General features: G+C 35.6%; 1 protein-coding gene and 1 non-coding gene across 2 annotated transcripts; one reads left to right on the top strand and one right to left on the bottom strand.

Annotated features, from left to right (window-relative positions):
- The first annotated feature begins 224 nt into the window (after nt 1-224).
- Nucleotides 225-23,234, top strand: LOC114091074 (fibronectin type III domain containing protein 3C1-like). Its single transcript, XM_027933433.2, has 26 exons — nt 225-302; nt 934-1,056; nt 1,711-1,786; nt 3,177-3,253; nt 5,002-5,263; nt 6,095-7,231; nt 8,365-8,417; nt 8,793-8,935; nt 10,526-10,585; nt 10,942-11,080; nt 11,582-11,635; nt 11,744-11,865; nt 11,951-12,125; nt 12,865-12,951; nt 13,389-13,527; nt 14,138-14,206; nt 14,615-14,733; nt 14,846-14,948; nt 15,371-15,477; nt 15,676-15,789; nt 16,738-16,887; nt 19,706-19,980; nt 20,326-20,538; nt 20,955-21,121; nt 22,289-22,410; nt 22,896-23,234. Exons 1-26 carry the CDS (start codon nt 225-227, stop codon nt 23,232-23,234), a joined length of 4,503 nt encoding a protein of 1,500 aa, XP_027789234.2.
- A 23,595-nt stretch (nt 23,235-46,829) lies between these two features.
- On the bottom strand, nt 46,830-46,906 carry Trnaa-ugc (transfer RNA alanine (anticodon UGC)). Its single transcript has one exon. It is a non-coding gene; the product is annotated as a tRNA-Ala (tRNA).
- Between the last annotated feature and the right edge of the window lie 14,042 nt (nt 46,907-60,948).

Below are 60,948 nucleotides of genomic sequence, written 5' to 3'. Positions count from 1 at the left end.
TTATATTCAGTCACTTATGTAGATCAATGATTATTTTTAAATGTTGCTGTAAAACAGTTTTACTTAAGTAAACATTTCTAGAGTAAAAAATTAAGATGGATTTTCTCAGAAGTATTGTGTCAGGTTTTTTCATTTAAAGCCATGACTGATTTATGTGACTAATCTAAGTTTTCATTTTTTTTTAGAATCATCACTCATTTTGAAAGTCACTCTTTTTAGATGTGATGGAACACTGGCTAGCACCTACCCTTACTGAAATACCTCTGATAGCTCCACTTATCAATAGCGAGCCCATGTATCAGGTAAAAATAATTTTGCTTTTCTTTTCATTGTAACTGTTTAAAATATTCTCAAATCTAGCATTAGTTTTTATTTAGAAAAAGTGTTCAGTATTTTATGATTGACCACTTATTTGGGAATATTTTCATTTTTTATCATCATAGGTTTATCTTCCTAGTAGGCCTTTTGAAAATCACTTAAGGCATTTAACATTAGCTTAACCCACATATAACTTCCTTTGGAGTTGATATAGCTGATTTTTTAGACTCCTTTGATCAGTACAAAAGTCCTGATGCTGTGTTTTAAAGTCTATAGTACCTACAGTCTCTTCTGATTTTAAAAAAATATGACGCTAACATAGACTAACGTCCTTTCATATTCATTCACAGATGAGTTCAGCTTCCTAATATTTAAAAGTATTGTGTTTGGACAGCAATGACTTCCGTATATATGATCAGTTTCCAGAAAGGAAGAAAGAGTATAGTTCAGATTTAGCATTTTCTCCTTTCTTTATTCAAGAGAAGTCCTATCTCAATATGTTCTGTACAAAGATTACTCACTTTTCTTCTCTTGAATTAAAAAAGAGCAAAGATGTATATCTAGCTTATAATTTTGTTTGAGTTAAAATTTCATTTAAATTAATTTTTTTACTAGATGGAGAGTAATCATATAGACCCCACTTTTGCAATACACTATTCCACCAATTATTCACAAATGATGACTCATCCCAAGAGATATTCCAGATGGCCTTCTTGTCCTCAGTACTGGATACAACAAGTATGTCTGAATTTTACCTTTAGATTAGAAGTTTTATTTTGTGCTTTTCATTTTATGGAGCCTTTATTTTGTGGAGAGGGGCAAGGGAGAAGTTGATCTTTGTACATCAATTCACCTATTTTCTGTGATCCTACTAAGTTTTACTTGGGTGCAGGAGGACCTTTTCTTACTAAGGAGTATTGAATTTCCCCCACTAAGTGTCCATTGATTCAGTGTACTCTTCTCCTTGAGTTTTTTGTTTGTTTTTCTGTGGTGTTAGGGATTGAACCCCCGGCCTTGTACATTGACTAGGCAACTAACTGTTCTGCCACTAAGCTACTCCCACAGCCCTCCTTGAGCATTTTGAGCCATCCATAGTTAGTGGGTCTGAATATTATTTTAAGGGTAATAATAAATTTTAATAGATTGGTTCTTTTTAAGGAGCCAGGCACATTGGCACACGCCTGTAATCCCAGCGGGTGGGAGCCTGAGATAGGAGGGTCACAAGTTCAAAGCCAGCCTCTGCAATGTTGAGGTGCTAAGCAACTCAGTGAGACCCTGTCTCTAAATAAAATACAAAATAGGGCTGGGGATGTGGCTCAGTAGTTGAGTGCCCCTGTGTTCAGTCCCGGTACCAAAAAAAAAGTGTATCATTAAAGAATAATTTATTTCTAGATTATATTGGTGCAAGTTAACGCTGGGGAGACCCTCACTATCAAGTCTGATGATGGGACCATTCAGAATATTCAAGGTCAGTTAAAAGCATAATTATGTGTGTGTTATATTATATCAAATAGATTAAGTTTAAATATTAGAGTGAGATTACTAAAAACTCACTAATAACCTTTATGGTTGGAGCTAGATTAAATACTGATAAATTAATATAATCCTTATAGGAGCTTCGCATCAATATAACAATTAATATCACAATATAACAATTAACTTGCTAATCTTACTAGACAAACTTCATAAGAAAGGTACTATAAAAAGAAGAGAGATTAGTTCAAGAATTCCATTTGAAGAAGTCCATATTTTGGAGACTTGATAGCCACTTATAGTTTTAGATTATTCCATAGGACCACTAAAGACCTTCAGACAGCTCATTCATTCATACATTCAACACGCATTTCTTTAGTGCCTAGTATGTAGCAGCACTGTATTAGACATTTAGGGTATGATAATATACAGAGGGGAAGGGATAGATAACATAATAAATTATGTATATAATTTTATATATGCATATGAATTTTATTATATGTAATATACTTTCATTGTTTTTATATAAAGATATTATGGCTTTATTATTACCTATTTCAAATTGAGATGATTATTTCTATTTTAGTACAATTATTTTGTATCCTAAAGTGATTTTTGAGATATATCTCAAGAATTTCTACAAATATTATTCTCTAGCAATGAATTTCTTATGGCTACTATTTAAAAATTATCATGAACTTATATTTATTATTTTCCCCATTACTAAAAATAGTTACCATTCTAGGATTTAAAGCCACATATATATTTAGAACTAAGTACTATTTATAATTTCAGATAAAAAAGAATGGTTACATACAAAAGTCTCTTTTGTGCTATATTTTGAGTTACTATACAATCATATGTTTCAGACAATAAGAATACCTAGTATAAATATAGAGCACCACATGAGTGATGTTGTGTCCTCCTTTATAAGGTACTGTTTCCTAAGATAATTTCACTTTAATATTATTGGTGGGAAACCTTAAAATGAAAATTAATTTAAGTTTATTATACATCACTATAAGAAAGATATTTTGTGGTAGAGAGTAAACTTAAATTTAGCAATATGTAACCATCATAGGCGAGAAAGAACTACCAGAAGGCTGAGAGTTCTTTTTCATTAGCAGTATAATTTGCCAACATTTTTATGATATAAATTTTACCCAATACCCATTATGTGTTTCAGTTATTTTCCATTGGTTATGATGAATTCACAGTGATTTATTTATGCTCTGAGTCCCCTTTGTGAGTAAACAACACACACTTTCAAAATGACTAGCTTCTGTTGAAGTTTAGTGCTGATTTTCATTATGCAATTTTAAATGGTTCCTGTAATGGACTTTGTTTAAATTTATTACAATATTTATTGACAATAATTTTCCTAGGGCCTGCTGATGTACCTCTGATGTCACCAAGTGGAACTTTACCACCAATATATCTTCCTCCTGGTTACATGTCTCAGGTATGATAGTGTGGTTTTTATTTGGTGTTCTAAAGTATAATTTACCATTTTTCATTATGTCACTATATAAGAGCCTATAGGCATAGGTGGCTCTTTGATAAAAGAACTTCTGGAATAGTATTTATGTATTCAGTTTACTATTACCATCATTACCAAAAAGCAATGGCTTTTAAACAAACCTTAAAATGCAATTGTTTAAAGTGACTGATTTTTAACCCAAATTCCCTTGGGTTGCCTTGTAAATGATGCGTAACTTATCTAATGAATTTGGATCTCTTAATCCTCCATTCTTTTCATGGTTGTTTCTAAGTAAGTTAATCCATTTTAACTACCTATTAAATTGCAACAGTAATTACTTCTGATAGTGTGTGTTATTTAGGCCTTAAAATTACTTAGTACTTTCTGTTTGGTAGTATTTCATTCACAGACTACTACAGGCACATTTAAGAAATTCCTTAAATATTTATCAAGCACCTAAAATGGGCAGGGAGGTATGTATGGCTTTTGAGATTAATAAGATGTTTCGTGGCCTTGGAAATTTAATAAATAATTGAGAATATGTCTGTTTATGCTTCTTCATAGTTTTTTTTTTTATTAGTGACCCTATCTGGTTCTGTGTATTACACAGCTGAGGAGATGAAGAACATGCTAAACAAGTCAATAGTTTAATTCTAAATAGACTTATCTATTGGACAATAGCTAATGAAAACAAGTGCATATACATCTTCACTCAGCGATTTCACTTTAAGGAATTTATCCTTAAATTTGTTTTTACAAATTTAGAAAAATAAATGTACGAGATTATCCCTTAAAATACTGTTTGTAATCACAAAGGTTTGGAAAAATCCTAAATGCCTATCAATGAACAACCTTATAATATAGCCACATAATGGAGCACCATGAAGCTGAGCAAAATATAATAGAAAACTATATATTGGTATAGAAAACTCTCCAAGATATATTGCTGAGTACAAAAAAGAAAGTACAGAGTACTGCAATTAATGTTAAATTTTATATAGTAAAAAAGAAGGAAAAATAAGAATCTACATTCTTATTTGCTTGTGTAGGCATAAAGAAAATCTGGAATAAGTCATAAGAAGCCTAGAGTAGTTGTCTACTGGAGGGAATTGAATAGATAAAGGTTAAGAGAGAAATTTAATTTTATAATTTCTTTCACCTTATGGTTTTGAAGTATGTCAATATATTATCCATGGTCAAAAATTTCTTTTTAGGAAGAGGATTGAGGGGGTGGGGAAAGAGAGGTGGGAAAGGGGAGGAACAGGAATGAAATTGACCAAATTATACTATGTACATTCATAAATATGTCACAGTGAATCCCACTTTGTGTAATTATAATGTTCCAATTATAAATAAATACATAGAAGGAAGACCAGTAAAGTAGAGGAAAGGGGCCAGGGGAGGGAGAAGGGAAGGGAAAAGGAAGTATTGGAGATTGAAATGGGCCAAATTATATTATGGATTTATGAATATATCCATAGTGAACCCCACTGTTATATATAAATATAATGCACTAATAAATACAAAATACTACCTCTTTAAAAAGCCATGTATATATAGGAAAAAGGAAGAATTAATCTTGCTTTCTGCTTTACATTATAGTTTCATTTAATAATTGGTTTTGATGTTTGATTTCTTGATTAAGATCATAGAATATAAATCAAAATTTAGTAGGGAAAATCTAATGTTTATGATTTCTAATATATATATATGACTCTCTTCCATCTTAGGTGGTAGAAGACAATGGGATTCGCAAAATTATCATTGTGCCCATGCCTGCTCCTATACAACAAGTATCACACTTCATAACACCACCCTCTCTTGTATATCCACAAGCCCCTCAACTGATGTTTCCCCAACCTCATGTGGAATTTCCAATACCTTACATCCAAGAACTTGTGCCTCAGCAGCTACCGCCACTACCACCACCATTGCCACCACCACCACCACTGCCACCTCCACCGGCAACATTTATTTACCAGGAGCATCACGGTAGTGTACAATTTTCTTTTTGAGGGGTAGGGTACCAGGGATTGACCTCAGAGGCACTCCCACAATCCTAACCCTTTTTATGTATTTTAATTAGAGACAGGGTGTCACTGAGTTGCTTAATGCCTTGGTGTTTCTGTGGTTGGCTTTGAACTTGCCATCATCCTGCTTCAGCCTCCCAAGCTTCTGGGATTATAGGCATGCACCACTGCACCTAGCTATAATTTTCTTAAATAAGAACTATTTTGAGTTTGTTAAAATTAACATATATGGACAATTATTAAAATGAAAAAAGTGGAATATAGTAACATTCTGTGAATGATTACATTTCATATAGTAGAACTGATGTTATTCCATAGGGAAAATGTTTATTATTCCTAAGGTTTATTTATCTTGGGCAGAATGTTCATTAAACACAATTTTCTATAAATATTTGTCATACTTTGATATAGCATGTGATTTAGAACATTAATTTTTACTGACTGGGTCTATTATAACATCAGATTGGAAAAATCATTAATTTTTTGATTACTAATGCCACATACTTGGAATATAAAAGACACTGTGAGGTTGACATTACAATTATCTTAAGACCTTAAAATTTGGAAGTGGAGTTACTACATAAGTAAACACTGTATTTACTCATGTTTTTCTTTCTATACAAGTCAATATATTATAAATATGCAGACATATACCTAATATCTGTTAAGGCAAAGTGGGAAAGAATTTCAAGTAATGCATGGTTTATTGATTCTCTTTTATTGGTTAGGTAAGAAAACATGAAATATATATAATTAGTGTGATTATTAAACATCATCGCATTGTCTCTTTTAGAAACCTACTCTCATGGAAGAGCAAATTATAACCAATTTGATGAAAGGGCTGCTAAACTGGGAGAATATATGAAGAAAAAAATGAGAGAACGCCAAGTTGGTGGATATAAGAATAGTTATATGGTTAACAACACCTCTTTGATTGTAAACAAAACTAATGATTTTTCTAGTATTTATGGTACTCCAGGCGCTTACTCTGTGCACTGTGCTCCAACCACCTACACTGCTGACAATACATCCAACATTTATACTGTGGAAAATGCTCCAAGGACCTACACTGTTGGCAATACTTTGAACACCTGTACTGTGGACAGTGTCCCATGCACCTACACTGTTGAAAATACTTTGAGCACCTACACTGTGAACAATACTTTAAGTACTTACACTGTGGACAATGCTCCAAGTACCTATACTGTGAACAATGCTCTAAATATTTATGCTGCTGATAATACTGCCAGTACCAGCACTGTTGACAATTCTCCAAACACTCCCAACACTGACAAAACTCTCAGTAATTCTTCAACTGACCATGTCCCTAACACTTCCACCTCAGATAGTACTCCTTGCCTTGACAACACTGATAGTGTTACAAGCCCTTCTGGCACTAATTATGTTCCCACGACAACCACTTGTGATAGAACTCCCAAGCTATCAACTATTGACAGTACACCAAGCTCTCCTATTTCTGATGGTGCTCCCAACACTTCTGTCCTTGAAAATGTTCCCACCATTTCTGCCATTGATAATGCTCCCAACACTTCTACCATTGATAATGCTCCCAACACTTCTACCATTGATAATGCTCCCAGTACTCCTACCATTGACGGTGCTTCCAATACTCCTACCATTGACGGTGCTTCCAGTACTCCTACCATTGACGGTGCTTCCAGTACTCCTACCATTGACGGTGCTTCCAGTACTCCTACCATTGATGGTGCTTCCAGTACTCCTACCATTGATAATGCTTCCAATACTCCTACCATTGATAATGCTCTCAGTTCTTCCAATACTGCCAGAACACCCAGCACTGCTAGGGCTCTGGTTGAGAGTAATCATGGAAAGAGTGCTATGGGAAATGAAGACAACAAACAGAAATCAGGTGGAAAAGAAAACAAGAACCAATCATCAAATGTAAAAGGTAAAACCAAAAGTTTGGTTTAGTTGACAATGAATAAACATTCCAATGTTTAGGACTCTTAGCACATTTTAAATATTTAGATGCCATTTTCTGCTTCCATTTCCCTTTTTCTTCTTTGTATATAGCTACCTATAAATTATTTTTCTAATTTATTTTAAATTGATTAATATTATTTTTGATTGACAACTCATAATTGTATATATTTATGGGACTGAATGCAATATTTTGATATATGTACACTGTGTAGAATGATTAAATGAAGGGGTTGGGGTTGTGGCTCAGTGGGAGAGCACTTGCCTAGAATGTGTGAGGCACTGGGTTCGATTCTCAGCACCACATAAAAATAAATAAATAAAATAAAGGTCCATTGATAGCTAAAAAAAAAAAAAAAGAATGATTGAATGAAGCTAATGAGCATATCAGTCATCTCACTTATGTTTTTATGGCGAGACATTTGAAATTTATTCATTAATTTGAAATATACAATACAGTATTATTGCCTATACTCACTCTGCTGTGCAATAGTTTTCAAAACGTATTTCTCCTATCTGAAATTTCAAACCTTTTTATTAGAAACTCCCCATTCCCTCCCCATCCCCCAAAGCCTGGTAACCATTCTATTCTCTACTTCCTATGAGTATGAATCTATTAGATTTCACACGTGTGGAAGATCCTGCAGTATTTGTCTTTCCGTGCTTGGCTTATTTCACTTAGCTTAATGTTCATCCATGTTGCAGCAAATGACAGGATCCCCGCCCTGTTTTAAAGATTAATAGTATACAAAACCATACAAAAAGCTCCTTTTTAAAATCAAGAAGAAATAACTGTCCTCATGTAACATTTGTGTACCACATAATTTTGTTCAGTAGCCTGCCAGTAAAATATTCAAATTGCTCTACAGTTCTGACCAGTTCACATGATTTTAAATTGAGGACTTTTGTTCATCTTTTGTTAGAATTTGTTTAGTATGTTATACTTGGCACTGCTTTCTTTAAATCTTTTAATGTAAATTGCTATTAGGTGTTTATTTATTCTCTTGGTGATATATTTGTAGTGGGATAATGGGATCTAACCCCTTTTTCTTCTTTTTGCCAATGTAATATTTATATTGGTGTGCTTTTTTTAACTTTTAGAATGCAAAACAGGACACAAAAAGAAATGCTATTACATCTGTGAGAAACCCCTTGTAAGTAACTAAAGTGAATATTTAAGCATTCCTTTTCATTTGTTTTGATGTTTGAAAACCTGCAAATTCACTTGTATTTTATTTTTCTCTTGTTTTTTTCCCCACATTTTCATTGGTGCATTATAGTCTTGCATAGTTTTAATTTAAAGCTTTTACAGAGTTATTATTTCATAATCTTCTTTAGTAACCCAATAAGTGAAGATCTGATGTGGCATTGTTAAGGATAGGATTAATGGCTCATTGTTTATTCACAGTATTTAAGTACCCAACATGAGAACAATAATATAGTTAATATCAGGTAAGATTTAAGGAGACTATATTATAAATTCCAGATTATAATTTTTAAGTATGCTATTTGAATTTTTGCTATTTTAGGTTTCTGATATCCAAACAAGATCTGCTGTTATTTCATGGCATCTGCGTGGTTCTGAGACATGTGATCATACTAAATCCCCTGTAACATTTGAACTGGCAATATCTAATAGTGGTAAAAATGGAAAATATAAAATCGTTTATACGTAAGTCTTTCTTTTTAATCAGTTTTCATTTCTTATAATTCAAATATTCTATCTAAACATACAGACCCCAATTATGCTGAATTCTAAAGGTTTTTCTTTTTCTAAGCTTTGAATGTATTTTCTATAGAAATCATTTTCTACATGGTGGTAGGCTACCAGATCAGTCCACTAAATTCATTGAATTATAAATATATTAGAGCTGAGGGGGACTTTAAATATCAACTGGTCCATTCTTTTCAGTCTAAAGACTTCTTATTTGGGTGAATTTGAACTCAGGAAAGGAAAAAGTAAACCTCTAGTTCTCCTTCTCATTTTTCACTTAGGTCATTTTAGGACAAAATAAAGTTTCACATAACTTTATAATGCCTTTGGGTACACAAGCAGTATACATTGCCACAGAAATTTAAGACTTGGTCTCTACTAGGGATTTCATTATAGGAGCTAGTTATAAGATGGAGGCTGTGATAGTAACAGATGAGCTCAGGAATGCATCCAAAAGCTAGAACTGGGACTAGGGAGGACAAATTAGAAGACTAGTAAGAACACTCTCAGCCATTCCCAACAGTTTCTGGACTAGATGGGGATATGCGGTCTGCAAGAGAGTGAGGTAAGAAGGCATAGTGGGAAGGAAATCCAAATGGGGAAGGAGGAAAAATTTCTATACCCATCAAACAACTAGGCAATGTCATCCAGAGATCAGGGAGCTATCTGCCCAATATTTTGAAAAACATATCTTAAACTTTGCTAGAATTTGTCATCTGTACTCAGAGAATCAATGAAAATTTGAATTTGACTATAGATTGTGTAAAATTTTATTTCTTTTATAATTAGGTAAATTTTTATCGAAATATACAATACACAATATTGGGTAGTGTAAATGGAAGATGTGAAAAGCTGTGTATAAAATTAACTTCATGAATTTACATGTCAGTCTTTTCTAGTATTATGCACTCTATAAAATCATTGTTTTTCATTTAGAAAGACTTATTTACCAACATTGTAAAAACAAAAAATAAAAACTTGCCTAGTGATCACTGAGTGGAATTTGCTCTAAAGTATCAATTTTTAGCTTTTTTGAAGTGTGTTTTAGGACCTAGAGCTTGAAGGGAGTTCCTTGAGATAGTAGAGTACACGTAGATGCTTGTGATTATTCAGGAAGACATATAGACATCGGAAACACAGTCACTTTCTTCATGTAACAGATAGGAGCCCACTCCAGAAAAATTGCTCTGTGTGACAGAATGAATAAATTGCATGACATGTGTTGTCTGATACTTTTCACATCTACACTATTTAAAATAAGCTAGTTAAAAACAAATCTCTATTATTAATACAATGTAAACACTATGTAGGGGTTAAGATAGTAAAATTTTGTTTCTTAAAGCTATATTAACTTGGCATTCAAATGAAGTATTTTGGATTATTGATACCACCATTTGATGCATCTAAAATGGGTTAAATTTATTCAAACTTCAGGGCGATTTGTGGTTTGATTCTCAATTAAATTGATAAGATTAGGACTGCTCTACTTAGCATATATTTTAAAAAAATATGTGTGAGATACATTACTTAAAAAGGCTCTTTTTACAGTGGTTATGGAGTTATATTTACCCTACGTGATCTACAGCCATCCATGGCCTATTTTTTAAGGTAAGAATTCCATCTTACACAATCTACCCACATAGCCTGTAGCCAGCCAAACTTACCAGTTTGAACCAGTTCACTACTTAAAATTTCTGCAACCAGCCTAACTATTTGCCAGCAAAGTGGGCTTTCCTTCAAGCTTCAAAATAACCACTCCAAATCCAGCATTAGTTCACTTTTTCATTTAGAACAGATGAGAGAGTGCTTTTGGAATTAGTATCTGCAAGGACCCAGCTGTGTTCTATTAGTAAATTTTTTATAATTAGCTGTTAAGAAATGTGTCTGGAAATCCGAGTTTGTGATTTAATACATGCGTTAGAATAAGTATTTGAAAATTTTTACAATTGTCATTACATTTTTAGAGTTACAACCATAAGAGGCTCGGGACACAGAACTGTGTCTGAAGTGTCTAGCTTCACAACACCAGGCTGTGAACCGGACCCTCCACTTGCACCTAAACTGATTAACCGGTCCAAGAGTAGCCTGAATTTACAGTGGAAAGTAAGGATTGTACTTACAAAACACAATTTTAAAATGCTCTTTTTACCATATCTTTAATTTTAAATGTGAATTTATGCATGCCTCATCTGACCTCTTTCCCTAGCACTTTTTCTATACAATAATCCTTCTCTTCTATCTGCATCAAGTGTCAAATAAAGTGAGAAATGTCAATAAGAATTTTGTTAATAAAGCTGAAGCACTAATTTCTACAACCTAAATTTAGTTATTTACAATTATAGTTACCAATAAATTTACCTCACAATTTACTTAAGTATTAATTTTCTTGTTTGTATATAATTTGGAAAACACAACAAAGCATACAATCTAACATGTCTTATAGAATGTAAAAAATGCATTTTAACTTTAAAATTTGGATTGCTTTAAAAACAAAATATAAGAAGATTCATTCACAGTAATTTATGTCATTTTAAATATATGTACATATGTATGCAACATATGTAAAAACAGCTGATCATAATTTTATCTTTCTGATATTTCTAGGGTTCCAAAGATAATGGCTCCAAAATAAACAGCTTCCTTTTGGAATGGGATGAGGTACACAATTTTATCTTTAAAAACACTTGGTTGTGAATAATTATTAATGTTATGATGAATTTTGTTCTTAATTTTATAATATTCTAATACTTTGTATCTATCACTAAGGGTAAAGGTGAAGACTTCAAATGTTGTTATGTGGGCACCATGAAACAATACAAGATCCTTAAACTGAATGCTTCTACAAAATATTCATTCAGATTAGCTGCCAAAAATAACTTTGGCACAAGGTACATTGAATTATTTACAGTATTTAAAAGTCTGCCCTTCCATAAAAACCTGAAAATAATTTATCCTCCTTAATCTACTTTTCAGTGTCTTCAGTGAAATAGCAGTTTTTCATACATCAGGAACTATGCCTCCAACACCTTCACCTCCTAAACTAAAAAAAGCAGGAGTCTATAGCTTGTCACTAGAATGGAGTCCCCCAGCTAACTCAAACCCAAATGACAGTCTTACTTATGTACTAGAAATGGAAGAAGCTGGATGTGTAAGTTTTCATGTTTTAATCTTTAACCTCAGTGTTAGGTACATTTCATATGCATTTCTCGCTTGAAAAATACTTAAATTTGTTTAGCTTACTATCTACTCAGTTCAATCAGAGATTATATGATTCCCAAGTCTGTACTCTGGATGAGATCAATGCAGAGTCAGAATTATGCAAGCCTGAACAAATATGCAAGTCCCGCAAATTAGCTAAATGTAAGCAGTCACTGTAAGGACAACATAGAGATGCAAAGAAATGTGTTAGTGTCCTCACCTTTAAGCCTTTTCTGAATGATCTTGAGTGGTCACACAGATTTTCAGCACCTTAACATAATGCTATCAAGCTATGTCCTTTCTTTGTCTTCTTAGATTCCTGATGTGGGTGGGCAATTATTTTATTTCATTCTGAACTTTCAAATCTATACCAACAAGGCTAGTCAATTTCAAAAGTAGCTATAAATTGTTGTGCATATTTTACCACAGTTGAAATAAAGCAGCTAACATTGAAAAGTGTTTTATATTGCAAGTAGTATGCAAAGTGCTTTCACATATATAATCTTACTAAATCTGAAAAGTAGGAGAAGCCCTTCAAAGAAAAAAAATCATCTCTATCTTTTAATATGGAGATATGAAGGTTCAGAAAGACTAAGGAACTTGATCAGCACTATCTAGCTGGAAAATAAGATGTTAGAACTTGAACCCAGGCCTTCCTGATTCCTAAATTCATCATCTTTTATTTCCAGGCATTAGGTTTTAAACCTAAATACAATGGAGAAGACCTCTCATACACTATAAGAAATCTTCAGAGAAGTACTACATACAAGTTTAGGGTATGTAGATATAATTTATATATTTGTGTCATATTTTAACATAAAATAATACTCTTCACTAGAGATAATGAGACTTAGCCAGGTGCTGTGGTGCACATCTGTAATCCTGGCCGCTTGAGAGGCTGAGACAGGAGGATCACAGTTCAAATCCAGCCTCAGCAATGGTAAGGCACTAAGCAACTCAGTGAGTCCCTGTCTCTAAATAAAATACAAATTAGGGCTGGGGATGTGGCTCAGTGGTCCAGTGCCCCTGAGTTCAATCCCTGGTACCAAAAAAAAAAAGGAGACAATGAGTCTTTTTTTCTTTGAAACTATTTAGCATTTAGTTCTCAGAAATTCTCAGTCAAATAACTTGCTTTTTATTTGCAAACTGTACACTACTAAACTAGACATTTATTTCCAATGGTCAAGCAAGGAATTCTCTTTTACTCAAATAGATGTTTGCCTACAATATGGAAGGAAGAAGTAACCCCAGTGCGGAAGTAAAATATACTACCTGTCCAGATAAGCCTGGGCCACCTAGAAAACCACACATAAGGGGAAAGATCCATGCACACAGAGTGAAAATCGGATGGGGTAAGTAATGTTAACGTATTTAAATTTTGCTCTTTCTGTCTTCACTTTTCAGAGCAAATCTTGTTTTAATTGCTCTCAACTTTATAAAGTATTGTCTAAACATTTTTAAATGAAATATTCTGCCATATAAATGAACTTAGGTGTAAACCATATTGTTTCTAGTTTTCTATTGAATTTTCTATTGCTGTATCATTAATTCACACATTAACAAATTGTTGAATTTTATGAGTTATTAAATATTATGCTTATTCCAAGTAAAATTACATCTAAGAGGCCACATTCAGAAGGCCACATCAATGATAAATATCACCTTGACAAGAAATTATATTTATACAAATATTTTTGCCTCAAAACTAGAGAAATGAATTTTTATGACACATATACTTGACATTTAAGTCTCTTCCAAATAGCATTTAAAATATTATTTAAATGCTTTATGGCCATTATCTTAGCATGCAACTTATAATCTTTTTTAATATTTGTATATTAATTCAAAAAGTTTAATTTTGTTTTTTCCTTTGTGAAAAAAATTAATTTGTGAGATAAAATTCCAGTGAAACACTTATAAGTTTTTCAAGCTTTTTCAAGTTAATTTTATATCTCGTTCCAGAATCACCCAAAGATAATGGTGGAACAAACATTTCAAGCTATAGTTTAGAAATTAGTGAAAATTTAAATGGTAAGACATCATCATGTTTAAAGATTTTATTTTGAAATAATATTAGACTTTACCTAGAAGTTATAAAAATGGTATAGAGATTTCACATGTAAACTTTTCACTTGGCTTCTCCTAATATTATTATCTTAAGATAACCATATTGCAATAACCAAAATCAGGAAATTAGCATTGGTACAGTCCTATTAACTAAATCCCAGAGCTTGGATTTTTGATAACAAATCATGTTTACTTACTGACATCTCATGATTTTATGGTTAGTTCTACTTGCAATTTAATTATTTAACTATATAGAGAATTGAATCATTAATTTCCAAAACAGTTACTACTGAGTATATAATGTATCATGAGGACCTATAAAATTTATGTGACCTATAAATAAATTGGATAAATTTGCTTTTATACCTTCAGAAAATCTCTGGAATACAATCTACACTGGCCCCACAAAGGAATTTTTATATGACAATTTGAAACCTGGTACTACATATAAACTGAGAGTCTTTTGCACTTCTCCAGTAGGCCAAAGCCAGGTGAGGAAAGGGGAAATTTTTAAAATTAAGATGGAAATGAATATATTACTAAATGTTTTATAAAATTGATCTTAAATTTAGTAAGTCACAAGGTATCTTGTATTTCTCTTAGCCTTCAGATATTTTGACCATTCAAACACCAACTCTTTCTCCTGCATCTTGCCATCACCCACCCTTAAATGGTAAAACGAAGTCCAAAGAAAGGAACCTTCAAAGTGGTGAGGCTTCCTTGTCTGATTTGATGAATTCACCTCAATTTCCTGTTCTGAATTTTTTTTTGCACATTAAATGTTATTACAGCAGAACAAATAGTTTTTAATATAAAATCAAATATTGCTTAGCAAATTGTTTCTCAATATTGAAAACCCCAAATTTTTAATGTCTGTAAATCAAATTAAGAAGTTAATTGACATAATCAATGTTTTGAGTCTTCTGTTACTTTAAGCATTTTTAAATAGAACTGTCTTAAATCATTTTGTATTATTTTAAAGAAACACCCTTAAAATTATTTCTAGGGTTTGGGAGTGTAGCTTGGTAATCGAGTGCATACTATGCATACATAAAGCCCAGGGTTCAATCCTCAGCACACAAAAATCTTATTTTTTAAAATGTCAAATTTATTTTGTATACTGTACAGACAATCCTTCTGCTAATGGAAACTCTGAAGCACTTGTACATGTCAAAAAGGCAAAAGGTAACCAAGATAACACAAAAGAGCAACCTGGCTCGGAAGATGGATGCATAGTGAGTAAATTAACTCCTGAGGAATCCACAGTTCTTTGGTTAAAAGCAGCAAATAGGGCTGGGGAAGTTGTACTACTTAGTTGGCCCATTTTATTTCATTTCACTTTGGATAAACATATGCTTCTACTGTAGTTTTTTTCAAAGTGAGGAATGACCATACCTGCAAAATCATTTATGCGTTTGCCTCTTTGTTTTTAGCTTGGATCTCATTCAGTGACGAGTGAAACTGCACCAGTCCCAGGCCCTCCTTCTCATTGTGGTACACCTGTGCTAAACTGCAGGGGCCCAACCTGTGTTGTTGTTAGTTGGGGAGTATGTTATCAATTTATTTTTATTCATTTTTGCTAATACATAGGCACATTAGTACATTTAGAAAGTTTTTTGAAAGCCTAGAAATCTGTAAGAAATTAGATATTAGAATTAGGGTCCTAAAGATCTTGGACCATGGTTTCTAGAAAATATCTAGGACCTAATACCAATGGTGTTAGGAAGACTACAACAATGATAACCCTGCTCTACAGATCTATATTTAAGGAGAATAATAAATTTAGAAAACTAAAATAAGCCATCAATAGGTAGTTAATTGAATTTTTGAAACCAATACAAGAGGGCTGGGGTTGTAGCTCAGTGGTAGAGTACTTTCCTACCATGTGTGAGGCACTGGGTTCAATTCTCAGCACTGCATATAAATAAATAAATAAATGTCCATCAACATCTAAAAATTTTTTTTAAATACAAGAGATAATAAATTTAAATCAATTTACAAAATAGTATTTTTAAAAGAATTTCATTGATAAATCTCTGATGTTTTTTTAAGAATTTCCCTAATTGTTTAGCCATATAGGCATATTTATATTTTTCTTCCCTTATCCCAGACTAAGTGTTTTTAGCATTGACACAAAAGCTTAGTCTGTTAATAATAAATTACATATCTGATTACATCAAACACTAACCAATATTAATTAAACAACATTAATATGTTTGCTTTTTTTAAATAACACTTTTGAAAATAATTTTAATAAATTTTGAAAAGGCATTCACCTAATATGTGGGATTTAGCAAATCCTTTTACTTAAATTTTATTGAGCGCTTTAATGTAAATTACAGTGTCCTGCCTGTGTTTGTTTCTACATGTGTCTATCTCATAGCATCTGATTCTAAATTTTAACATTGAAAAGGTCATGTTGTAGCTCTCCACAGTATCTAATGTAGTGACCACTTAGAGAAGAACTCAATTTCTGTATTCATTACATCTTATAGATTCCTGAAAGCAATGGTGCTGAAATCACTGATTATAGACTAGAGTGGGGACAAAATGAAGAATCAATGCATTTGATTTATACTGGTCCTTGTCTACGTTATGAAGTTAAAGGTCTCAACCCTGCAACTACTTATTTTTGCAGAGTCCAGGTAAACCTGATGCTTCCTCCAATGTAAATGGGAAATAGCTATTAACCTACACTGTCCACATTTGTAATACTGATAGCATTTTCAGTGTAGACCAGAAGCATGTCCATGAGGAAGGGACTTCCAAATCATAAATATTTTTCATATTCAGCAATAGCATTCTGAACTCCTTCACATGCCATCTGGCATCTACCTTTCATTCTAACTTGATCTGTCATTATTTCCTCTACAATTTTGTATTTCTCAAATTTCCCTGAACTTAGCAATCACCTGAAATGCTTATTACAAACACTAATTCCTACAACCCATTCAGATATGAACCAAAATTTCTAATTCAAAGTTTTGCTAATTGGTATATTTAATAAACACCCACAGTGACAATTATTAAGGAAATATTGCATAAAATCTTTATTCCAAACAAGCAAGTCAATTCAATCACCACCCCCAAGTATACCTTCTACATTAATACATACTGTGCTATCTGCCTGTTTTGTCTCTTAACGCTTTTGCATTAATATGTTCGTGAAAATCTTAGTTGGAACTAACAATTATAGCAAAAATTACTTAAAGGTTTGGAGACAGTCCAAATTTAAAGTAATCCAGTATGTTCTCCCTATAAAATTTAAGTCATCAACATATCCTAGGAGAGGCTAGGGACATAACTCAGTGGTAGAGCATTTGCCTAGCATACACAAAGCCCTAAATTCAATTCTCAGCACTGTAAAGAAAAAGGTGGGGTAACCAAATACCGTAGAAACTCTAATACTGGGCATCTAAGCTCCATCTCCCACTGCCTTTCATAACTGAATGTCATTTTATTTATATATTTATTTATTTTACCCACTGATCAACATTTTCCCTTCCTTCTCTCCCCAGCCTCTGATAACTATCATTCTACTCTAAATTTCTATGGTATCAACAGTTTTAGATTCCACATGAGTAAGATCATGCAGTAGTTTTCCTACTCTGCCTGGCTTATTTCACTTAACATAATGATCTCCATTTCCATCTATGTCTTAGCAAAAGAAAGGATTTCATTCTTTTTATGGCTGAATAGTATTCCATTGTGTATATATACAACATTTTCTTTATCCAGTCATTACTTGATGGACACTTAAGTTCTTTTCATTTCTTGGCTATTGTAAATAGTGCTACAATGAATATGAATGCAGACATACTGATTCATTTCCTTTGGATAAATAGTAGTGGGGTTGTTTGATTGTATGTTAATTCAATTTTTAATTTTTTGAGGAACCTATATTGTTTTCCATAATAGCTACACTAACAATGTAACAATTCCCACCAACAATGCATAAGGGTTTGCTTTACTCTACATCCTAATCACCACTCACTATGTTTTGTCTTTTAATTAATAGCTATTCTTAGTGGGATGAGGTGAAATTTCATTGTGGTTTTGATTTGCATTTCCCTGATTAGTTATGTTTGTTTAGCATTTTTCATATATATGTTAGCTGTTTGTGTGCCTTCTTTTGAAAAATATCTGTTTAGGTCTAATGCCCATTTCCATTTTTTGCCAGATTATGGTTTATTTCCATGAGCATTGCTCCTCCAGATCAACCCATGTCCCCCTGCTTGCTATGCAAACTTCTTGTTTTTTTCTCTTTACTTTAATAAATTTAAGATGATACATAAAAACTTAAAATCTGTACATATTAATGAGGTACTCTTAGGCACATATGCCAGAGAAATGAAAACTTAAGTCCACACAAAGACACTGTGTATGAATTATCATAGCACTTTTACTTGTAAGAGACCAAAAATAGTAAAAAGAGGTTGAGGAAGGACTCTAAAAACTCAACAGTTAAAAATTCAAAGAACCCAGTTAGAAAATGAGCAGAAGACATGAATAAGCAATTCATAGAAGAGGATATACAGATGGCAAATGAGCACATGAAAAGACGTCCAATTATTAACTAAATGCACAATGAGATGCATTGGCATACCTATCAGAATGGCTAAACTAAGCAGGGTGTGAGGTGGCACATACCTGTAATCCCAGCGGCTTTGGAGGCTAAAAAGCAGGAAGATTGCAAGTTCAAAAGCCAGCCTCAGTAACTTAGTGAGGCCCTAAGTAACTTAGCCAAGACCCTGTCTAAAAAAATAAAACAAACTATATGTGTATGTATAAATATGGCTGGGGATGTGGCTCAGTGGTTTAGCACACCTGGGTTCAATCCCTGGTAACCTCCTCCCACCAAAAAAAAAAAAAAAAAAACAGCTAAACTAAGGCACAGTCATAACACCAAATACTGTCAAGGAACAAAGAAACTGGATCGCTCATATATTTCTGATGGTAATTACAGCCCCTCTAGAAAAGAGTATGGCAATTTCTTACAAAATTAAAAATTACCTCGTTGTAACATCATACTACAAATAAGCAAAATATAATGTTTGGAGGAAAGTAGGTAAAGGGTATATGTGTATTTATAATGATCTCAAAATAAAAAGATTTTACAAAAATCCATGAAATTTGTTGAGTGGATATGAACGTCTAGCTACCACCAACAAAAATAGAAAGTACAACAGGAACAAAAGGGAAAAAAAAGGTTTGGTGTGGTGGTTCCATTTTAGCACATTTTTTTTCTGAAGTGTCCATATTAACACTCTTTACTTATCTTCCCTTATATACACTCTTTGCCGTCCTGATTATGCAACTTAAAAGTTCCTTTACATATTTCAGCAACTTAGAACCATATTGTTTGCATCTGAGTTTATGGAAATGTATTTCATTATGTAACAACATGGTTTATGCACAAAACGAAGTAATAATGAATCTCTAACGAAGCATATACATTTTCAGGCTGTAAATATAGTCGGAGTTGGAATGTTTGGAGGAACTGGCATAGTAACCACACCAGCAACTGTGCCAGCAGTAGTGCCAATGTTACATGAAGTTGAAAACAAAGTTCCTGCCAAATTGGCATCATCTTGCCTTGCTATTAAATGGGAGGAACCAGATTGCCATGGCTCTCCTATCACTGGATATAATATTGAATATGGAGATAGAAAAATCTTGAATGTTGGTAGAGTAACAGAGTGTCTTCTAAAAAATCTACAGCCTGACACCACATATAAGTAAGTCATTTATATCTTACTTTGCGTGAATGGAAAGAGCTTTGAGAATTTTGAGCGTATCTATATTTTGTATATTTTATTTAATCTACATAAGATTTTTTTGAAAAGTATTCTGCTACATCGGAGAAATTTGGCTTTATTAAGAGCCAGTTTCTCCTTCTCATCAATAATTTTCAATAGTGATTATGCAAATTTAAGAGTTTTGATTTGAAAATTTGTCTCTGATAGTGTAATATCATGGTCAATATCCTATATAGGGTTACTAGGGATTTAGCATATATGTAGAAAATTATTTTCTTTACTAAATATAAGTGAAAATATCTTAATTTTTTCTCTTAACACTAGAATCAGAATTCAAGCTATCAATCATTATGGACTAAGTCCTTTTAGCCAATCAATAAGAACCAAAACCAAGCCACTACCACCTGAGCCTCCACATCTTGATTGTGTGGTCTGTGGACATCAGAGCCTCAAACTGAAATGGGGTAACACTTCAAACAAAAGACTACTTTCCAACCTTATAAGCTATAACTTGTTAATGGCAGATCGTTCTGGCAGGTAAACTATTTTTCTATACATATATTGTAATAAAAATGGTTTAAATTTTATTATCTTAATCCTATAATCCACAGTGGTTGCAATGAACTAATTAGATGTAAAAGCAACCCATTACCATTAATTTTTTTCTCATAGTTCAGCTCTCTATTTTTGCCTCTTCCAAAGCACTTTTTCATTTACCTAACATACTTTAAAGACCAGGGAAAGAAGGTATGGAATGAAAGAAAACCAAAACCTTTTCATTATATTTATGATCTGCTTTTTTCCCCATTGTATTTCATCTTTCTGGCTTTAAGTTGCTTTCCTTAGGCCTTATTGAGGTTTTTAAAAGGTTTTAAGTTAGTTATATAAAGAGTTACTTGTACATGTGACAGGTGATTAATAATATCACTTCCCCCATCTCCATTCCCTCCCAGATTCTCTATCATTTACCATGGGCCTTGTCAAACTCACAAAGTGCACAGATTGGGTGAATATACTCAATACAAATTTAAAATTCAGGCATGTAATGAGGCTGGCGAGGGACCACTTTCTGGCGCCTATACTTTCACTACAACCAAAGCCCCACCACCCACACTTAAAGGTAAGTATTATTTGCCATAACACTGAAAGTTGCTTAATTTGAGTTCCAGTAGCTCATATATAAAATTTAGTACCACTGATTATTTAAATTCAGTAATATAATACCAAAAGAAACCAGTATTTAATTATGGATTTGAGCACAAATGTAGAATTTAATGAGACTCCCAAAATCCATATTTTTAAATATCTTAGAAATCATGTAATCCAGCCAACCACTCTACCACCACTACTATTTTTAAGAGAAAGAAGCTAAGTCCCTCAAATGGTAAGTAATTTAGCTAAAGGGCACTCAGGATCAGTGGCAGAGTCAAGATTGGATTATAGGCTCCTGATTCCCATAACAGTGCTCCTTCTGCTTTGTCATGATATCAGTTCCTTGGTGTAATTTTACTTTCTCAAATGGTTAATTACATGACTTATCAATTGCGAGCTAAAAAATAAGGCCCTGTAACCTTAGTTTATTTCAGAAACTCTAAATTCACTCTCCTGATTCGAACAGTACAACAAAATGTTTATAATACATAACAATGAGTCTAATTTAGTCTGTAGATCCTGGGATTTGAGGATTTTTTTCCTTCTCAGTTGTGAAATTTAGTTGTTCTAATCCATGCACATGAGTTTTATCACTATTATTAAGCCATTTTTCTTCATAGTAAAGTGTTATAACTAGAACATATTGGAATTAAATATGATTTAGATCACAGTAATACCTTCTTCTCTTCCTGAACAATATCCCTATATATTTAAGCCTCATTTTCACAAAAAGTAAGATTAATAATGTAAAATAAACAGCCTTCCCACAGTTGCTTTCAAATGTATATGAAAATGCTTCCAAATGTAAAATGTCCAATAGAAATACAATGCAGGAGATTGTACCAGAAGGGAATAAACAAAAATAACAAAAGTTGTAAACACATCTTAATAGAAAAACTAAAAAGTATGCATTATCAATTGATAGTTTTAGTTTCTTAAATTTTTTATTAGTGATTAAGATGCCTGATGAAATAGTGATGGTATAGTTAAAATAATAAATGTATCTATGTATTTTTTTAATTAAGTCTATATGGGCTGCCGTTTAATGGTCTTAGAATTGTATGACAAATTTCAGTGTATCCAAGATCATCTAGAAAAAAATGGAATCATATAAATTGAAATTTTCTTTTTTTAGCACCTAAATTACATCACCAGAATAACAATATTTGTGACATCAAATGGGAATCTTTGGAACCAATAAAAGGAGATCCCATTGTTTACAGTCTTCAGCTGACCAGTGAAAAAGGAACTGAATTGGTAAATTCTTGCAAATTTATTCTTTAAAAATTTATAGTTTTATATCATGTTAAGGATTGAGCTTTTGTCAAGGAGTATAATATTCTTTAAAGATGCTTGAAGTAACTAAATCTTACCCAGTTCATCCTCCCTAATTGTTATGTACATAATACTTATTTTAGACAAATAGCTTGATCATTTAATTAGCTAATTACTATTGAATTATTTGGTATTTCTTGATTCCACTGACCACAATCAGTGACTCAATTCCAAACTAATGTAATTAATTTTAACAATTATAATTTTTTATTATTTCATACATTGAACAAAACAACCTAAATAATACTGAATGCTCTTAAAACATTAGAAAATAGAGTAAATTTTTAATTTTATTGTGAAAATGTTCTTGAAAGGAATAGATTCATCTTTCCTATTATCAAAAATATAGGTACACAATTAGATAGATAAATGAATAATTTTCATTTTAACTTTTTTTTTTCCATTAGATTTACAAAGGACCGAACACTTCATTCTCCTTTTCCAACTTCCTCACAAATTCACATTATCGCTTCAGGGTCTGTGCTGGACGCCAATATCAAAATTCTGCTGGGATGCAAGAAATCTGGGGACCATATAGTCCCAGCACTGTTTTCTCAACTCATAAGCAACAGCAGGGGCCTGGTAAAGGTGGGGGAGGAAAGGGAGGAAACAACCCTAGTGAAGAGAAAGATGAAAAGCACAGAATAGAGATGAGTGACGATACATTTGTTCTAATCCTTGTGATAGGATTTGCACTTGTTGCCATTCTGTGTGCTGTTGCAATTCAACACTTCCTAATCAATTAGTCTATTTTTGTGCCTTTTCTCCACTTAAGGAAGTTCTAAAACAAGTTACATCAAATGTAGTAATTGTTAGATATCTCAGCTCTTAGTTAAAAGTAAAACTCATTTGGTAGAAATTCCTTAAAACTTTTACCTAATAGCAAAAGAACTGCCTTTAATATTCAAGAAATCCACTGTGACATTAGAGATTTTCTTCCCTTAGGGAATATGTATATTTAAAATTCATAATTTTAGAAACAAAAACACTTCCATTGATATGCAAAACTAGAATCTGTGGAAACTATTTCTTGCCTTAATTTTTCAAATGAATATTTTCCAAACTTTTTGGAGTTATGAGAAAACAGCGTTTTCAAATTCTATTTAGAACAAAATGAGAAAAATGAATTCTACATGTCAACTTACATTCATATCAAATAATAAAATGTATCCACCAAACTTCTCCATGGTAATTTTTTCAAAGTAGTGTACTCAGCTATTGGTTTGTGCCCTGGTAATTACTTTGTTACTGCAGAAATAGTAATGTATACCACTTTGCTATAATGGGAAATAGAGGAAATGGAAATTAAGAAATGGAGAGACATTTAATACCTTTCTAAGTTTTTTTAAAAATATATCCTGTGTTGGTTACCTTCTAATCAGAACTGCTAAACATTACAAACAAACTCATTAAAATTGTTTTAATCCATGACATTAAAATATTTTTTATCACAATAGATGGAGTAGCATCCATGTCTAGTTAAAAATGAAGCATCAGTTCTCTGTTCTCACAATCCATCTTCCTGGAATTACTTTGGCAATCTTGCAAGAAACTATTTTTTACACTTATTGAAATGTTTAAATATTATCTTCTATTTCAGAGTTTTTTCTTTGTAAAAAGAAAAATCAGAAATTCAAGTGGAAAACATCCAACTTTCATTTGCACTAATAATTTTATTATATGGCATTATCTTTCACTGAGTACTGATAAGTGATATTATAGAATAAGTAATATGATAAAAGTGCTGGTAAATTTTGATAGACATTGGTTTCAGGCTTGCTTCCCAAGAAGGACTATGGTTTCCATCACGTGTCAGATAGTAGTTTGTTTCCACTAACCAAATGGTTAGTCCGTATCTATTTAATCCACTATACAAGTTCAACAGACCCTTTTCCATCTGCATCTCACTCATTCCCAGACTAGTTTATTTAAATATATTTTTAGTTGTTGATGGACCTTTATTTTATTTATTTGTATATGGTGCTGAGAATCGAACCCAGTGCCTCATACATGCTAGGCAAGCACACTACCACTGAGCCACGACCCCAGACCCTCAGACTAGTTTTTAGACCTTGCAATAAATTGGACATTGCAGAAGAAATTAATATTAAGCCTTACTGCAGCACTGTTCACAATAGCCAAGATAATGAGTCAAATTAGGTACCCATTGAAGGAAGAATGGATAAAGAAAATATGGTATAGATACACAACTAAATATTATTCAGCTATAGAGAAGCATAAAATCCTGTCATTTTCAGCAAAGTTGATAATGGGACTGAATGATATTATTTTAAATTAAATAAGCCAAAACAACAAAAAGATACTGCAGGTTCTCTCTTTTCATATGTGAGAGCTAAAAAGCCAATCAGAATGTAAAATTGTGACTACCACAGGTTGTAAAGGTTGAAAGGAGGGAAGATAAAGAGTGGTTGAATAATTGGTACCAACACACAAATAGAAGGAATAAGCTCTAGTGTTCCACAGCATAGTGGTATGACTTTAGCTTATAATAACCTGTTATATTTTGCTTGAAAAACGAGAAGAGAGGAGCTCAAAAGGCTCCATACATAAGGAAATGATAAGGAGATGATTTGATCACTGCATGCTGTACACATGTGTTGAAATATCACAGTGATATTTCACAAACTTGGAGGAAGAAAAGGGAGGTGGGCACCAAGTCATTGCACAGGAGAGTTGGTTTGGCCCCTCCATGGTGAGGCTCAGAGCCAGGTAGAATCCTGCAATAGCTGAATTTGATTATTATATGTTATTCAAAAATTTAAAAATAAAATTGAGAAAAGATTACTAAGCCCCAAATCAGCAACAGAAATTATTCAAAATGAAATGCTAAGATAAAAAATTTAATTAACATACTGGGAGCAAGATGGCAGCTGAGTAAGATGTCCCAGCAATCACCTCCCTAAAGAAACACCAATTTGAACAGCGATTAATGCATCAATCCATTTTCACAAAAGCTGAAGAAGCCAGGTGAGATACCACCACGGTGCCTGGTATTAGCATAATCAGAAAAGAAGCAATGATGAAGGCAGGGAGGAAAGAGTTGCCTGTGTCACTCCTCCCCAACTTCCAAGTAGCAAAAAAGAGGGACTTCTCCCACTTGGGAGAGGGAGAGGGAATTAAGTCCAGACCTTTGATTTAGAATTCAGTACCACAGTTAAGTCCAGTAGTTGACTGAGCATTGGACCCTCCTTTGCCAGGAGGCCAAAGGACTGCTTCCATTACTCCTCTCCCAACTTTGGGCAGCAGAGCAATGAGCTAACTCCACCCACTAAGGAATAAGACAAGATAGCACAAGACTTTGCTTTTGACCTGTGTGAGGCCTTCTATAATGAGACCCAGCACTAACTAAATCCTAGAAGCCCCTATCTCCAGAACAGAATTCACAGAGCCTCTGGATCAGTCCCGGCACTAATCAGGGGCTTGTGCTCTGGTAATTCAGCCTGCATCACCTCCAGCCACATATGGGCCTAGGAAATACAACCATTGTTAAGGCTATGAGACTATGGTGTGACCCAGCTTAGTGTCAGCCTGAGCAGCAAGAGACTTCCATCAAACCAACCCTAAACTCTGGAAGACAGCAAGGACTAAGACTCCAACGTCAGAGGAATAGGTCAGGAAAGTGAGCACAGGAGTGTGTCTTGGAACTTCATTCAAGGCTGGTAAAAACTTTGGGTAGATCCCAGGCCAGTACATGTGAGTAGAATCTATGAACATAACTCAGTGCCAGGTGAAAACCCATGGTCTCTGTCAGCTGGACTTATGACCCAGCCTGGGATATGTTGCAGTAGTATTGGGTGGCAAGCTCACCTCAACAGCAGGTAGCCCATAGTATTGTGGGCCTTTATTCTATCCACATGCTGCAATGATCTTGGCAGGGTATGGGCTTCAGGAGTGATCTAGCTTTGCATCATTAGTGGCCATGGGACTGCCCATCCCATTCCCTGTCTCCAGCCTCCAATCTCAGCACAACATGAAGAGAGTAACTCTCTACTTGGGGAAAGAAAAAAGAGGTGAATACCAAGTCATTGCATATGACTTGATACATGCCTAACTCCCAGTGAGGCTCAGAGCCAGGTAGAATCTTATACAAACTGACTTTCGGCTTTTGACTGTGGATGAAGCATCAGGGTCAATTCCAGCCTCAGGTAGAAATTTGTGATAATGAACTATCCTTTGCAAATACTCTTTCAATTCATTCTGAACAAGACACTAACTACAGATTTGGGACAAACTAGACTTGGTGTACCCTCTAGTACTGAAATAGTGAAAATAGCCACAGGCTCAGAGAAAATGAGACTACTTAGAATTTCTGGAAGGACAAGTACAAATAAAACTTGATTATGAAAACTTGAAAAAGTGCCTAATCCTTCAAAACATAGGTGATGCATATACCAACACTCATCAAAAACTTACAAGGAATCATGACTTTACTTACTGAATAAAATCAGGCTCTAGAAATTGACCATTTAGCATGTGATATCTGAAAATTCTCAAAGAATTAAAAATAGTTGTTTTAAGGAAACAATGAACTTCAAAAAAGAAAGAAATTATTTAATAGTCTGGTAGGAAAATTCAAAATAGAAACAAATATTTTAAAAATCAAGCAAATTGAGTTGAAAAATACATTAAGTGAAATTTAAAATGTGATAGAAGACATCAGTAGAAGCATAGATCAAACAGAAGAGAGAAGTAGAGAGCCTGAAGATAGAAAAAGGACTGGATATGAATGAAGAAAGCTTACAGGAAATTGTGGATGGCTTTGAATGAATTTTTAATTGTTAAGGTTAAAAAGCAATTTGAGAATGCCAAGGAGGGTAGAAAGATTAATCAAAGATATAACAGAAAACTTCCCAGAGAAAGATACAACTGTCCATACATGGTCACAAGTTAGAACTAGTTCAAACAATTCTACCACAAGACATAATCAAGTTCCAAAGGTGAAAAATTCCTGAGACAACAAGAGAAAGACTAATAACAAATGAGAACATCTCAATTCACCTGAAATCAGACTTCTCAGAAGAAATCTTACAGTCCAGAAAGAGTGGTATATGATTTGCACAGTACTGAAAGAAAAAATAAAAATCGTCAGGGCTGGGGTTGTGGCTCAGTGGTAGAGCATTGCCTAGCATGTGGGAGGCACTGGGTTCAATTCTCAGCACTGCATATAAATTAAAAATAAAGGTCCATTGACAACTAAATTAAAAAAAAAAAAACTGTCATGCTCACCCTGCAAAGTTATGGTTTAGAAATAAAGGAAAGATAAACACATTCCGAAACAAAAGCTGAGAGAATTTATCAGCACCAGACCTGTCCTACAAGAAATGCTAAAAGGATATCTTCAAAAGGAAGAGAAGGTAGTAAGAAGAACATATTGGAAGTCATAAAACTCACTAGCAGATGAATTATGCAAATAAATTCAGAATGCTTCAATATTATAAACAGTACATAAAACATTCATAACTTTAGTATGAAGAATGAAAACAAAAAATTAAAACTACATTAATATGTTAAGAGTAGCAATATAGAAATGTGTAAAATGGTACACCAAAAATTCAAAATGTGGGAAAGAATGGAGTGCAAGTCCAGTTTTTATTAGTATTTTTTCCTCTTTTTCATTTCTTTTCATATCACCATGATTAATTGCTCTGCTATAATTTCAAAATAGCTTGTTATAATCAAGATATTTTAATCCTCATGGTAAACACAAAGCAGAAATCAATAACAGACACACCAAAAATAACAAGCAAGTAAATAAAATACACTACTAGAGAAAATTACTTAACCACAAAAGAAAATTGTAAGAGGGGAAGAATGAAGGGAAGGAATTGAAATAAAACTATGAAAACAAGTATTAAAATGGCAGTGATAAGACCTTACCTATCTGTAATTCTCTTAAATATAACTAGATCAAATACTTCAATTAAAAGACATAAAGTGACTGAATGGATATTTTTTAAAAAGCCCCAAATATATGTTACAATAAATTATCACCTCTAAGAATATGCGTAGATTCTAAATGAAGTAATGGGATAAGATATTCCAGGCAAATGGAATTCAAAAGTAAGCAGAATTAGCCATATTTCAACACCTCACTTTCATTAATGGACAGATCATTCTGGCGGAAAATTAACAAAGATGCACTGAAACTATGCTATAGGGCAAATGGACCTAATAGGCATCTAGAGAATATTTCTTCAATAGCTTCAGAATACACATTCTTATCATTGTTACATGGAACATTCTCCATGGTATATCAAGTGATAGACCACAAAATACAATTTTAAAATTTAAAATCATATTGTATACCTCTCTGACCACAACAAAATAAAATTAGAAATCAATAATAAGAAGAAAAATTTTAAAAATATACAAATATATAGAAATTGAGTAACATGCTCCAGAATAACCAATGGATCATTGAAGAAATTAATATAGAAATAAAAAAAAATTCCTGAAATGAATGAAAATTAAATACAACATATCAAAACCTGTGGAATATAGGGCTGGGATTGTGGCTCAGTGGTAGAACATTTACCTGGCACATGCAAGACCTTGGGTTTGACCCTTAGCACCACATAAAAATAAATAAGTGAAATAAAAGTATTGTGTCCAACTACAACTAAAAAATGCATATTAAAAACACTGGAATATAGCAAAAATGGTACTAAAAGATAAGCTTCTAGCAATAATACATATATTTAAAAGAGAAAGATTTCAAATTTAAAAAGTAAACAATGTGCCTCAGGGAGTTAGAAAGAATAACTAATCAAACCCAAATTACTTGAAGAGAAGAAATACCAAACATAAGAGCAGAAATAAATGAAATAGAGACCCCAAAATCATGCAATGGATCAATGAATGGGTAGGTATTTGAAAATATAAGTAAAATATATATAAATATTTAGGTAGACAAAAAAGGAAGTATATGGAAAACTCAAATAAGTAATAGTAGAAATGAAAAAGGAGACATTATAACTAATAACCAGGAGTTTAGAAGATCATTGGAAATATTATAAACAACAATACACCAACAAATTGGATAATCTGGGATAAATAAATTTCTGGATACATACAACCTACAAAGAGTGAAAGAAGAAATAGAAAATTCTGAACAGGCCAAAATAAGGGATAGGATTGAAGCAGCAGTTAACTATCACCCATTAAAGAAAAGTCTATGACTTGATAGCTTAATAGCTGCATTCTATAAAACACTTAAAGAAGAACTAATTCTAATTCTTCTCAAACTATTTAATAAATTTGAAGACACTGTCAAATTCTTTCTAAAAGGCCAGCATTACCTTGATACCCAAACTAGACAAACCTGATACCCAAACTAGACTACCCTGATACCCAGACACACACAAAAAGAAAATGACAGAGCTCAGTGGTAGAGTGCTTTCCTGGCATGTATGAGGCAATGGGTTGAATCCTCAGAATCACATGAAAATAAATGTATAAAAATACAATAACATTATTTTTTAAAAAGAAAAAAATGACAGGCTACTCTCTTCAAAGAAAATAGATGCAAAAATTCTCAACAAAATATTAGCAGAGAGAATCCAACAACACATCAAAAAGTTTACATACTAAGATCAAGTAGGATTTACTCCAGGGATGCAAAGATGGTACAGCATTTGTCAATCAATAAACATAACATCTACACAAAGAAGAGCAAAAGTCACATGTTCAAGCTTGGGGAAATAGCCCAATGGTAGAACACTTGCATGGTTTGTGCGAGGCCCTGAGTTTGGTTTCTAACATTGCAAAATAATGTGTGTGTGTGTGTGTGTGTGTGTGTGTGTGTGTGTTCATGTCAACAGACACAGAAAAAGTATTTGATAAGAGTGAACATCCCTTCATGCAAAAACCCTCAATGAATTAGGTACAAAAGGAACATACCTCAAAACAATAAAGATGATATACAAGAAAACCATAGCCAATATCATACTGAACAGGGAAAAGCTGGAACTAGTTTCTCTAATATTTAAAACAAGACAAGAATGTCCACTTTCGCCATTCATTCAACATAGTATTGGAAGTGTTAGCATGAGCAATTAGGAAGAAAGAGAAATAAAGGGTATTCAAATTGGAAAGGTAGAAGTTAAATTATCTCTTTTGGCAAATGACATTATTTTATATATAGAAAACCTAAAAACTCCATCAAAAAGGTATTAGAACTGACAAATGAATCCAGCAAAGTTCTAGGATACAAAATCAACATACAAAAACAGTAGTATTTAAGCACCATGACAAAATTGCTGAAAAAGAAATCAAGAAAGTAATCCTATTCACAACTGTGACAAAAATGCAGTCCTAGTCACAATAGCTATAAAAATACAAAAGTAATAAACTAAGGAAGTGAAATATTTCTACAATGAAATTATAACATACTGATGAAAGAAATTCAAAGTGTACACAAAAATAGAAAAATATCCCATGTTCATGGGTAGGAAGAATTAATATTATTAAAATGACCATACTACACAAAGTGATCTAGAGATTCCCTGCAATAACCATCAGAATACATTTTTCACAGAAATAAAAAAGCAATCCTAAAATTCATTTGAAAAATTCTCTCTACAAGAGATCCAGAATAAACAAAGCAACATTTAGGGGGAAAAAAACTGAAGGTAACACAACTGAACATTCTACAAAACTATAGTAACCAAGACAGCATGTACTGTCGTAAAAACTGACACATAAAGAAATAGAAAAAAGGGGCTGGGGATGTGGCTCAAGTGGTAGTGCGCTCGCCTGGCATGCATGCAGCCTGGTTCGATCCTCAGCACCACATACAAACAAAGATGTTGTGTCCACCGAAAACTAAAAAATAAATATTTAAAACAATTCTAAAAAGAAAAAAAAAAGAAATAGAATAGAATAAAAATAGAAAATAATCCACATACCTGCAACAAACTGATCGTTTTATAAAGTTACAGAGAACATACATTGAAGAAAAGACAGTTTCATCAAAAAATGATGCTGGAACTGGAAAAAAAAAATAGGGAAAGTACTTCAAGACATTGATACAGGCAATGATTTTCTGGACATGACCCCCAAACATAGGAAACGAAAGAAAAAAAATTGACATATAGTAGATATGATTCTACATATGTATAAATTGTCTTCCTGTTCTTGTACATGCTTTAGGAGTCATGTATAATTGGGATATTTCAGAAACATTCCTATCACCATTATGTAAATGGTCTGCTTTAATGGTAATTGTAGCAGATCTTTTTGTATTTCTAATGGATGTGGCTTTTTATTGAAGGAATCAACCAATCTTAACATTTGTAGTAATTGAAGAATGGAAATACTACAATGGAAGCATAGCCAGGATGGCCTTTAATATAGTGTCAGAACCATTTGGTTATACCTATTAGGGAGCATTTATTAACTATGCCACTTTAAGACAGTTTGAAAAGTTTGTGTTGAAGATTATCTAAAATATGGGGTAACTTTTAGCTTTAAATGTTATGTAAACCTACTTTAACCCTTTAATCATATAAAATCAGTTTATGGATTCATAATAGCAAGGTTAGCAAATAATAAATGCCAGAGGTCACTCCTTCTAGGTACTTTAGAGCAATACCATAAAGATAATTAAAGCAGAAAATCCAGGTTTTGCTTGAGGAGTACTGCACTGTTTGGAGGCAAAAGGTATCAGTTCCATTCTTTGCTGAGGTTCTTTCTGCTTGAAGTCAGTCACCATACAGAAGAAGCCAAAGAAAGGAGTTACCTCCCTTCCAAGTAAGTGAAACAGGCCTTGCTAGATTGCATTCCCCAGTGTCCCAGTGCACTCTGCAGAGGATCACCTTCCCTCCTAAAGTTTCAGAGGTAGCATCAGGCAGTCAGAGCCTGGCTGTCACAACAGCTTCCCTATACCCCAAAAACCTTTAGGGAAAAATATAAACATATATTTGGGTATCAAGGTATTTTTGAAAGGAAGAAAAGACAGGTGAATTTATGTATGATTTTGAAATTAAAAATGCCTTTCTAAGTTGGATACTATAAAATATCCAGAAGCCAACAGATGAAAATACTGATCACTAAAACTAATTAAAAAACGTTCCCTGGAGGGCAGCTCAGTGGAAGAGCACCTGCTAAGCATGCATGAAGCCTTGGGTTTAATTCCCCAGGACCAAAATGTTAATGTTTCTAAAGCAAAATAATAATAAATACTACAAATTGTCTCAAACCAAGAAAATGATTTTTAAACATGTATTATGAAGGGCTCTTTCTTAATTTACAAAAAAAAACTTACATATCAATTAAAAAGTGCTGAAAACTCCAATAAAAATAGGTAATTTGGTCAGATACAAGTACACAAATTAAAAATATTAAATAATCAATTTTACTTATAAAGAACTACAAATTGAAGCAAAAGGATACCATTTTTTAGCCTATTGGGCTGGCAAAACCTAAAAGAGTATCCAGGGTTGGCCATGGTGTGATGACACAGCCTTCTCATGTACTGTTTTGGGGAAGCAAACTGGTGCTACTTTTGCTGAGAACAATTTAGCAACACTTACCAAAATAAAAATGCACATTCCTTTGATTCACCACTTCTGTTGCTATAAAATGAACTTAGAAATAAATTCAAGATCTGCATAGCCAGGCATAGTGGCACATGCCTGTAATCCTAACTACTTGAGAGGCAAAGGCAGGAGGATCACAAGTTTGAGGCCAGCCTTAGCAAAACCTTGTCTCAGAAGAAATAAAAGAGTGACCCTGGGTTTGATCAGAAAGAAAGACAGAAAAGAGGGAAGGAGGGAGGGAGGGAGGGAGAGAGAGAGAGAAAAAAAAGGGAGAGATGAAGGGAAGGAGGGAAGGAAGGTAGACAGACTGCATAGATGGCTGGAATTCAGTTGTAGAGTGCTTACCTAGTATGCATAAATTTGAAGCCCTGGGCTTAATCTCTAGCACTGAAAAAAAGAAGAACTTCATAGAAATTAGCAAATGTAATAGAAAAAATAATTTAGCTACTTGTCAATAGACGACTGGCAAATAAACCTATGACACCTACAAAACAGAGTGCTACAGTTATTTTTTTAAAAATGAAGTTTGCAAGGATATTTCTAAGAATTATTTAGAGGAGAAAAAGTAAAGAAGGAAAATGATATTATTTGTATACATTTGAAATGTAAGGTGAGAAGATAGAATGTATACCAGTAGACTCACATAAGCTAAATATTTTTCTAGAGAGGGGGCAAAGCCTAGGTGGGGAGGGCAGAATAATAACAAATTTTATGCTTTTCTAAAGTCTTGGAAGGTTATAATCATTTTTGGGGGGGTTAGTGCTGGAGATTGTACCTTGCAGGGGCTTCTGCCACCCTACCACTGAGCCACACCCCTCAGTCCTCCCTTTGTTTAAAAGATAGTATTCATGGGCTAGGGTTGTGGCTCAGGGCTGAGGTTGTGGCTCAGTGGTAGAGTGCTTGCCTAGCATGCATGAGGCACTAGGTTTGATCCTCAGCACCATATAAAAATAAATAAATAAAATAAAGGTATTGGGTCAACTACAATTAAAAACATATCTTTAAAATGATAGTATTCATGAAGTTGATCCTCACATAGCATAATGTAATATGAAATCCTGAACAGGAGAGAATTTCTTTCCTTCTGGTTTTGACCAATATGAATAATATAACGTTTACATTGATTTTCCTTCATGTCCAAACCCCTGGGATTGCAGTTCTGGTCCATGGATTTTTCTGACTGTCATATTTAGGTTGCAAGAAGTATCTGCTATATTGTGAGACATCTTGCTGACTGGCATATTATTTCCCCCTCAATATTAAAGTCATATGTAGCAATTAGAGTTCATCTAGATTTATTCAATTCAGCAGACACATTTGGATATTCATAATTGCAATCTCTTGTTTACCAAACTTAAGGGCAAACCCCTTGTAAATGGAAGAATTTGTAAATTTGTAAAATGGAAGAATGGATGATGGAGTAAAGGAAGGATGGAGGAAGGGATAGGGGAACAGAAGGAGCATCTTCCTGATCAGATAAATTAATTCTTCCTCTGCCTGATCCTTAAGGCAGCACCATTATTTTACATGATACCAGTTAAAGATGCAGATGTGAAACTACCCTTTAGAAGGTGCCTCTTCAGTCTGCTCATCTAGCCTTTCTCTTCTCTTGGAATCTGCCTCTAAACATCCTAGATCATCTCCCAGAGCCCTCTTGCACTCATGCGCTCCAAGGCCCAGTTTCTTTTATTTATATACATTTTTCTAATTTCCTATCTCTACTGCTGAGCCCAGAGTTTGACAGGAAGCCCTATTCATTTGTTTCCTTTTGACTAATTTTTGGCTTATACAATCCAGCCTTTGCTTCATTGTTAACATCTTTCCACAAATATATTGAGTGTCTGGGTTCCCAGCACAAATATAGGGCTTGGACCTAGTAGTCATCATTTTTTTTTTTTACCTCACATCCAAATTTTATCTACATAATAAACAACCTGTCCACTACAGACCTTTTCCCTAGTTTGTCAGCTAGGAGAATTAAAGAGGCACAAAGGTATTTCAAATGGCTCATTTAGGCATTGGATATAATTTATTCATTAGATTAATAGAAGTTCAATTTATTATGATGTGGGAGTTCAAATGTTGTCCCTTATTTTTAAAAGTACATTATAGTTGTACATAATGGTGGGTTTTGCTGTTTCATATTCATACATGCACACAATATAATGATATAATTTGGCCAATATCATTTCCCAATATTTCCCTTTTCCCTCTTCTCCTCCCTTCCCCTGGTCCCTTTCTTCTAATCTGCTGATCTCCCTTTGATTTTTAAGAGATGTACCCATACCTTTCTTTCCCTTTTTACCACATATGAGAGAAAACATACAACCCTTGACCTTCGAAGTTTAGTTTATTTCACTTAACATAATGTTTTCAAGTTCCATCCATTTTCCTGTAAATGCCATAATTTTCTTTTTATTTGTGGCTCAAAACTCCATTGTGTATACATACCACATTTTCTTTATTGATTCATCCACCATACATAGGCTGGTTTCATAATTTGGCTACTGTGAATTTTGCTGCTATAAACATGGGCATTCATGTATTGCTACACTATGGTGACTTTAAATCCTTAGGATAAATACTGAGGAGTAGCATAGCTGGGTCATATGGTGGTTCCATCCCTAGTCTTTTGAAAAATACATGGTAGTAGTTGTACTAATTTACAATCCCACCAACAGTGTAAATAGTGTTCCTTTTTCTCTACATCCTCTCTAGCATTTATTATTGCCAAAAGGTTTATTAGAATGAGGAGCCAATATATTAAAAGGCTGGAACCACCGGTGATGGATAAAAATAACACATATGTAACTATGACAGGGGACACTTATACTGTCCCAAGGGGAATGAGGAGAGGTAGAAGTAACATGAAGAACAGTTTGTGATACTTCAACCCTACTCTCACAAATAATGTAAAAAGTGCTACATAAAATTTGCCTTAAGCATAAAGTACCACTTAATTATTTTTAAAATGAAAATATGTCTTTATAAGGAGGCCAGTATCACCTACAAAATCTTTACAAATTTATGATACATTTTTTCTAATGTGAAAATGTGGCTGTGAGCTTATTGCTAAAATTTTAATGCATTCAAATTTACAAATAATGAGAAAAGTCTTAAGTCCCTTTGGGCCTAATACCCTGCTGTTACTGTTAGGGGCATCTGCATGGGCACAATGGGGCTTATTAGAGCTTCCTGCCATAACTTACATCATGTAAGCTAAAAATGTGCATTGGGGCTACAGGGAATGATTCTGAAAAAAGTCAAATTCTCCGCATAACTTTTTCCTCATCTCAGTGTCAGTTTTGGAAACAGTATGAGAATTCACTTGATTAGCTAAGAAGTTGCCATACTCAGTAATCTGGAGATGAATTTTCAGAACTTCAAGTGTCTCACACTGGACCAGGTTGATACAGTCTTTCTAGACTGGCTTTGTATCCTCACACCAGGCCCTCCAGGTAGCCATGGTCCATGTTGAAGTACAGCTCTGCATTCTCAAGCATGGGAAAAATATCATGGCCGATCAGGTTGAGCAGTTCTGGAGTTTTAGTCAGACCCTGAATACTTACACCAGTCTGCTGGTGGCACAAGCAGTTTCGCAGCTGATAGGGTTTTTGTGACAAGTCTCCTCCAGTTTCAGTGTCTTTCAAAGTAGTATGCTTAGCCCTGGTTTTACAGCCACAGTGACGGGGCCAGATGACCCAACTACAAATGGGGCCAAGATTTTTAAAAAACTCAGGTAGGGTTAGGACTGCTACTTTAAGATTCTCTTCTCAGTTCCCATTTGGGAGCTTTTTGATTATTTTGTTTTTTTCTACTGTCCACCCATTACTTGGAATTGATAAATAATGAGATGAAGAAAAATAGAGGTGGAACAAATTTTTACTCCTCACACTTCAGATAGAGCCCTAATATCCAGAGTATACAAAGAACTCAAAAAATTAAACAATAAGAAAACAAATAACCCAATCAATAAATGGGCCAAGGACTTTAACAGACACTTCTCAGAGGACATACAAACAATCAACAAGTACATGAAAAAATGCTCATCATCTCTAGCAGTCAGAGAAATGCAAATCAAAACCACCCTAAGATATCATCTCACTCCAGTAAGATTGGCAGCCATTATGAAGTCAAACAACAACAAGTGCTGGTGAGGATGTGGGGAAAAGGGTACACTTGTACATTGCTGGTGGGACTGCAAATTGGTGCAGCCAATTTGGAAAGCAGTATGGAGATTCCTGGGAAAGCTGGGAATGGAACCACCATTTGACCCAGCTATTCCCCTTCTCAGACTATTCCCTAAAGGCCTTAAAAGAGCATACTATAGGGATACTGCTACATCGATGTTCATAGCAGCACAATTCACAATAGCTAGACTGTGGAACCAACCTAGATGCCCTTCAATAGATGAATGGATAAAAAAATGTGGCATTTATACACAATGGAGTATTACTCAGCACTAAAAAAATGACAAAATCATGGCATTTGCAGGGAAATGGATGGCATTAGAGCAGATTATGCTAAGTGAAGCTAGCCAATCCCTAAAAAACAAATGCCAAATGTCTTCTTTGATATAAGGAGAGCAACTAAGAACAGAGCAGGGAGGAAGAGCATGAGAAGAAGATTAACATTAAACAGGGACGAGAGGTGGGAGGGAAAGGGAAAGAGAAGGGAAATTGCATGGAAATGGAAGGAGATCCTCATTATTATACAAAATTACATATAAGAGGAAGTGAGGGGAAAGGGAAAAAGAAAAAAAAAACAAGGGAGAGAAATGAATTACAGTAGATGGGGTAGAGAGAGAAGATGGGAGGGGAGGGGAGGGGAGGGGGGATAGTAGATGGGAAAGGCAGCAGAATACAACAGACACTAGAATGGCAGTATGTAAAAACGTGGATGTGTAACCGATGTGATTCTGCAATCTGTATACGGGGTAAAAATGGGGGTTCATAACCCACTTGAATCAAATGTATGAAATATGATATGTCAAGAGCTATGTAATGTTTTGAACAACTAATAGTAAAAATTTTAAAAAAAGAAAAATAGAGGTGATTTTTCTCCCCAAAATTCATTTTCTACCATTGACCACCTCTTGCCCCACCTAAAGTCTGTGAGTATTCATGTTTTACTAGGAATGTTTTAAAATAATTTTTCCATTAAAACTGTCTGGAAGCCCATGGTTATGGGATTAATGCCATCTAGTTGGCCTATAGAATATGTTGATAAGTGCGAATGAGAGGTAATGAATGGCTTCTTCCCATTTAGTTGAGGTCCTCCCCCATGTGCTGCTTTCTCTTCCTTCCCACCTCAGTCACCTTTTGGGGAGTGTTTGAAAGCTGAATCCTAAGAGGATTATAAAGGTAATAATGTAAGGTTTAGGTTTAAAGGTACATGAGATGATAAAATAGAGACAGGCCATGCAAGTTTTAAAACTAACTGTCCTGTACATGAAGTCTTTTATTTTCTGAGAAATTGTCTGTTGCTATTACATGTATATGTAAGCAAGCAAGATTGGGTGGGTCATCCTGCACATTCCACCTGGAATCAGAGGCATTCATCCTGTGTCCTGTGCCTCCTCTGTGGCCTCCTCTTAGCCATTTCTGCAAAGTGATATCCTTTGTCTTGTACCCTAAAGCTTTTTTGCACCCATTTTGAAAACTATAGCAGTCTTTAGAAGACCTCTTCTATGTGCTTCAAGGGGAAAGAGAGAAGGAGTGCATTCTTCAAAATCATGTCAAGACAGTGACACTTCCAGAGACTTTGGGAATGGTGTGGCTGATAAAGGCCATGTTTAAGGGGGAAATGGTACAAATGTCAAGAGTCCAAGTGTGTGCATTTACAAAATGTGATACTTTCTGACAGCTTTTACTGAGAAAGGGAGCATTCTCTGTAAGATGTTCCTGTGAATTAACTATATATTCCTGATACTTCCTCACAGCAAGAGCCCTAATTTCTCCTTTTGGTACCAAGATGGTGTGTTTGTGAAGCTGGTGCTTTGTGGAGAGTGCACTCAAATGACACTTGTAGTCTTTTTTCCCTCTCTGCCCACATCACCTCCTTCCTGCGCCTGACTTCATTGCCTTCCTGTCCCAGCAGACATCTTGCAATGTAAGCACTCTCCCCTAGTGGCAGAAGATTTCTTCTCCAGGCCCTCACAGGAAACCCTCTACACCACAAGAGCAGTCAGCTTCCAGTATCTCTAGCTTGGTCTGCTGGCAGGCTTCCCTGTTGCAAACATCTCAAAGCGGAGCCTCTCACTCCAGGGTCTTCTAACTTCCACAAACCACCTCCTTTAGATTTTTTTCCCTTTCCCCTATGCCTCAGCATTCTGGTGCCTGGCTGCAGACAACATCCATGTGGCAGACCTGCCCTTCCCATGACTTGTTACTGGCAGAATGAGACCTCTTAAAATTATGTGTGAATTTTGTAAGGGAATATCTAAAATAAATAACTTAAGATATTAAAATTCATAGCTACCTAGTTTCTCAATGGAAATGTATCCAGCTAGAAAAAAAAACCCAATAAGTTCATTATTATTTTTGAACTTTTCTTTTTCAATTGTTCTGTGGATATTTTAATACATGTTTTTCCATTTCATTTCAAAAGAAGAAGAGAGTAGAATGGTGGTTTTCAGAGTCTGGAGAGGTTACAGAGTGGCTTGGGGATATAGCTCAATTGGAAGAGTGCTTGTCTAGTATGCACAAGACTCTGGGTTTAATCCCCAGCACCACACAAAAAAGAGAGGTTGCAGGGCAAGGGCCATTGTGGACGGTGTTAGTTAGTTCTAAGCACAAGATATCTCTTGTACAGCAGGGTAACCTCAATTAATGATGATATATTGAGTTCTTGAACAATGCAGATAGAATGGATATTATGAAGTAATTGATTAACTAGATTTAACCACTCCACAATGTACATATACTCCAATACTTCACATTGTACATGACAAATACATACAATTTTATTTGTCAATTTAAAAATAATAATTAAAAAAGAGAATTAACAACTCAACAGAAAAATGACTAAAGTTATAAATACGTATTTTATACAAGATAACCCATAAAGCCAACAAACTTTTTTTTTGGTACCAGGGACTGAACTCAAGGGCGCTTAACCACTGAGCAACATCCCCAGCCCTTTTTAATATTTATTTAGAGACAGGGTCTTGATGAGTTGTGTACAGCCTCACTAAGATGCTGAGGCTGGCTATGAACTGAGGATCCCCCTGCCTTAACCTCCTCAGCTTCTGGGATTACAGGTGTGCCCCACCACACCCTGTGCTAATAAACATTTAAAAAGGCATTCAGTGTCATTAGTAATTGGGGAAATGGAAATCAAGCCCCAAATTAGATACAATTATATACCAATTTTAGTAGCAAAATTAAAATATGACAATACAAAAGATTTAAAAGGAGGCACATCCACAAGATTTCTTACAGATTGTTTATACATTTTGTATATGTAGCATTTAAACTATGTGTGCAGCCAATAATCCTACAGTTCTTTTAGATACACACCTGAGAAAAATGCCTATACATGTACAAAATCTCCTATACAAAATTGCTCATAGTAGCACTGAAATAGGGAAAAATCCTGGAAACAATTCAAATACCTGTCAATTGGAGTGTAGATGAATAAATTGTGGTGGTCGTACAATTCAATATTATACAGCAATTAAACTTACAGCAACATGTCATAATATGTTAGAAATATGGTATTAAGTTGAAAAACATTAAGTTTAAAAATATTTCATAAGCATGATACTGTTTTATACAATTAAAAACAACTGAAATAAAAATCTGTGATTTTTAGGAATATATGTGGCTACAATGAAACAATGAAAAAGGAAATCAAGGAAATGATCAACAGTATTAGGATAATTGCTTCATGTGAGGAAGGTAGAGATGGGGTTGGAAAGTATTATACCATTATGTGGGTTATTAAGGTACAAGCTTTAATTTTGGATTTATTACATCATTAAAAATAAATAAGATCTATGAACTCGGCCACACACCATCACTGAGCCATCCACAGCTGCTACCTCAGCAGTCACCTCCATCTTGGGACTCTGTGGCCACTGCTATAACCATCTCTATGCGGCAGCCTCTGGTCTTGGGACATTGGCCAGGGCCTAGAAGACCCAAATCAAGACCACTCATTGATTGCTGATGATCGCCCACTATTTGCCCATTTGACTGCCTTTTTCCTGCCCATCACCTGCAGCCAGACGTTCACCTGCTGCCTGACATTCACCAGCCCATGACCCGCCATTCACCTGCCTGCTGCTGCCTGGAAGTCCATTGTCAGTGTACCCAGAAGGTTTGGTTACACATGACCGCTGCCATCTTGGGACACCCAGCAGAGCCTGCAGGTTCGCTGCCATCTCTGGGCACAGGTGCCACAGTCTAGGGATACTGACCAGTACCTGGAAATATATTGTCGGGGTAGCTGCAAGTCTGGTTGCACCTGAGGTCTTCCTTCTGAATGTGCTAGTGGCTGCCATCTGGCTGCCTCTTTGCAGGGTCATGCCTTTGTGTGAGCACATCCCTGGTGGACTCTCTGCAAGTTGAAAGGGCATTTAGATCTTGGGACTTCAGCAAGGCAGAGCCTGGGGAATCTGGAACCCAGATCTGTCAGATTGCAGCTGGATATGTGTGGGCCACTCTGGGCCTGGCAGGCCTGTGGAAAGCCCGAGAATGGGGGTATTTCCCCCTGGGTGAGTACAGGTTGGAGAAACTGGAGAGAAAAATGTCTCTCTCCAGCTCAGTGAATCCTGAAGTGTGCAGGACAGAAGGGGCTGACTATAATGGGTGGGAAAACTGGAGGAGGTTGGGAGGGCATCTTGCTATCACCTCACCCAGCCAACCAGTCTGGCATCCACTGGACTGGAGCTACCATCAAACTTCAGACAACCCCACGTATCGGCAGAGAAGGGAAGCTGAGAAAAAATTTTGAAAGCCAATGGAAACAGTTGCTCAATTTTCCATTGAGACCTTCCTTTTTTTGCCCTCTCTCTCATGTATCTACCATCTTTGAATCCAAATATTTTTCATGCATCAATTTATTGAGGAATGGAATGTCTGAATAGTATATTACAGTTTTGTTGTGTATTCTTATATTTTTACTTTAAAAAAAATCTGTATACATTTTTTCTCTCACTTATCTGTCTCCCTGGATTCTCTTTCTCACTCATCTCATGCTAACAGCCAACCTCTATTAATTCCTCCTTCACTTTTACTATAATTTTTTACCTCTATCTTCTCTCCTTCTCCCTCATAAACATCACAACCTACACTACCTCTGTTCCCTCTTTGTCCATCATTTGAAATGGTAAATCCTTTTTGGAAACTTACTGTTTATATTGTAGACAATAATTGAATGAATCATTTCTGTTTATTGAAACAAAACTAGACACCTTAATAGGAGCTATTTGGTTTAAGCCGTATAACATTTGCAGTGGGTGCTGTTAATATTGTTCTCCCACTTAAAGGTGAGGTACTAGAAGCCTAAACGGACACTATAAGACTACAGGGTAGAAATTGTACTGCCTCAGATCCATACCACTAGATGGGATGACACACAAACAACATGAGAAAACAAGGGAACAAAGCACCTCAAACAAACCAAGATGTTCCAACGATAGAATCCGTAGACAACACAGTAGAAGAAATGCTGAGAAGGAGTTTAGAGGTACATAGTTAGATTGATCCTCAAAACAAAGGATGGTATCAGAGAGAAAATACAGGAAGTGAAAGATCACTTCAATTAAGAGGCAGAGATTATAAAAAGGAATCAAGTAGAAATCCTCAAAATGAAGGAAACAATACTAGTATGGCAATATGTAAATCAATGGATGTGTAACTGAGGTGATTCTGCAATCTGTGTATGGGGTGAAGGGGGGAGTTCATAACCCACTTGAATCAAAGTGTGGAATATGATATGTCAAGAAATTTGTAATGTTTTGAACAACCAACAATAAAAAATTAAAATTAAAAAAAAAGAAGTCAATATCAATAAAATCTAGAACTCAATCAACAACAACAACAAAAAAATTCAATGGAAAGTATCACTAACAGACTAGACCACTTGGAACATACAACCTCAGGCCATAAAGACAAAATATATACTCTTGAAAATAAAGTCAATCGTACAGAAAAGATGGTAAGAAACCATGAACAGAACTTCTAAGAACTATGGGATAACATGAAAGGACCAAATTTAAGAATTATCAGAATAGACAAAGGCATGCAGATACAAACCAAAGGAATGCACAATCTTTTCAATAATATAATATCAGAACTTTCCCAAATCTAAAGAATAAAATGGAAAATCAAGTATAAGAGGCTTATAGGACCCAAAATGTATAAAATTACAGCAGACCCACACCATGACACATTATAATGAGAATGGCTAACATACAGAATAAGGATAGAATTTTAAAGACTAAAAAAAATCAGTCTCTTTAAAAACAAAATTTTAAAGAGAGAAAAAAAATCAAATTACATATAGGGGGGAACCAATTTGAATCTCAGCTGATTTCTCAACACTAACCCTCATGCCAGGAGGTTCTGGAATAATTTATATCAAGCTCTGAAAGAAAATGGATGCCAACCAAGAATTTTGTATCCAGAAAAACCGAGCTTCAGATTTGAAGGTGAAAATAAAAACCTTCTATGATAAACAAAATTTTAAAATATTCACAACTAAAAAGCCTGCACTACAGAACATTCTCAGCAAAATATTCCATGAGGAAGAAATGAAAGAAAAAAAAAGCAATGAAAACCAGCAAAGGGAGGAACAACACTAAAGGAAAAGTCAACCAAAGGAGAAACTAAAAACCAAAAATAAACCAAAATAACCGGGAATAGAAATCAAATCTCAATAATAATGGTGAATGTTAATGGCTTAAATGCATCAATCAAAAGATATAGACTGGCAGATTGGATTTTTTAAAAAAGACCCAACAATACAACAATATGCTGTCTTGGAGAGACTCATTTCTTAGGAAAAGACATCCACAGACTGAAGGTGAAAGATTGGGAAAAAATATACCACTCACATGGACTATATCAGATAAAGTGGAATTCAAGCCAAAGTTAGTCAGAATGGATAAAGAAGAACATTTTATATTGATTAAAGGAATCATGCATCAACAAGACATAACAGTAGTAAATATCTATGCCCCAAACAATGGAGCCTCTACGTACATCAAACAAACCCTTCTCAAACTCAAGAACCAAACAGATCACAACACAATAATACTGAGTGACTTTAACTCACCTCTCTCACCACGGGATGGATCTTCCAAACAAAAACTAAACAAAGAAACTATAGAATTCAATAATACAATCAATAATTTAGACTTAACAGACATATATAGAATATTTCATTTATCAATAAGCGAATATACTTTCTTCTCAGCAGCACATAGATCCTTCTCTAAAATAGACCATATGTTATGCCACAAAGCAACTCTTAGCAAAAAAAAAAAAAAAAAAAAAAAAAACCACCAGAAACACTACTCTGCATCCTATCAGAACATAATGGAGTGAAACAAGAAATCAATGACAAAATAAAAAATAGAAGATACTCCAACACCTGGAGACTAAATAACATGCTATTGAATGGCGAATAGATAGCAGAAGAAATCAGGGAGGAAATTAAAAACATACTTAGAGGTAAATGAGAGCACTGATACAATATATCAAAATCTCTGGGCCAGGGTTGTGGCTCAGTGGCAGAGCTCTTGCCTCACACATGTAAGGCACTGGGTTCAATCCTCAGCACCACATAAAAATAAATAAACCAAATAAATGTATTGTGTCCATGTAAAAAAAAAATCTCTGGGACACTATGAAGGCAGTCTAAGAAGAAAGTTTATTGCATTGAACTCATTCATTAAAATAATAAAAGTCAACAAATGAATGACCTAACATTATATCTGAAAGCCCTAGAAAAAGAAGAACAAATCAACACCAAAAGCAGTAAAAGACAGGAAATAGTTAAAATCAGAGCTGAAATTAATGAAATCGAAAGAAAAGAAACAATTAAAAAAAGATAAAATGAAAAGTTCTTTGAAAAAAATAAATAAAATTGATAAACTCTTAACTATGCTAAAGAAGAAAAAGAGAAAGAAAATTTAAATTACTAAAATTTGTGATGAAAAAGGAAATACTCTCTCACTTGATGTTATCATAGGAACATTGCCAGCGAGACATTCTTTTGATTTCTCTATGTTATGCTGTAATAATACATGAATGTAAAATAAATTATCTCTAGATTTTTAAGTAAAAGTACATTATTTGGGATCTTATAAACTGCAATTCAGGAGACATGATTTCAGATATTTCTGAATCAGTGTTCCAAGGAATGAAGGAAAAGTGAAGCTTATATTTGGAATAAGAACAGGAACACGAGTTATGTGACCAATAGGAGATTAAAAAAAAGAATGTATAAACAGAATAGAAATATCCAATAATCTCTTGATATATACTTTGAGCCTCTGGGTACAATTTAATTTTCCAATCATTTAGACCATTCCAGATGTCTGTGGTCAAAGTGTGTGGGTAACTACAATTCACATTCCAGGAAGCTGCTAGTACAGCTTTCATAATGGCCTCCTGCCTCCATTTTGAGAAATACTTTCAATGTTGCTTTCACTAAAATTTTCTTTGTATTTTCATATTTCCTGTGTTTTGATCATGATTTCTTTAACAGGAAGCACTGATGATAAATCTTTGGTTTGTGTGTTGATTTTTATTAGATCTTGTTCCTTCAGACCTGGGAAGGTTCATTCCCAGAAAGTCAGGTCACATGGAAGAGGAAAAGAGATGACTGTATATAGAGAGATTAAGGCCATATTTGAGAAACAAGAAAATGGTTAGGAAGCAGGGCTTAGTCAATATCTTAATATTTTTCAACAGTATGTTCCCAGTAAGGGTTAATTGTTTCCTCCAGGCACTATACAACCATTATTTTGGTAGGAGAAATGTTTTAAAAAATAGTGACACAACATGACAAGATATTACAGAAAATACTAGCAATAGCGAGGGCAATGTAGCTCAGTGGTAAAGCACTTCCCTAACATGAGTGAGGCAGTGGGTTCAATCACCAGTACCACAAAAATATAAATAATAAAAATAATAGCAAGAGCCAGGTATGGTGGGGCATAACTATAATTTCTGTGCCTTAGGAGGCTGAAAATTGAAGATCAGCCTAGGCAACTTACTGAGACACTGTCTCAAAATTTAAAAATAAATAAGAACGGCTGAGGATGTAGCTCAATGGTTAAGTGCCCCTGAGTTCAAACCCCAATACCCCTAGACACACACACAAAGAATAGCAAGTCACGATAATAGCATCATTACTAAGGATTTTAACCAGCTAAAGCCTGATCTAAACCAATGATTTTGTCTCCATATTTTTTAAAATTTTAACTGATATATAAAAGAACAAAGACTATACATATTAATGGAATACAATGTGATATTTTATAAATTAGTTTTCCATATAAATCCTAGGACTGTTCTAGTTCAGGAAAAACTGGTGTTTTGATAGGGATTGCACTGAATCTGTAGATCACAATGGGTAGTATATACATTTTAACAATATTGATTCTTCCAATCAATGAACATGAGATGTCTTCCTGCTATTTTTGTGCCCTTTCCTCCTTAAATTCTTTCACCAATACATTTCCTTGTAGGGTTCTTTCACTTCTTCTTCTTTCTTCTTTCTTATTCTTCTCCTTCTCCTTCTCCTTCTCCTTTTTTTTTTTTTTTTTGGTGGTGCTGGGGATTGAACCCAGGGCCTTGTGCATGCAAGGCAAGCACTCTATCTACCAACTGAGCTACATCCCCAGCCTCCTTCACCTCTTTTAATAAATTTATTTCTAGCTATTTTTGTAATTATTGTGAATGTTACTGCTTTCTTTATTTCTATTTCAGATAAACCACTATTGGCATATAGTAGCATAGCTAATTTTTGCATCACACGAACTTTTTAATTTGTCTCCTAAACTAGGTGTAAGATCACTTAAGGTATTAGTTTATTTCTTCATAGAATTGAGTAAGTAGGTGATATTTGATGATTTACCAGGCACAGGGACACAATATTCTGATATAGGCTGGGCAGTGGGGCATGCCTGTGATCCCAGTGGCTCAGGAGGCTGAGGAAGGAGGATCACAAGTTCAAAGCCAGCCTCAGCAACAGTGAGGCACTAAGCAACTCAGTGAGACCCTGTCTCTAAATAAAATACAAATTAGGGCTGGGGATGTAGTTCCATGGTCAAATGCCCCTGAGACCAATCCCTGGTACCTCAAAATAACAATAATAATAATAATAATAATAATAATAATAATAATAACAACAACAACAACAACACCTGATATGGTCCTTTCCAATGATATTGGAAGGGGCTTTTATAAAAATGGCATTTCCAATACGTATAATTGCCAGGTTGAAGATTGTATAATTGTTGGGTTTTTTTTTTCTTTCCCAAGGAGCAGACACTAAAAAGTTTGCTCTATGACCTGTGGATTTATTTTAAGGACTTTTGTAATTTTTTTTATTATAAATAGAGTTTCTTCAATCATAGGAGGTTTATATAGTTCTCCAGCTTATCTCATAGTGTAATCAATGAAAAAACTAAATAAACTCTCTAGTTTCATTTGCTTTTGACTTTTAAAATCACTAATTTGACACTGCTTTGCAATATATGGTTGGTCTCCCAGTAGCTTTGCTATAGATACACCTCTGATTGTGATGCCACCTGGTGAGTTAAAACTGTTCTCTTGCAAAAATTTACTTTTTGCTCTCCTCCCCTGTTCTGTGTCTTAAATGATTAACTGAAAGATTCACTATTCCTGACAAAAGAAATTTTCTAATCAGTAACTTATCTTTGGAGTTACAGAACCCAGGACATTTGGTGATCTTCAAATAACACCAGCGTGTGCATAAAAAAGTAGATCACTATAAAATTTATGATTATCCCAGGGCCTCAACAACCTAATGCTAAAATTATACCCCCCAAATCCCTATAAATGCTTTGTGCCCACAACCCCTAAGAAAAATGCCTTTTTTTAAGGATTAGAGTTCCCATCTTACAACTGCCAGCTTGTTGTCTATAAAGATCTTCTTCCATCACTTTATCTCTCCCATTATTGGCTTCATTAGGAAGCAGTGGATCTGTACCTTTCACATTTACAAAAGATCAGCCAGTGATGATTTTATGTTTTTTCATCATTTTTCGTGTATTATAATTGTACATATTGATGGGATTTGTTGTTGCATATTTGTACATATACACAATATAACAATAAAATTTAACCAACATCACTTTCTAACATTTCTCCCTCCTGCTCTCCTCTCACCCCTTGGTCCCTTTCCTCTACTGATCTCCCTTATTCAGGTGACCCACCCCCACCATTCTTTTCCTTTTTCTTCTCTAGCTTCCAAATATGAGAGAAAACATATGACTCTTAACCTTGTGAGTTTGGCTTATTTTGCTTAACATTATAGTCTCTAGTTCTATCCATTTTCTTGCAAATGCCATAATTTTATTTTTCTTTAAGGCTCTATAAAACTCCATTATGTATGTGTGTGTGTGTGTGTGTGTGTATATATATATATATATATATATATATATATATATATATATATATATATATATACCTTTTTCTTTGTCCATTCATCCACTGATAGACACCTAGTCTGGTTCCATAGTTAGGCTATTATGAATTGTGCTGCTATAAACATAGGTATGCATGTATCACTGTAGTAAACTGCCTTTAATTCTTCAGGATAAATACTGAAAAGTGATACAGCTGGGCAGTGTGGTGGTTCCATGCCTAGTTTTTTGAGGAGTCTCCATATTAATTTCCATAGTGGTTGTAATAATTTATAATTGCACCAACAGTGTAAACATGTTCCTTTTTCTCTACATGCTCTTGAACATTTATTATTATTTGTGATCTTGATAACTGTCATTCTGACTGGCATGAGATGAAATCTAGGTGTAGTTTTGATTTGCATGTTCCTAATTGCTAATGATGTTGAACATTTTTCCCTGTATTTGTTGACCATTTGTATTTCTTCTTTTGAGAAGTGTCTGTTTAGTTCATTTGCCCATTTATTAATTAGGATATTTGGTTTTGTGGTGTACAGTTTTTTGAGCTCTTCTATATTCTAGATATTAATCCTTTGTCAGAACAGTAGCTAGCAAAGATTTTCTCCCATTCTGTAGGTTCTCTCTTCATATTCCTCATTGTTTCCTTTGCTGTGCAGAAGCTTTTTAATTTGATGCTGTCCCATTTATTAACTTTTGGCATTATTTACTGAGTTTTAGGGGTCCTACTGAGAAAGTCATTGCTTGTGCCTAAAAGCTTGAATGTTGACTCTAGGAGTTGCATAGTGGCTAGTCTAATTTCAACGTCTTTGATCCATTTTGAGTTGATTTTTTACAGGGTGAGAGAATAAGGATCTAGTTTCACTCTTCTACATATGGATAGCCAGTTTTCCAAACAACATTTATTTAAAAGACTATCTTTTCTCCAATGTATATTTCTGACACCTTTGTCAAGGATCACATGACTGTATCTGTATGGATTTGTCTCTCTGTCTTCTATTCTGTACCATTGGTCTAGGTGTCTGTTTTTATGCCAGTACCATGCAGTTTTTGTTTCTAAAGCTCTGTAGTATAATTTGATATTAGGTATTGTGATGCCTCCAGCAATGCTCTTTTGGCTTCAAATTGCTTTGGCTATTCTGGGTCTTTTATTCTTCCAAATGAATTTTAGGAATGTTTTTTCTAGTCCTGTGAAGAATGCCATTGATATTTTGATGGAGATTGCATTGAATCTGTATATTGCTTTTGATATTATGGACATTTAAATAATATTAATTCTGCTTATCTGTGAACATGGGAGGTCCTTCCATCTTCTGAGGTCTTCCTCATTTCTTTCTTCGATGTTCTATATTTTTCATTGTAGAGGTCTTTCACTTCTTTGGTTAGATTTATTTCTAAGTATGCTTTTGAGGCTATTGTGAATGGAATTGTTTTAATCATTTCTTTCTCAGCAGATTTGTTGTTGGTATATAGGAAAGGTATTGATTTTGGCATGTTGATTTTGTAACCTTCTACTTTGCCATATTTGTTTATTAGCTTTAGGAGCCTTTGGGTGGAATCTTTTGGATCTTCTAGGTATAGGATCATATCATCTGCAAAAAGTGATAATTTGACTTCTGCCTTTCCTATTTTGGGGGGAGAGGAGGTACCAGGAATTGAACTCAGGGGCACTCAACCACTGAGCTACATCCCCAGCCCTATTTTGTATTTTATTTAGAGACAGGGTCTCACTGAGTTGCTTAGTGCCTCACTTTTTGCTGAGGCTGGAATTTGACCTACAATCCTCCCGCCTCCAACTCCTGGTTCACTGGGATTACAGGCATGCACAACCACCAGGCTGCCTTTCCTATTTTTATCCTATTTATTTCCTTCTCTTGCATAATTGCTCTGGCTAGAATTTCTAACCCTATATGAAATAGGAGTGGTGAGAGTGGATATCCTTGTCTTGTCCCCAGGTTTGAGTGGAAATACTTTCATTTTTTTCCCCATTTACTATGAGGTTAACTTTGGGTTTCTTATGTATAGCCTTTTTGATGTTGAGGTAGGTTCCTTCTCTCCCTAGTGCCAGTGATGATTTTAAAAGGTAACAGCTAGTTTTTACCTGAAGGAGTAGGTCTAAGATTAAGTAACACCAGGGGCAGCGCCTTAGGCCAGAGCAAGCTAAGTGTTTTCACTAGTTTAGCCACTTGAGTTTTACAATTTCATTAGTGCATTCCACTAATCCTGGGGATTGAGGATGATATGAACAATGGAAACGTTGGAATATAGGTCAAGTTTGCAAACAGACTAAACTACTTGTCCAGTAAAATGAGATCCTCTGTTACTATGAAGTTCATAGGGTACACTACAAAGGGAAAATCTTTTCTAATGGTATTTTACTGGCTGTCATGGTTGTGGCCTTGTGACAGGGGAAGGCATCTATCCAATGATAAAACAAAGATATCATTATAAACATACATTAATAACATTATACAAATATAACTCAAAGAATGCTAAATATCATTTTTATTTGGACTTCCAGGGCCCCTCTGAAAATCCCAAAGTTAGTTTTAGGTCAAAAAGATTAATTTTATAATTTGATTTTGGGAATTTTTTCAAACATAGTAAAATGTTTAAAATAATTAAATAGAATTATTATGAAATAAACCCAGGATGACAAAAGATTTCAAAAGCACAAAGAACAAGAAATTTTAGAATCTTTGTTTTTAGTCCATATACCTAAAAGATAAAGAAACACTGCCGCAGTCTGGCTGGGCACAATCAGGAGCCACTTGTCAAAAGAAACTAACTTTATTTTTAGAACCACACACACCAAACAAAACAGCCTCTCAGGAAAAATCCTCAGGCGGAGGCTGCTTCTTGGACCCTGTGCCTATCAGAGCATACACCAAGCACTAAGCAGCCGAATTCCGGCTCCCGGAACTGAGCCCGCGGGACTGCTTCTTGGAGCTTACACTTATAGGAGCTTACACAGAGCACGGAGCGGCCGAGTTGCGGCTCCCGGAACTTCCCGGGCCCGGGGCTAGGAGCCCGCGGAAATTGCTTCTCGGTCCGGGTCCTGCTGAGGGCCGGTCAGGACTCACCCGTTGCTTTGGTTGCCTGGCAAGGGGAACGAAATGCTGCCATTCGCATAGGATACCAACATGGCAGAGATCTGATGTCAGCAGAAAGCGACGGAGGAGAGAACTTCATCAATACCAGCGGTGACATAAGCAGTTGGTCTCCTGGTAGGGGGGGTGAGGCACAGTCACCCGAGTCTCCTCAATTTGTCCTCGAGCCAGAGGGGAGGAGCCAGGCCGCCGCCAGCGCCCAGAGCAGGCCCAGCGACTCGCCAGCGTGGTGACCGCGTGACCCCAATTGGAGAGGGGGCGGAGTGGAGCCGCCACCCGCACCCGCAAGGTGGGCAGACCCGCGACCCAGTGGTACATGGGCGTGGTAGGTGGGGCAGGGCAGAGCCGCCGTTCGCGCGGGCAAGGTAAACAAACCTGTGACAGCCTGGCGGGTCAGGCCCAGTGGCTTGCCAGTGTGGTACACACATCACCCCAACTGGAGTAGGGGCAGAGCAGATCCTTCTGCCACGCCCAGATCAGGCTCTGCCGGTGTGGTGGTCACGTGACCCCAATTGGAGTGGGGGCGGAGCGGAACCGCCAACCGTGTCCGCAGGGCGAGCAGACCAGTGGTCAACCTGCAGATCAGGCCCAGGGGTCCGCAGGCGTGGTAGGAGGGGCAGGGCAGATCCGCCGCCCGCGCCTCCAAGGTAGGCAGACCTACAACAGACCGGCGGATCAGGCCCAGGAGCCTGCCGGCGTGGTACAAACACCACCCTAATTGGAGTAGTGGCAGAGCAGAGTCGCCGCCCGTGCCAGGAACAGGCCCAGCGTCCTGCAGGCGGGGTAGTCACGACACCCCAATTGGAGTAGGGGCAGAGCAGAGCCTCCACCCGTGCCCGAAAGGTGGGCAGATCTGCGACCGACCAGCGGGACAGGCCCAGTGGCCTGCCGGTATGACAGACACGTCACCCCATTTGGAGTAGGGGCAGAGTAGAGCCGCCTCCCGCAACTGCAGGGTAGGCAAACCTGCAACCGACCGGCGGATCAGGCCCGGTGGCCTGCCGGCGTGGTACACTCGTAACCCCAATCGGAGCAGGGGCAGAACAGAGCCGCCGCCAGCTCCCAGAACAGGCCCAGTGACCTGCCGGCGTGGTAGCCACGAAACCCCAATTGGAATAAGGAGAGAGCAGAGCCGCCGCCCGCACCTGCAGGAAAGATACGCAAGCAGTATGAAAAGACAAGGAAAGAAAGGACCACAAGCAATGCAGGTCAACGCAACTTTAGAAGAGGTAACAGCTGCAGCAGATGGAATGTCAGATAAAGAATTCAGGATATACATGCTTCAAATGATCTGGAGTATCAAGGAAGACATTAAACAGCAAAATCAGACAATGAAAGACCACTTCGACAACGAATTACGCAAACAAATCCAGGAAGCAAAGGAGCAACTATACAGGGAGATAGAGGTTATAAAAAACAAACAAACAGAAATCCTAGAAATGCAGGAAGCAATAAACCAACTTAAAAACTCAATGGAGAATACTACCAGCAGAGTAGAACACTTAGAAGATAGAACATCAGACAATGAAGACAAAGTATTTCAACTGGAAAAGAACATAGACAGCTCAGCAAGACTGTTAAGGAACCATGAGCAGAACATCCAAGAAATATGGGATAACATTAAGAGACCAAACTTAAGAGTCATTGGGATACAGGAAGGTACAGAGCTCCAAACCAAAGGAATGAGAAGTCTATTCAATGAAATAATACAAGAAAACTTCCCAGACTTGAAGAATGAGACAGAATCCCAAATCCTAGAAGCCTACAGGACGCCGAATGTGCAAAATCATAAGAGATCCACACCTAGACACATTATAATGAAGATGCCCAACATACAGAATAAGGAGAGAATTTTAAAAGCTACAAGAGAAAGGAAGCAGATTACATTTAGGGGTAAGCCAATCAGGATAACAGGATAACAGCTGATCTCTCAACACAGACTCTGAAAGCTAGAAGATCCTGGAATAACATATTTCAAACACTGAAAGAAAATGGGTTCCAACCAAGAATTGTGTATCCAGCGAAATTAAGCTTCAGGATGGAAGATGAAATTAAAACCTTCCACGATAAACAAAAGTTTAAAGAATTCGCAGCTAGAAAACCATCTCTTCAAAACATCCTCGCCAAAGCATTACAGGAAGAGGAAATGGAAAATAACAATGAAAACCAACAGTGGGAGGTAGGACAATAAAGGGGGGGGGGGAATAATCAAAGAGGAAAACAAACCATGTTTAGTAACATAAATAAACAAATATGGCTGGAAGAACAACACATATCTCAATAATAACCCTAAATGTCAATGGCTTAAACTCACCAATTAAGAGACACAGGCTAGTAGAATGGATCACAAAACAAGACCCAACAATATGCTGCCTACAGGAGACGCATTTGATAGGAAAAGACATACATAGGCTGAAGGTGAAAGGGTGGGAAAAATCATATCACTCATATGGACTTCGGAAACAAGCAGGAGTGTCCATACTCATATCAAATAAAATAGATTTCAAGCCAAAGTTAATCAAAAGAGATAAAGAGGGACACTACATACTGCTTAAGGGAACCATACAACAACAAGACATAACAATCATAAATATTTATGCCCCAAACAATAGTGCAGCTATGTTTGTCAAACAAACTCTTCTCAAGTTCAAGAGTCTAATAGACCACCATACCATAATCATGGGAGACTTCAACACACCTCTCTCGCCACTGGACAGATCTTCCAAACAAAAGTTGAATAAGGAAACTATAGAACTCAATAACACTATTAATAACCTAGACCTAATTGACATATATAGAGTATACCACCCAACATCAAGCAGTTACACTTTTTTCTCAGCAGCACATGGATCCTTCTCAAAAATAGATCATATATTATGTCACAGGGCAACTCTTAGACAATATAAAGGAGTAGAGATAATACCATGCATCTTATCTGATCATAATGGAATGAAACTGAAAATCAACGAGAAAAGAAGGAAGGAAAAAGCATACATCACTTGGAGAATGAACAATAGGTTACTGAATGATCAATGGGTTATAGAAGACATCAAGGAGGAAATTAAAAAATTCTTAGAGATTAATGAAAACACAGACACAACATATCAGAATCTATGGGACACATTGAAAGCAGTTCTAAGAGGAAAATTCATTGCTTGGAGTTCATTCCTTAAAAAAAGAAAAAACCAACAAATAAATGATCTCATACTTCATCTCAAAATCCTAGAAAAAGAAGAGCAAAACAACAGCAAAAGAAGTAGAAGGCAAGAAATAATTAAAATCAGAGCTGAAATCAATGAAATCGAAACAAAAGAAACAATTGAAAAAATTGACAAAACTAAAAGTTGGTTCTTTGAAAAAATAAACAAAATTGACAGACCCTTAGCCATGCTAGCGAAGAGAAGAAGAGAGAGAACTCAAATTACTAGCATACGGGATGAAAAAGGCAATATCACAACAGACACTTCAGAAATACAGAAGATAATCAAAAACTATTTTGAATCCTTATACTCCAACAAATTAGAAGATAGTGAAGGCATAGATAAATTTCTTAAGTCATATGATCTGCCCAGATTGAGTCAGGAGGATATAGAAAACCTAAACAGACCAATATCAATTGAGGAAATAGAAGAAACCATAAAAAGACTACCAACTAAGAAAAGCCCAGGTCCAGATGGGTATACAGCAGAATTTTACAAAACCTTTAAAGAAGAACTAATACCAATACTTTTCAAGCTACTTCAGGAAATAGAAAAGGAGGGAGAACTTCCAAATTCATTCTATGAGGCCAACATCACCCTGATACCTAAACCAGACAAAGACACTTCAAAGAAAGAAAACTACAGACCAATATCTCTAATGAACCTAGATGCAAAAATCCTCAATAAAATTCTGGCGAATCGGATACAAAAACATATCAAAAAAATTGTACACCATGATCAAGTAGGATTCATCCCTGGGATGCAAGGCTGGTTCAATATACGGAAATCAATAAATGTTATTCACCACATCAATAGACTTAAAAATAAGAACCATATGATCATCTCGATAGATGCGGAAAAAGCATTCGACAAAGTACAGCATCCCTTTATGTTCAAAGCTCTAGAAAAACTAGGGATAACAGGAACATACCTCAATATTGTAAAAGCAATCTATGCTAAGCCTCAGGCTAGCATCATTCTGAATGGAGAAAAACTGAAGGCATTCCCTCTAAAATCTGGAACAAGACAGGGATGCCCTCTCTCTCCACTTCTGTTCAACATAGTTCTCGAAACATTGGCCAGAGCAATTAGACAGACGAAAGAAATTAAAGGCATAAAAATAGGAAAAGAAGAACTTAAATTATCACTATTTGCAGATGATATGATTCTATACCTAGCAGACCCAAAAGGCTCTACAAAGAAACTATTAGAGCTAATAAATGAATTCAGCAAAGTGGCAGGATATAAAATCAACACGCATAAATCAAAGGCATTCCTGTATATCAGCGACAAATCCTCTGAAATGGAAATGAGGACAACCACTCCATTCAAAATATCTTCAAAAAAAATAAAATACTTGGGAATCAACCTAACAAAAGAGGTGAAAGACTTATACAATGAAAACTACAGAACCCTAAAGAGAGAAATAGAAGAAGATCTTAGAAGATGGAAAAATATACCCTGTTCATGGATAGGCAGAACTAACATCATCAAAATGGCGATATTACCAAAAGTTCTCTATAGGTTTAATGCAATGCCAATCAAAATCCCAACGGCATTTCTTGTAGAAATAGAGAAAGCAATCATGAAATTCATATGGAAAAATAAAAGACCCAGAATAGCAAAAACAATGCTAAGCAGGAAGTGTGAATCAGGCGGTATAGCGATACCAGACTTCAAACTATACTACAGAGCAATAGTAACAAAAACAGCATGGTACTGGTACCAAAACAGACGGGTGGACCAATGGTACAGAATAGAGGACACAGAAACCAATCCACAAAACTACAACTTTCTTATATTTGATAAAGGGGCTAAAAACATGCAATGGAGGAAGGATAGCATCTTCAACAAATGGTGCTGGGAAAACTGGAAATCCATATGTAACAAAATGAAACTGAATCCCTTTCTCTCGCCATGCACAAAAGTTAATTCAAAATGGATCAAGGAGCTTGATATCAAATCAGAGACGCGCCGTCTGATAGAAGAAAAAGTTGGCTACGATCTACAGTCGGTGGGGTCGGGCTCCAAATTCCTCAATAGGACACCCATAGCACAAAAGTTAATAACTAGAATCAACAAATGGGACTTAATCAAACTAAAAAGTTTTTTCTCAGCAAAAGAAACAATAAGAGAGGTAAATAGGGAGCCTACACCCTGGGAACAAATCTTTACTCCTCACACTTCAGATAGAGCCCTAATATCCAGAGTATACAAAGAACTCCAAAAATTAGACAATAAGAGAACAAACAACCCAATCAACAAATGGGCCAAGGACCTGAACAGACACTTCTCAGAGGAGGACATACAGTCAATCAACAAGTACATGAAAAAATGTTCAACATCTCTAGCTGTCAGAGAAATGCAAATCAAAACTACCCTAAGATACCATCTCACTCCAGTAAGATTGGCAGCCATTAAGAAGTCAAACAACAACAAGTGCTGGCGAGGATGTGGGGAAAAGGGTACACTTGTACATTGCTGGTGGGACTGCAAATTGGTGCAGCCAATTTGGAAAGCAGTATGGAGATTTCTTGGAAAGTTGGGAATGGAGCCACCATTTGACCCAGCTATTCCCCTTCTTGGTCTATTCCCTAAAGACCTAAAAAGGGCATGCTACAGGGACACTGCTACATCGATGTTCATAGCAGCACAGTTCACAATAGCAAGACTGTGGAACCAACCTAGATGCCCTTCAATAGACGAATGGATAAAAAAAATGTGGCATTTATACACAATGGAGTATTACTCTGCATTAAAAAATGACAAAATCATAGAATTTACAGGGAAATGGATGGCATTAGAGCAGATTATGCTAAGTGAAGCTAGCCAATTCCTAAAAAATAAATGCCAAATGTCTTCTTTGATATAAGGAGAGTAACTAAGAACAGAGTAGGGACGAAGAGCAGGAGAAGAAGATTAACATTTGACAGGGATGAGAGGTGGGAGGGAAAGGGAGAGAGAAGGGAAATTGCATGGTAATGGAAGGAGACCCTCAGGGTTATACAGTGGAGGAGGTAGAGAGAGAGGAGGGGAGGGGAGGGGAGAGGTGGGGAGGGGGGAGGGTGGAGGACGGGAAAGGCAGCAGAGCACAACAGACACTAGTATGGCAATTTGTAAATCAATGGATGTGTAACTGATGTGATTCTGCAATCTGGGTATGGGGTAAAGGTGGGAGTTCATAACCCACTTGAATCAAAGTGTGGAATATGATATGTCAAGAAATTTGTAATGTTTTGAACAACCCACAATAAAAAAATTTAAAAAAAAAAAAGAAAACCTACTAAGTGCCCAAAAAAAAAAAAAAAAATCCTCAGAGCCTCAACTGCCACCACCGGCTTTCCACAAGCCTCTCTCTCCCACACAAGCTTCTCTCCACCTCCCCCAATCCTCCTGGTCTTGAGGCAGATTGGCTGGGTCACGTGGGCGGAGCCAAAAAAGTCCCCCAATGAGCAGCTCTGTGGTCTGAAAGGGCAGGGAAACAGCCCAATGAGCATCACCACAGAGGAGCCAATCAGCTAGATGTTGCTGGGGCCGCTGTGAGCCAATCATCAGCCGGCAGCTGGAAGTTTGCTGGCAGCTGGAAGTTTGCTGGGGCCCCTTCGGCTGTGGCTCTCAACAAAACACCTCTTACAATTTTCTATTAAGAGCAGATCACATTTTCATGTACTTGTTGATTGACTGTATGTCCTCCTCTGAGAAGTGTCTGTTCAGGTCCTTGGCCCATTTGTTGATTGGGTTGTTTGTTCTCTTATTGTCTAATTTTTGGAGTTCTTTGTATACTCTGGATATTAGGGCTCTATCTGAAGTGTGAGGAGTAAAGATTTGTTCCCAGGGTGTAGGCTCCCTATTTACCTCTCTTATTGTTTCTTTTGCTGAGAAAAAACTTTTTAGTTTGATTAAGTCCCATTTGTTGATTCTAGTTATTAACTTTTGTGCTATGGGTGTCCTATTGAGGAATTTGGAGCCCGACCCCACCGACTGTAGATCGTAGCCAACTTTTTCTTCTATCAGACGGCGCGTCTCTGATTTGATATCAAGCTCCTTGATCCATTTTGAATTCACTTTTGTGCATGGCGAGAGAAAGGGATTCAGTTTCATTTTGTTGCATATGGATTTCCAGTTTTCCCAGCACCATTTGTTGAAGATGCTATCCTTCCTCCATTGCATGTTTTTAGCCCCTTTATCAAATATAAGAAAGTTGTAGTTTTGTGGATTGGTTTAAACCACCCTAAGATACCATCTCACTCCAGTAAGATTGGCAGCCATTAAGAAGTCAAACAACAACAAGTGCTGGCGAGGATGTGGGGAAAAGGGTACACTTGTACATTGCTGGTGGGACTGCAGATCGGTGCAGCCAATTTGGAAAGCAGTATGGAGATTTCTTGGAAAGTTGGGAATGGAGCCACCATTTGACCCAGCTATTCCCCTTCTTGGTCTATTCCCTAAAGGCCTAAAAAGGGCATGCTACAGGGACACTGCTACATCGATGTTCATAGCAGCACAGTTCACAATAGCAAGACTGTGGAACCAACCTAGATGCCCTTCAATAGACGAATGGATAAAAAAAATGTGGCATTTATACACAATGGAGTATTACTCTGCATTAAAAAATGACAAAATCATAGAATTTACAGGAAAATGGATGGCATTAGAGCAGATTATGCTAAGTGAAGCTAGCCAATCCCTAAAAAACAAATGCCAAATGTCTTCTTTGATATAAGGAGAGTAACTAAGAACAGAGTAGGGATGAAGAGCATGAGAAGAAGATTAACATTTAACAGGGATGAGAGGTGGGAGGGAAAGGGAGAGAGAAGGGAAATTGCATGGTAATGGAAGGAGACCCTCAGGGTTATACAGTGGAGGAGGTAGAGAGAGAGGAGGGGAGGGGAGGGGAGAGGTGGGGAGGGGGGAGGGTGGAGGACGGGAAAGGCAGCGGAGCACAACAGACACTAGTATGGCAATTTGTAAATCAATGGATGTGTAACTGATGTGATTCTGCAATCTGGGTATGGGGTGAAGGTGGGAGTTCATAACCCACTTGAATCAAAGTGTGGAATATGATATGTCAAGAAATTTGTAATGTTTTGAACAACCCACAATAAAAAATTAAAAAAAAAAAAGAGCAGATCACAGACTGATTATTGATGATTATTGTAGCTCAGTGGCAGAGCACTCACCTAGCACATGTGAGGCACTGGGTTCGATCCTCAGCACCACATAAAAATAAACAAATAAAGGCATTCTGTCCATCTACAACTACAAAAAAAGAGTAGATCACAACAAATTCCACTGTTATGTATAATTATTATGTACCAATAAAAGGAAATAAATGCTTCAAAAACTCTACCATTTGAACACAAGGGATCAAACTTGATTTGAACACAAAGGATAACATCAGCATATTTTTATATCAATGTTTAATTTTTAGAAAAACTTAATTTTCTTCTAATTTTTAGTTACCATATATTAGAATTTTAATCCTTAGTAAACATGAACCAACATTCTGTAGATTAACACCAATTTATAAGTTTTTAGAAATATGTACTTTCTCATAAGACAATTTTAAATGTGGAAATGGGACATATTTACTAACAGACCCAATATATTTAGTTTTCTAATCTATTAAAACAAAATGCCAAAATATACAAACTTTTAACCTATGCTTAATAATTGATGATTTAGTATTTTAACTTACTCAGAAATGACCTAGAAAGTTAAATATCACTTAACTTAGCAAAACTTTAAGGATTTAGAGGGGCCTTTACAGTAAGCATGTTATAAAAAATATATTGTTTTAAAATAAACTCTTATCCCATTTACACCTAATTGACCTACTTTTTTAAGGTCAAACACATTTTTATGATCTTAAGCATCTAACAGAGATGATAGGTGTGTTTCTCTATTATATATAATACTGATAGAAAGTCTGTTTGAATTAAACCAATATTTTTATTCTAAAAATG

Source organism: Marmota flaviventris, chromosome X (assembly GCF_047511675.1).
Source record: "Marmota flaviventris isolate mMarFla1 chromosome X, mMarFla1.hap1, whole genome shotgun sequence".
In the NCBI taxonomy this organism is placed as follows: domain Eukaryota; kingdom Metazoa; phylum Chordata; class Mammalia; order Rodentia; family Sciuridae; genus Marmota; species Marmota flaviventris.
Note: the sequence above shows the minus strand (reverse complement) of the source record. Positions and strands in the feature narration are given on the sequence as shown.

What these genes read in the sequence shown, in the direction of transcription:
- LOC114091074 (XM_027933433.2), top strand. Translation starts at nt 225, where the DNA reads ATGGAACACTGGCTAGCACCTACCCTTACTGAAATACCTCTGATAGCT. An exon ending in GACCATTCAGAATATTCAAG is followed by an intron (nt 1,787 to 3,176) that starts GTCAGTTAAAAG and finishes TAATTTTCCTAG; the next exon opens with GGCCTGCTGATGTACCTCTG. An exon ending in AATTAGTGAAAATTTAAATG is followed by an intron (nt 14,207 to 14,614) that starts GTAAGACATCAT and finishes TTATACCTTCAG; the next exon opens with AAAATCTCTGGAATACAATC.